The sequence below is a fragment of the Mustela nigripes genome, chromosome 16 (assembly GCF_022355385.1).
Source record: "Mustela nigripes isolate SB6536 chromosome 16, MUSNIG.SB6536, whole genome shotgun sequence".
NCBI lineage: Eukaryota > Metazoa > Chordata > Mammalia > Carnivora > Mustelidae > Mustela > Mustela nigripes.
Genome location: NC_081572.1, coordinates 23,088,056 through 23,154,670, shown reverse-complemented (window position 1 = coordinate 23,154,670; position 66,615 = coordinate 23,088,056). Strand labels below are relative to the sequence as shown.

The 66,615-nt window shown below is 54.1% G+C and overlaps 5 protein-coding genes, 1 long non-coding RNA gene and 1 pseudogene across 8 annotated transcripts; 5 read left to right on the top strand and 2 right to left on the bottom strand.

The window, feature by feature from the left end:
- Positions 1 to 3,310: 3,310 nt before the first annotated feature.
- Positions 3,311 to 9,568, top strand: SP6 (Sp6 transcription factor). Its single transcript, XM_059381038.1, has 2 exons — positions 3,311 to 3,757; positions 5,928 to 9,568. Exon 2 carries the CDS (start codon positions 5,986 to 5,988, stop codon positions 7,114 to 7,116), a length of 1,131 nt encoding a protein of 376 aa, XP_059237021.1. The 5' UTR covers positions 3,311 to 3,757; positions 5,928 to 5,985; the 3' UTR covers positions 7,117 to 9,568.
- Positions 9,569 to 13,692: 4,124 nt separating this feature from the next.
- SCRN2 (secernin 2) lies at positions 13,693 to 17,290 on the top strand. 2 transcript variants are annotated; one of them, XM_059380624.1, is made up of 8 exons: positions 13,693 to 13,776; positions 14,150 to 14,323; positions 14,552 to 14,733; positions 15,290 to 15,489; positions 15,919 to 16,134; positions 16,272 to 16,437; positions 16,549 to 16,729; positions 16,991 to 17,290. In XM_059380624.1, exons 2-8 carry the CDS (start codon positions 14,150 to 14,152, stop codon positions 17,147 to 17,149), a joined length of 1,278 nt encoding a protein of 425 aa, XP_059236607.1. In that variant the 5' UTR covers positions 13,693 to 13,776; the 3' UTR covers positions 17,150 to 17,290. The 2 variants fall into 2 exon arrangements, with proteins under 2 accessions (XP_059236607.1, XP_059236606.1); XM_059380623.1 differs by lacking the exon at positions 13,693 to 13,776 and having other exon boundaries at positions 13,857 to 14,323.
- A 516-nt stretch (positions 17,291 to 17,806) lies between these two features.
- Positions 17,807 to 22,860, bottom strand: LRRC46 (leucine rich repeat containing 46). The gene is made up of 8 exons (XM_059380625.1): positions 22,556 to 22,860; positions 22,352 to 22,457; positions 20,725 to 20,833; positions 19,690 to 19,736; positions 19,293 to 19,402; positions 19,035 to 19,104; positions 18,556 to 18,704; positions 17,807 to 18,295 (listed from the first exon to the last, which is right to left on the bottom strand). Exons 1-8 carry the CDS (start codon positions 22,566 to 22,568, stop codon positions 17,928 to 17,930), a joined length of 972 nt encoding a protein of 323 aa, XP_059236608.1. The 5' UTR covers positions 22,569 to 22,860; the 3' UTR covers positions 17,807 to 17,927.
- Positions 22,861 to 22,991: 131 nt separating this feature from the next.
- On the top strand, positions 22,992 to 29,335 carry MRPL10 (mitochondrial ribosomal protein L10). The gene is made up of 5 exons (XM_059380626.1): positions 22,992 to 23,099; positions 25,427 to 25,596; positions 26,442 to 26,606; positions 26,856 to 27,000; positions 28,385 to 29,335. Exons 1-5 carry the CDS (start codon positions 23,048 to 23,050, stop codon positions 28,639 to 28,641), a joined length of 789 nt encoding a protein of 262 aa, XP_059236609.1. The 5' UTR covers positions 22,992 to 23,047; the 3' UTR covers positions 28,642 to 29,335.
- Positions 29,336 to 31,271: 1,936 nt separating this feature from the next.
- On the top strand, positions 31,272 to 46,164 carry OSBPL7 (oxysterol binding protein like 7). Of its 2 annotated transcripts, XM_059378752.1 has the most exons (23): positions 31,272 to 31,435; positions 32,781 to 32,934; positions 33,059 to 33,184; positions 33,380 to 33,433; positions 34,038 to 34,151; positions 34,491 to 34,589; positions 34,700 to 34,817; positions 35,442 to 35,545; positions 35,868 to 35,960; positions 36,045 to 36,177; positions 36,263 to 36,357; positions 36,537 to 36,632; positions 37,299 to 37,436; positions 37,991 to 38,084; positions 38,771 to 39,018; positions 39,165 to 39,302; positions 42,640 to 42,703; positions 42,816 to 42,894; positions 44,042 to 44,186; positions 44,302 to 44,446; positions 44,539 to 44,665; positions 44,863 to 44,985; positions 45,134 to 46,164. In XM_059378752.1, the coding sequence occupies exons 2-23, from the start codon at positions 32,860 to 32,862 to the stop codon at positions 45,240 to 45,242; spliced, it is 2,517 nt and encodes an 838-aa protein (XP_059234735.1). In that variant the 5' UTR covers positions 31,272 to 31,435; positions 32,781 to 32,859; the 3' UTR covers positions 45,243 to 46,164. The 2 variants fall into 2 exon arrangements, 1 of the variants encoding a protein (XP_059234735.1); XR_009400176.1 differs by lacking the exon at positions 45,134 to 46,164 and having other exon boundaries at positions 44,583 to 44,665; positions 44,863 to 44,951.
- A 2,478-nt stretch (positions 46,165 to 48,642) lies between these two features.
- Positions 48,643 to 58,575, top strand: LOC132003978 (uncharacterized). Its single transcript, XR_009400383.1, has 4 exons — positions 48,643 to 49,166; positions 49,441 to 49,508; positions 56,275 to 56,379; positions 58,492 to 58,575. It is a non-coding gene; the product is annotated as an uncharacterized LOC132003978 (long non-coding RNA).
- LOC132004062 (small nuclear ribonucleoprotein G-like) lies at positions 53,429 to 53,637 on the bottom strand (annotated as a pseudogene).
- Positions 58,576 to 66,615: the final 8,040 nt, after the last annotated feature.

Here is a 66,615-nt window from a genome sequence, read left to right as displayed (position 1 = left end):
CTCTGCTCAGCAGGGAGCCTGCTTCCTCCCCTCTCTCTCCCTGCTTGTAATCTCTCTCTGTCAAATAAATAAATAAAATCTTTAAAAAAAAAAAAAAAGAAAAAAAAAAAAGAAGGAGTGGCAGCCAGAACTGGGCTTTGGAGCCTGACAGATCTGGACTCAGTTTCCTTCTCTGTCTCACTTAATAGCTCTGTAATCTTGGGCAGGTCATTGAATTTCTTTGATCCTTGGCAGAATTCCTCCTCTGTACAATGGGAATAATAATAACAAGTTTGCTGCATGCCCATGAGAGTTCAAGACATTTGTGGGTCTTTTTTTTTTTTTTTTAAAGATTTCATTTATCTATTTCAGACAGAGAGAGAGAGTGCACGAGCAGGGGGAGGAGCAGAGGGAAAGGGAGAAGCAGGCTCCTGGCTGAGCAGAGAGCCTGATGCAGGGCTCAATCCCAGGACCCTGGGATCATGACCTGAGCCGAACGCAGACGCTTAATGACTGAGCCACCCAGGCGCCCCTGAAGATATTTGTGTAAAGTGCCTGGAACATAGTAGATGCTCAGTAAATACATGGTGGTCATGATGACTGTGAAGACTAACCTGGTCCAGGAGCAGAATGATTGCATGGTAGAAATGAGGCATGAGAAGAGGGGTAGCAGGATTGGACACTTGTGGCAAAATCTGTCTATCTACCCCTTTGGGGAAATGAGGGAGCAAGACCAGAAATGGCCTGAGTCTTGGGCAATATCTATTTGTGTGGGAGATGTGGTGGGCTGCATTGTCTAATTTTGAGAAGACATAAATAGTACCGGGCAGTGGTGATGTTGGCAGTCAAGTAGACATGAGACCAGGGGCACTGTTTAGTAGGAAACCATCTGGCAAGGGTCTGGAGGGGACGGGAATCAGAAGAAGGCGAGTAGAGGGTGACCTGAAAGGAAGATAGTACTCTGAGTGAAAGGCAGAAAGCTAGGCAGGACAGGAAAGCAGGATGGCTGAGTTTTCTGAGATAACTGTATTAGGAGCCACAGGCAGATGGAGGGTCTTTGCTCCTGAGAACCCTAGGCGGCTGTCGGTCAGGGTAGGATGGAGTTAAAGGGGGGTCTGGGAGGAAAGTGGGGTGGGAAGTCTACCATCCAGGGGCTAGACCCATTTCCCTGTTGCTTTCCAGGGAGAGACAGAAGGAGACAGGAAGATAAAATAATCTGGTGCCTGGAAAAAAAGTGGGAGCGGGGGGCGGGGGGGGGGGGACTCTGAGCAGATCCCTGCTCAGATCCCTTAAGAGCAGTAGCTTCTGTGGGCTGCAGGGAGGAAGGAGGCAGAGAATGCCTATGGGTCAAATCAGACTTAACACAGGAGCCTGAGTCACAGGCTCTGTTCTGGATGTGGTTGTGAGCAGAGTGAACAGAGATAAAACCACGTTGATAGAGAGCTGTCGATGTGGCAGTGGCCCCAAAGATCCTGAGCAGTTCTTGAGAATCAACATCATCACTGGCGTCTGAGTGTCCAGAAGACTACTGATCAGAAAGTATAATCCCTTGCATTCCAGCAACTTCTCCAGGCTTACCAAGTGCCTGTCGTTTACCCTGCAGGGTAACTGCTCTAACTGTATTCTAACCCAGGGGAAACTGAGGCTCAGTGCAACCTAACCCACCAGATCAGCTTAACAAGTCCAGGGTGGGGCAGGATTTTAGGTCCACCAAATTCCAGTCCCAAGATCTTGCGAATATTCCTCAATCCAACAAACGTTTGCTGGGAACCCACTTATTTAATAATTATAACAACATCTTCCCTTTGCTGTGAGCTTACCAGGGGAACCAGGGGCTAAGTATTTTCCATACATCAATTCCTTTAAGCCCCAGAAGAGTCTTCCAACTTGAACTCAGGTGGCCCAGATGAGGAAATGGAATCTTAGAAAAGAGGCAGATGAACCCACGAATCAGACATTTACTCCGGATATAAGACCGTGTGTGTTTTGGGGGGACGGGGGGAATCACGCAGGCAAAGGCTGATTTTCAAGGGGCTGTGGTTTCAGTTTAGTTGTTCTGTAGTGGCACTTTGAGTATGTCCCCAACGGAAAATCGAACCGGGTCAAGCAATGGTGGTGGAACAGAGGCTGTAGAGGTGAGATTGAATCATCCTAAATTCTGGTCCTGCTGTGCCTGATAGACTGTCGAGACAAAAAACGAAATTTAAAAAGCCGATGGCAAAGCGCGTAGGGAAAACCAAACAGCGCAAAGAAAAAAAATATGGAAATCGATCAGAATTCCCCTGCAAGAAAAGAGTTGTTTCGGGAAGTCCGCGCAGCGGGTGGAGGAGGCACGGATAGAGAAGGGAACAGCGGACTACCCGGGTTCACAGGCCAGTGGGGCGAGGAGGAGGAGGAACGCCTCTAATCACCGGCGCTCGCTCCATATCTCGACGAAATGGGACCTGGAGAGAAGTTTTTCGGTGGGGGCCGTGAACGCCCTGAAATTTTTGCCAGAATGGTGCACTGTGTATGTGCATTTGTTTTCCTTAAAGGAAATCCCAGACTCTTTCCCAAACTTAGGAACCTTGGGTTTAAACATTCAGGTGAGAATCGTGGCAAGGGGTCGATCAGTTCTTTCCAGAAGTGTCCCTTCCCAGGGCCATTAGGGCGCCTCCCCAACTTTCAGAGCCGGCCGCGCAGGGGGGCAAAGGTGGAGTGAATACGGAGGCTGAGCAGCTCCGGGACTGAGGGGAGTCGCGTATTTGAGAGATGGACTTAGGACGCGCCTGCGGCTGCTGCTTAAGGGGAAATGGGGAGTGAGAGCTGAGGGGGGCCTGGGAGACGAACAGGGGCAGGCAGGGGGGAATAAGGATAAGTGGGGGAACAGGGGAATGGCAGAGGAGAGGAGACCACCCAAAAAAGGCGAGTGGCCGGAGAGGGAGAGGAAGAAAGCCGGAGCCAAAAGGCCAGGGGGTGGTGGTGGTGGAGAGAAGCGGCGGGGGTAATGAGGTGAAGGAGGGCGGCAGCCCAAAGTTCTCACGGCCTAAGCCTGGGGTGGACCGGACACATCCTTGGCGCTCAGCCCTGTTTCCTTTTTCTCTCAGTACCCCGGCCAGCGCCGCCCCGCCGGGCGAGTGGGTCGAGCGCCGAGGAAGCAAGCGGCGCCCGAGGGACGCTCCTAATCGCCCCGAGGACCCGCCCCCTTCTCCAGGCCCCCGGGGTCTGAGTCCCGCGTACCCCGCCAGACCCAGCCCGCTCCCGGGCAGTTTGGCTCCCGAGGGGCGGGTCTCGGAGCCTGGGAAACGCTCCGCCCAGGACCCCCGCCGGAGGAGCGGAGTGGCCGGGGAGGAGCCAGGGAGGGGCGGGAGGCGACCTAGTTAGCGAGCCCGCCCCCTCTCCTCCAGCCCGGCCGCGCGGGCCTCCCGTCCGGCCGAGCCCGCAAGGGTTAAAGGCGGCGGCAGGTGAGGTGGGCGGGGCCGCGGACTCGGGGAAAAAGGAGCGCGGGGCAGAGGATGAAGGCAGAGAGCGCGGGTGAGTCACGGGCGGAGCTGTGCTCGCTCGCTCGCTCGCTCGCTCCCTGGCTCCCGCCCGCCCTCCGCCCTCCCGCCGGCCCTCCGCCCCTCCTCCGCCGCCAGCTGCCGGCCTCCAGCCGCCCGCCGCCGGGTCTGGTCGCGGCCCCCGCTCGTCTTCGGCTCCTGTGCCTTGCCGTTGGAGAGCCCGCCGGCGCGCAGGGCCCATGAGCGCCCGTCCGTAGCGCGCCAGCCTGCCGTGCCCGGAGCCCGAGCGCAGCCTCGAGGTAGGAGCCAGGGTCGGGGCGGCGAGGGGTGCGCGCCCCGGGGATCATCCCAGAAAGACGCGCCTCGAACTCGCCGCAGCCTCCGGTGGCCTTGGGGGAGGTGGTCCTAAAGAATCTGAGGGGCTTAGCGTCCCCGCCGAGCGACAGCTTGGGCGGAAGGGCGAGACGAGGGACCGAGGAGACTGAAAACCGGGGAAACTGGAGCGACTGGGACAACCGGAGGACTGGAACCTTGAGGACTGGGAGTGCGGAAGTCCTGACCACCTGAGCGCCGGTGATCGGGAGAGGGAGACTGCGGAAGGGGGAAGAAGGGTGTTTCTACCCGGCTTCCTGCACTGGGGAGCGGGAAGCCGAGAGTGCGCGCTCTGCTGTCTCCCTTCCCGAAACTTTGCAGGCTGGCCATTGCATCCCAGGGCTGGACTCCCCGGCTCTGCGTCGAGAGAGGCCACTCTGGAGCCTGGGTCGTTCACCTCCCCACCCCCTCATCCCTGGGGCAGTTCCCAGACGCCGAAAGCTATTAGGGTCCCAGGCCTTCCGGCTCCTGCCCAGCCCCTTCTGGGCTGCCCCACCTGGGCCCGAGGCTCTTTTCCTGCTGCTTCACCCTGTTCCTTTCTTGTGGTAAGGCAGCTAGAGGCTGAGTAGGCGCCCCGGTTCCCCTCTCTCCCCCTCTCCCAGACTACCAGGGCTACCTCTTTGGTCACAGAGGCCACAGGTAGCAGGGTCAGCCCTGCTGTAGGAAGAAGTCCCTGACCTAAACCACTGCACCTCCTCTCCCACCATCAGAGAAGGCTGGGCGACCACACTCCACACCTGAAGGGCTCTCAGGTCTTCGGGAGAGGTGGTGGGAGGAAGAGGACCTTCGATTCACAGATGCGTGGTTAAGAACGGGGTGGATGTCTTTAGGTTGCCAACCCTTTAGGGAAAGGATAACAGGCGGGGAGTCCAGGCACCTGGTTCACAGAGGTACATACAGTGCATACAGGTTAATTGAACAAGTAAATGAAAGTCTGTTCAAGTCATTTCTCCAAATACTGCCTGGGTTTCCTCTTTTTTTTTAAATAAGAGGGTTGGTCTGAGGCAATGGTTCTCAACACTTAGCTGCATATGGGTGCCATCTGCAGAACTCCTAAAAATGACCCAGGTCTAGAATGCACCCCCCTTTATAATCTCTTGGGGTAATTCGTAATTTCTGTGATTCTGGTTTTTCTTGTTGTCCTTCGCTGTCCCCACTGTGACTCTGCATCTCTTAACGGGGTGACAGTTTTACCTCCCTGAGCTGGTTAGTCAGCTCTTCTCTCGCTGGCCCCCTTCTGGGGGAAGCTGACCCCTCCCAGCTTCACATCTGAGTCTCCCCTAGATTGGAGGAGGGCGTGGATAGCAGCAGACAACTGGCTGGAGCCTGTGTGGGTCAGCACAGGAGAGGAGGAGGCTTACCTTTCTCTGGTGGGGAGATGTCCCCTGGTAACTAGCACTGTGGCTGCCCCCCCCCGGGGGGGGGGAGGGGTAGGGACCAGGCATGGAAGTGGGTTTGGGGGGGGTGGCAACCCAGCCAGGCAGAGAGCTGAGGCGAATGGTACAGAACAGTGAAATGCTCTTCACCACTGAACATTCCTCAGGGATGGAATGAGGTCTCCCCCAGTATCTGAAAACCTGCGCTGGGCATGGAAAATCAGGTCACCTCAAGCTCTGAGTTTCAGAAACAGACCCCCATCGTCTCCTCATCTGTGTCCTGAGTTAGACTAGGGAAGTAGAGATGGGTCTAGGCCCTCCATTGGGGGTGGCGGCCGGTCTGCAGGGGGATAAATGCCACCAGCTCTCTGCGCTGGCCTGGGAACCCGGGGTCTGGATGGTCCTAGCATTTTACTGTAGGAGTTTCTGACTTACCAGCCTGGGACTAGCCCAGCTCTCGGAATGAGCTAGGTCCTGTAGGAGGGATCAGCTTCAGCGAGGAGAAGGTTGACTTACCCCCTTGGCTGAGAACCTCATACCCTCCAGCCTTCCTAGCACTAAACAATTCTGTTTACTGGTCTTTAGTCCCCTCAGAGCTGTGTCCCTCTTTTCACCTGCCAGGCAGCTACAGAGAGGAGCACTTTGCAGGGAGGGGATCTGGGTCAGGACTAAAAGTGAGTTGGTTACTTTCCTCATGCCACCTCTTCTTTGCCTCCTTTAGGTTCCACTTGAGGTGCCCCTGACTGTCCCTGCTCCCCACCCCACCCCGGATCCCGGCAATGCTAACCGCTGTCTGCGGCTCTCTGGGCAGCCAGCACACGGACGCGCCTCACGCCTCCCCGCCGCGCCTCGACCTGCAGCCTCTCCAAACATACCAGGGCCACACGAGCCCGGAGGCTGGGGACTACCCCTCCCCGCTGCAGCCTGGAGAGCTGCAGAGCCTCCCGCTGGGCCCGGAGGTGGATTTCTCACAGGGCTATGAGCTGCCGGGGGCCTCCTCTCGGGTAACCTGCGAGGACCTGGAAAGCGACAGTCCCTTGGCCCCGGGACCCTTTTCCAAGCTCCTGCAGCCGGACATGTCACACCATTATGAATCATGGTTCCGGCCGACTCACCCAGGCACGGAGGATGGCTCGTGGTGGGACCTTCATCCGGGCACCAGCTGGATGGACCTCCCCCACACTCAGGGCACGCTGACCTCGCCTGGCCACCCCGGGGCGCTTCAGGCTGGCTTGGGGGGCTACGTCGGAGACCACCAGCTTTGTGCCCCGCCGCCCCACCCACACCCGCATCACCTTCTCCCGGCCGCCGGAGGGCAGCATCTCCTGGGGCCGCCCGACGGGGCTAAGGCCTTGGAAGCGGCCGCCCCGGAGTCCCAGGGTCTGGATTCCAGTCTGGACGGAGCAGCCCGGCCCAAAGGCTCCCGGCGGTCAGTGCCCCGCAGCTCGGGCCAGACCGTATGCCGCTGCCCCAACTGCCTGGAGGCGGAGCGACTGGGGGCTCCGTGCGGGCCCGACGGGGGCAAGAAGAAGCATTTGCACAATTGCCACATCCCAGGTTGTGGGAAAGCCTACGCCAAGACGTCGCATCTGAAGGCGCACCTGCGCTGGCACAGCGGCGACCGTCCCTTCGTGTGCAACTGGCTCTTCTGCGGCAAGCGCTTCACGCGCTCTGACGAGCTGCAGCGCCACCTCCAGACCCACACGGGCACCAAGAAGTTCCCCTGTGCGGTCTGCAGCCGCGTCTTCATGCGCAGCGACCACCTGGCCAAACACATGAAAACCCACGAGGGCGCCAAAGAGGAGGCTGCCGGGGCGGCCACCGGCGAGAGCAAGGCCAGCGGAGCGGTGGAGCCCCCCGGGGGCAAAGGCAAGCGGGAGGCGGAGGGCGGCGCGGCTCCCTCCAACTGAGCTGCTCTGGTACCGCCCCCCACGCTGGTCTCTCCTGGGGGCATCAGAAGAGCTTTCGGGGCCTCCCTCCACTCCCCCCGCCCCGGCCTGATGCCCTTGGGGGTTGGGGGACTCGAGTCAGAGGATCAGGTGGTTATTTATTAAGGGGGAGGAAAAGTGGTGCGGGGTCAGGGGGACGGGACAGTAGGGGGTTTTTTAGTCTCTGGGGCTGGACCAGACGTGTTTGACTGGCTGGGCTGGGAGGGGCTGCGCATGCTGGTCTGTCCTCCCTGTCCCCACTACTTCGCTCCAGTGCCCGGGCTGGGGGGTTGGGGTGGGGTACCCCTACCGCGGCTGCAGGGCGGAGGGGACCTGCTGGAAGAGACAGCGCGTCCCCGGAGCAGAGAGGAGTGGGGCCGCCGCAGGCGCTGGGGGTAGCTGTCTGGACACGTCCTTAGTGCCTGGGAACCGGCACTTAAAAGCGCCTCCGGTCCCGCCCTGCGGCCCAGGTCCCTTTCATCCCCCATATAGTACTTCTGTTCCTATGTTTCCCGAGGGAGCGCTCACGTGGGGTAGGGGAGACAGGGGTACCCTCTAAGGAGGGGTCTCTATCTGGTTGGGAGGGTTGTTGCCCTAGAAATAACTCCTTTTATGTGCCTCCTGATTAACCCTTCCCAACCCATTCTGATGGAGCCTTGAAGGAAGAGGGGAAGAGGCCAGAATCTGGGACAGCTTCCCAGCCAGAGCAGTGGGGTGGAGGAGAGAGCTAGACCAGGGGGGGAGGGCAAAAAGTCCTCTTCTTAAAATGAGAGGAAGGAATTGGGTAGGGCAATGGAAGGAACTAACCCCTTATGCCTCTAACTCGGATTCAGTCCTTAACTCATGGTTTTCATGAAAAATAAAGTTCGGTGTAGTTCACATTCCCCATCCGTTACCTGATCTAGGTTTTCAAGGCAACCAGAAGCCCCAGCCCCCACCCTAGAATGATGTAGTGTCTCATCCTGGCTCCCTGTTCCCACCCCTCCCTCCATCATTTGCTTTCTCCTTAGGGATGGAAGGAAGAGGGTTACCTGGGTTGCCTGGGGAGTAGGTGGGGTGTCCCAGCAGAGGGACCTCCAGTGGTCTCCACTCAGGGTGGATGTCCAGCCATCTTCTACTCACTGGGAAGAGAAGGCCCACTCTTTCTTTTCTTTCCCATCCCCTTTCTCTGCTGCCTGCAAGCCTTGCCCTTCCTGTAGAGAATTAGGAGGCTCCCTTCTCCCCATCTCAATTCTGGGCAGGGAGACTTCCCTTCCATATGAAGGAGGTGTTCTCCCATTGGAAGGGGTCTGCCTTCTGAGGTGATGTCCAAGAAGCTGTCCCTGTCCCCTTCTTTAGATGCTTGAGATCCATTCTGATTGTGATCTTGGAGTGGAGCCTGGGGAGGGGGAGAGCCTGGCAGGGATGGAGCCAGGCAGAGGGAAGGAAGCTGATAGGGGGTCAGGGTCTGGAACTAGTACCCTTTCCCAAGCTAGAGGTAGAGGCCCTAAGATTCCCTCTGACCTCTCTGGACCCCTTGCCCCCTTTCTCCACCCAGAGCCCTATGCAAAGATTAGTTGTGTATTGATTTTTAAGTTATAAGGAAAAGGTATTTTATTTAATATTAGGGCATGTGTGTGTGCATGTTGTTTGTACGTGTGTGTGTATTGTGTGTGTGTTTCTCTACTGAGCCTGGGGTCTCCAGCTAGAGAGACCCCACCTTGTTCACCCTGTCCAGAGCCCTAGGTCTTAGGCTTACAGCATCTCTTCCTCCCTTGGGGATGCTGAAGTCCAGTCAGTCCCAGGACTGGGAGCTAAATGGGAAATGGGTCTGGGGTCTGGATAGGAATATGCGTTTGCATAGAAGGGAGCCCTTCTTAAAAGGGACAGGGTGACTCTCCCTGAGAGACTCATGGGCCTGGGGTAGTTTAAGAAGTAACGTTCTTTCTTTTTGCTCCCTCTTCCCCCTACCTCTTGCCACCCCAACCAGAGGTCCCTTTCCTTGCTGAGAGGGTTGGGGGTAGGAGAGAGCTCGCAGCGCCTGCAGGTTGCCTGGCCAGGCAGAGAAAGGGGGAGAGAGGGAGGGCTCTGTGGGTGTGGGATGCCTTTCTCCTCCACCCATCGAAACCAGCCACCCCCTCCCTGCGCTACCAGGACAGCCTTCCCCAGTGACCATTGTAAGGGGAACTCCCGAATGGGTGTTGGGGTGGCGGGGAAACATTGATGTTCCCCTCCGGAGGCCTTGAGTTCTAAGGGTGCTGGTGAGGGCTTCGGATGGGTTTTCTTCTGCTCCCCTCATTTATAGATCTAGGTTGCTTGGCTGTCTACCCCCTTCTAGGCAGCCCCCTAGAGGAGAAATGTAGGATTTTTTTTTTTTTTTTTTTTTTTTTTTTTTCCTTTAACTGCTGTGAACCCACTTTGGGGGGGAGAGGAGGAGGAAGAAACAGCCTGTGTTTTTTATGCCGTAATAAAGTCATCAAGCACATCATTGCTTCATTTGTCTTCCAGCTCTGGTTTTCTTTTTGACTCAGTGTCCCTCAGCAGTGAGGACCAGGCCCAGGCCGGCTGCAGGGTGGGGTGGACACTTCCTTTGATCCAGCACCCCGGCCTGCAGCCTCTCCTCCCTTTGTTTGGGGCAGAGCCCAGCTGATGGAAGGGTCAGATCCTTTCCCAGGAGGTGGCTGGTGTGGGGAATGGGGAGGAGCTCCCTCAGGGTTGATAGCTGGGCTGACTGTCCCTCCGTGGGGCTGAGAAGGTTCTAGATATTTCCTTCCTCCTCCACATGTAAGCCCCCTCTTTCTCCTCCCCTGCGAAGAACGCCAGTTCCCTGCCTTACCAGGGAGAGCCAGCCTCCCAGCCTGGTCACCCCGCCCCGTGGGGGTGTGATCAGTCCCTCTGGCTGTGAGCGAGGCGGGGGTGACTGACAGCGATTTCTTCACCCAGAATGATCCCTATCAGGGACAAGGCGATGAAAGGCAGCCAGGCTATCTGATGGGCTCCCGCCCAGCTGGAAAGTCTGAGGGAAGGATCCTACTGCAACTCCCAGCTAGAGGGCCCGCCACAGTTACACAAACACCACGCGCACCAGTGCACCCTCACCCGACCCACTGGGCGGCCTGGGATGTGCAGAAACGCCCATCTGGACACACTCTCCTGGGCTGCCCAGTGCCTGCGATGCAGCCGGTGCCCAATTCAGGTGAAATGATTAAAAAACAAAAACAAAACAAAACAAAAAACCCTTATGCGTCCAGAGGCCCAAAGCTAGGAAGGTTGACAGCTGAGAAGGTTTGGGGTCCAAAGGGGCAGGCTGGACTTTGTGTTCGTTTACCTTCCCCGCCTTCATTTTGGCCACAGTTATCTTCCCTAGTGGGATTCCTGTTTCCCACACTCCACCCCGGACCCAGTTTCCTGGAGCCAACTCTGGTCCCCACACTGGCTCATCCCATCACCTGTTTGGGAGAATCTGCAGTCACAGAGTTGAAGGTCACTTTGTGATAGGGGTTACAGAAGGAAGCAGACTGGTTTTTAGGGGAGGAACTCTTTGCTTTCTCTTGCTCCTGGATTTAGAAGTCCAGGAGGAGGAGGGGCAGGCCTATGCCCCACCCCACCCCCCTTGCCGGCCCCACTCTGTGGGCACCTCTTTTGTCTTCCTGGTTCAGTGGGAGTTAGACCCCAGGACCCGGGGGAGCCCCTTCCTCCTGCAGCCCATCGCTGCCCCCAGGGACAGGAGGGCAGCTGTGGGGCTGGCTGGGCCTGTCTGGGCAGGGCTGGGGCCACCCCTCCTCCCCTCACAGCTCCTCCTGCTGACCTGCATTCTTAGCGGGGGCCTTTGGTGGGGCTCTGATGTTTGCTCACTGGCCCGCATTGGCAGCAATGCTGCTCGGCTGGCCCGCCCCCTACCCCCCACCCCTGGAGCCCAAGGCCACCACTGACCCCTCAGGTCTGACGCCCCCAGCGGGATGATCCTGGAGGGCCAGGGAGAAAGTAGGGAAATCAGGCCACGTGGGCTCACCCTTTGGACAACCTCTCTGAGCCGCCAACCTCAGGTGGGAGTACCGGCCCTGGAGGGTTGGTGAGTGAAAACAGGAATGGGAAAGTGACGGAGGAGCCGGCAGCCTGGGAACCACAGCCTGGGGCAGCGGGTGGCCCGCAGACACTCTCTTCTCCTCCGGCCCAATCCTGCCCCACTGCGGGCGGCTGGGGAAGTGAAGGAAGGGGCCCACTGAGCCGCCCGCCACTCTGGGTGCCCGCGTCCATCGGCACACAGCCTTGACTTTTGCTTCTGGAATGACCCCTGACAGCAACCTCACGACACCTCCCCGTGGACTGCACACCCTAAGCAGCCTTCACTTTCCATTAATTCTGGTGAGCTCGACGGCTCAGCGTCCTATCAGTGTGGGTTTGAAGATTTTTTTTTTTTAATTGACAGAGAGAAATCACAAGTAGATGGAGAGGCAGGCAGAGAGAGAGAGAGAGGGAAGCAGGCTCCCTGCTGAGCAGAGAGCCCGATGCGGGACTCGATCCCAGGACCCTGAGATCATGACCCGAGCCGAAGACAGCGGCTTAACCCACTGAGCCACCCAGGCGCCCCTCAGTGTGGGTTTGAAAAGCATCTCAGGAACCCAACAGTCTGGCTGTCTCCACCCGGTACAGGGCGTATTAGAGACACCTAGGGAATTCCTGAAGCCATCCGGATTAACTCTCCAGCACTCCAAGTGATGTCCTTGGGGGTGTATTAGACCACTTTACACTGGGGATGTTGTTAACATGCAGCTTCTGATTCACTAGGTCTGAAGTGGGGCCCAAGATTCTGCATCTTTTTAAAAAAATTATTTATTTATTTGGGGAGGGGGCAGAAGGAGAGGGAGAGAAGCAGAGTTCTTGCTGAACTGGGAGCTCCATGCGGGACTCAATCTCAGGACAATGAGATCATGACCTGCACAGAAATCCAGAGTCCACTGTTTAAAAGACTGAGCCACTCAGGCGCCGCAAGATTCTGCATTGTTAACAAGCTTCCAGGTGACGCTGATGCTGGCCGTCCATGGACAGAGAATGAAAATATTCTGTTGTACAGTGGAAGTTGTGTGGTTGAAAGCAAATTGCTCCCCTCCAGTCCCCACCCATGGTGGAGAATCACAGATCTAGTTCAATGCTGTCATTTTACTACCGGGGAAACTGAGGTCCTCAAAGAAGTGACCTGCCCAAAGAGACACTCCAGGTCCACTGCAGAAGCAAGACAAGATGCCAGTGTTCTGAGTTTCAGGTGATACTCTTCCCTGCTCCCTGCTGAGCTTCTAGATAATTCTTCTCTGCAAGTGGCAGTGCACCTTCTGAAAGTGAAGCCCATCTCCTTGGGGACAGCTTCCTTTTCAGAATCAGCCTTGGATACCTATAGGCAATTAAGAACTATCTCAGATTTCAGATCCCCCAATAGCCTTATCTGGTGCACCTGCCCATAGCCTGCCTCCTGGGGAAAACTTGGTCTTCATTGCCCTCCCAGGAATGACCCCAGGCTGCCACGCTGTCGCCAAGGGCTCTGAGCAGCAGCCTTATTTGTTGGCAGGATGGATGTGGGAGAAGTAGAGAATCTGCAGTATCTCTCCTGTCCCCAATCCTGGAGGGCTCCACAGAGCAAAAAGAGTAGCATACATTTGCTTAAGTGCCGGTTACAGAGAGGGTTAATAGGGGAAAATGACCTAGAAAGCAGAACATTTGGGATCAGAGTCCACCCACACATCAATATATAACCCCTTTGGCCAAGATTTCTTTGCTGGGGGCGCCTGGGTGGCTCAGTGGATTAAGCCGCTGCCTTCGGCTCAGGTCATGGTCTCGGGGTCCTGGGATGGAGCCCCATGTCAGGCTCTCTGCTCGGCAGAGAGCCTGCTTCCCCCTCTCTCTCTGCCTGCCTCTCTGCCTACTTGTGATCTCTCTTTGTCAAATAAATAAAAAAAAATCTTAAAAAAAAATTTCTCTTAAAAAAAAAAAAAAAAGACTTCTTTGCTGTTTCAGTTTCACTCTATTTAAAGGCACCAAATCTTTGGACTAGAAATTTTCAAATATCCTTTCAAAGCTATCTTTCTAGGAGTTCAAGCACTGTGGGGCAGAATCCACCTTTTGGGGTCAGGTGGGTTTTGAGAATATGTCGTTTTAAAAAATGCATTAACTTAAGTTATCCCTATACCTTCAGCCCTGTGACAATCTGACAGATCTTGCGCCCTGGTGGGGACTGGGGTAGGTCGCACCTTTGTAATTCAAACCAGGACACAAGTAGCTGAGTTCTCTCCTCCAGATGCCCCAGCAATCGGCGCTCTCTAACAGATCTGGTTTTTCTTTCCTCTCTTTTCACGTGGGCTTCTTTCCACCCCCAGCTCCTGCTCCCCATAGGGACCCCACTGGAAGTGCCCCCGGATTCGTCTCAGCCTTTTTCCAGCCTGAGAGCGGCGCCGGCAAGGACAGGTTGCCTAACACGGTTTCCGAGGCCGCTCCGCTCCAAGAAATAGTGCTGGCGCGCGCCCTGGTGGAAGACGGTAGAACTGCAAGCGCTTGGTTCTGGCTCCGCCTCCCGGGCCAAAGCCTTCCAGGTCACCTGGGAGCCTCCGCCCAATGACCCGAACCGGAGGCGGTGGCGGTCGGGGCTAAGCTGGGAATCTTGGAGGGAGTGAGGTTAGGGGCGGACCGTATTGGGGAAGAGAGTAAATGGGGATAGAATAGGGGCGTGGAGGGAGGGGTAGGGTGGCGAGGGAGGGGATCCCGCGACTGCGCCGGAGAGCCGGGCTCCCGGTCGGGCAGGGCTCTGGGAGCGTGCGTTCTGCGCCCGCCTGCGGAGCTGCCAGCCTGGAGCCCGGGCCGAGAGCTGGTGCCTCCGCCGCGCGGTGCCTTCGCCTGTGTACGGTGCTGAGCATCGCGAACCCAACGGCAGTGACCTCCGAGTGTCTCTTGACACGTGTTGGGATAGGGGCTCCCAGGGGGCTGAGCTCTGGCCAGTATGGTGGAGAGGTCGCCCGAAGAGGACCCATTCCTCCCCACCTCTCCCCAGATGGCTTCTTGGAACCCCGACGCCCCACGTTCCTGCGATTGCTTTGTCTCGGTACCCCCGGCCTCGGCCATCCCCGCCGTGATCTTTGCCAAGAACTCTGACCGGCCCCGGGACGAAGTGCAGGAGGTGGTGTTTGTACCCGCAAGCACTCACCCTCCTGGGAGCCGGCTCCAGGTGGGTTAGGCCTTACGGAAGAGCTAGGAGCTGTGGCAGATCTGAACCTCTGCCTCAGACCTGCCTCCGCTTCTCGGGCCCCTGGAAAGCCACCACAGGTGCGGGAAAGAGCATGACCTTACGGTCTACCAGCCTGGACCTAGCCTCTGACTTAGGCTGCTCCTGGGCAAGTGGGAATACTAAAACCCTTTCTGAGTGGGCTCTCCCCTTCTCCCCTGTTACCTGCAGTGCACCTACATTGAGGTGGACCAGGTGTCAGAGACTCATGCGGTGATCCTGAGCCGACCTTCGTGGCTCTGGGGGGCAGAGATGGGCGCTAATGAACATGGTGTCTGCATTGGCAATGAGGCAGTGTGGACCAAGGAGCCAGTTGGCGAGGGGGAAGCCCTGCTGGGCATGGATCTGCTCAGGTGGGGACACTGCCCTCCCTTATCGTCTGGTGCTGGAAGTCTGAGAGCTGAGTGCCATTCCCCCTTCCCCTAAGCTCGGGTCACGGGGCCCCCATCTTTTTGTCCCCCTTGCGAGCCCAGACAGGCTGCCCCCGCTCCTCCTCTCTCCCGGCCCCATCTCCAGTCTCTTAAGGAGCTTCCAAGTATGGCCCCTTCTGTGCCTCTCCTGGCCCAGAAATAGGGCAGTGGTTTCACATTTCTTTTTTCAGTAGAAGCGCTCCCCACCGCCCCCCAATGGAGTCCCAATGTATGAAGCGAGTTAAAGCAGAGCCACTCGGGTTGAAGAGAGGCTGGGGGGCCTGGTGTGCTTCTCTCTGTGGGACCATGTTTCAGGCCTCTTCAGGGGACCCTCAGAGCCAAACTTGAAAAACCCCTGGCCTAACTGCGCTCCACACAACCACTGTGGGCAGATTGTGTAACGTGGGCCTCCCCGGGCTGCGTCTGTCCACTGGGGCTTCTGTCACCCGCCGCCAGTACCTCACTGCCCTTCTGGTCCCGGCCTGTCTCCCCATGCCAGGCTGGCGTTAGAACGGAGCCGCTCTGCCCTGGAGGCCTTGCACGTGATCACGGGCTTGCTGGAGCGCCATGGGCAAGGGGGCAGCTGCCGGGAGGACCCTGCCCCGTTCTGCTACCACAACACTTTCCTGCTGGCTGACCGGACTGAGGCGTGGGTGCTGGAGACGGCGGGGAGGCTGTGGGCCGCACAGAGGATCCGGGGTGAGGGCCTGGCACTGGGGCCTGCCTCCTGGAGGCGTCGCCTTTGGCCAGCCTTGGTAGGGGGTGGGATGAGGGCCGGGCAGGGCGGATCCAGGTGCAAACCTCAGGGTGGTCGGCGTACCTGAGGTGGTGGGAGATGAGCCCACTGAGGACCCTTTCCCCTTCGCTTGCTTAAATCCTCTTTGTGCTCTAGCCTGCCACTTCCTCTGGGGAACCTTCCTGGACTCCCTGGCGGTTAGCCCCCCTCTCCCCCATATATGCAAGCAGGTGCTTCTTCCTTGCACTTGCCACAGCCTCAAGCTCACACTTCTGTCTCCGTCTCCACGAGGGAAGGGCTGTTTTCTTCACTGCCCTGTTCTCAGCCCCTGGCACAGAGTAGGTGCTTTATGATAAAGGAGCCATTCCCTCCCCTTCCCGCCTCCTCCGCAGAGGGGGCCCGCAACATCTCCAACCAGCTGAGCATTGGCACAGACATCTCCGCCGAACACTCAGAGCTGCGGACCCATGCCCTGGCCCAGGGCTGGTGGGGTGGGCAGAGCGCTTTTGACTTCGCTCAGGTCTTCTCCCTGACTCAGCAGCCTGTGCGGATGGAGGCTGCCAAAGCCCGCTTCCAGGCCGGACGAGAGCTGCTGCAGCAGCAGCGAGGTCAGTGAGTGGATGGCAGCGGGCTGGGGGCCCGAGGGCCATGGCAGTCCCGGCCTCTCTCCTCTCCCACAGACTTGACCGCGGGCCAGAGGGTCCCCTTCTGCCCTGGGGGCCCCTCAGCCTGTCCTCCTTCACAGGGGGCATCACGGCAGAGGTGATGATGGACATTCTCAGGAACAAGGAGAGTGGTATCTGTATGGACTCGGGAGGCTTTCGCACCACGGCCAGCATGGTGTCCATCCTGCCCCAGGATCCCACACAGCCCTGTGTCCACTTCCTCACTGCCACACCAGACCCATCCAGGTGAGGGGAATGAGGGTGGGGAAGGCAGGGGAGAGCTTGCCAGGCGGGGTATGTGTGTGTGTGTCCGGGGGGATGTGATAGCCTTCACTCCTTCCATCTCTGTCCCATTAGGTCAGTGTTCAAACCTTTCATCTTTGGGGCGGGCGTGGCCCCGGCCCCCCAGGTGGTGTCCCCCACTTTTGGAGCACAGGATCCTGTTCGGACCCAGCCCCGATTCCAGACTCAGGTGGATCGCCGGCACAGCCTCTACCGTGGACACCAGGTGGCCCTGGGGCTGATGGAGAGTGGGCAGGTAAGCCCCGGGGATTAGGGGCTACTCTGGGGACATGACTCACTTCTCCCATGCCCAGTTGGGATTCTGGAAATATGAGTGGACCTGGGAGTGGAGGGGAGACTCTAGAGCTGCCAGGAGGAGTCTCTGCCTTCAAAGCCAGCTGCCCAGGAGAATGTCGGGGACCCTGCCCTTTCTCCTGCTTGTGGGAGATGGCAGGTATCTCCCCGCGATCTGGAGGGAAGCCTGTCCCTGGGACTCATCTCTGCCTTTCCTGGGCAGGATCAGGGACAGCAGCTCTGGCAGAAGCAGCGGGACCTGGAGCAGGAAGGCCTGGAGGCTGCACGGCGGCTGCTGGCCGGGGAGTGGGCCCCACCCCCACAAGAGCTGGGCGCCCTCTTCCAGGCCTTTGTGGAGAGGGAGAGCCGGGTTTATGGCTGAGCGCCACAGCTCGTCCTGGCCTGGGGTGGGCACAGGACCCCTGCGACAGCAGGATCAGCACAAGCCCTTCACTCCCCTCAGTCCTGTTCTGGGCGGCCAGCTCGGCCTTTGCCTTAATAAAGTACACTATTTCACTGTTCAGTGAACTTGATCCCGGCTCTAGTGGGGGTGGGAGAGCCAAGTGAGGGCAAAGGGCAGCCCTGGGCCTCTGGTTGTCTGCTGGGCAGCACAGTCTTCTCTTGGGGAATGGGGACTCGATGGGGGAGGCTGTGGCAGGGGTCTGTGAGGAGAGGTGGTCTCCCCAGGTGTGTGAGCGGGTATGCCCAAGAGAATGTGCCTGGCACACTATGGGGCTACTGTTTAAGGAGAATGAGGACCACGGGTTTTTGGTCCTTGGCTTGAACCTTGGAGGGCACGCCCCAAGGATGGCAGTGAGCTGTGCCCTCTGGAAAATGGCATCTTCCACACTGTGAGGCCTGCTCAGGGCCCAGGCAGCCAGGTGGGGACCTGAGGTGGGCCAGTCCTTTGGGTGGTTCCCAAATTGTCCAGAAACGTGTTCAGTAGAGTTGGGTTCTGTATTTCTGTGACTCCTTCCCACTGCCTTGACTGCTTGATGCCCCCCAATGACATAAAAGACATACTCAGGGCTGGGTGACATTTTACTGGGGGAGCCTCCTGTCACAGGTGAGGGGAATGAGGAGGAGGGGAGGCCCCACCCATGCCCTTTTCTTCCCCCTTCCCCGTTCCTGTGGAATTGCTGGTAGGGACGGGCTGCCCTTCACTTCTTGATTCTTTTGGTCACAGTTTTGGTTGTGCTGGGGGCCCTCGACACAGAGGCCTTGGGGCCTGTGGCTGCTTTGGTCCCCTTCTTTGCCTGGACAGTGCTTTGCTGGCTGGAAACCAGAGGGCAGGGTTTCTTGGTGGCAGAGGTGGCTTGTGGCAAGGAGGCAGGCTTGGGGGGTGTCTCCTTCCCTTGGCTGGGGGTGACAGAGGGACTGTTGTCCTTAGCCACGGGCCCCCCAGGCAGCAGGGGGAGGTCAGTGAGGGCAGGCTTCGTCTCCATCCTCTGAAGGTGCTCATTCAGGGCTGTCTGCTGTCTGCGCTCCTTGTGTCTGTCTATCTCCTGCTCCAGCTCCTGGAGGAAGCCTGGGAGGGACAAGACGGTAGGCGGTAGATGGAGCCCTGGGCTTGGCAGGAAGGCCTTTGGCAGGGAGGTCTCTGGCTGACCCTTGGAGCAGACTAACCTGCTGCCATCCCTACGAGGAGGGGCCCAGGGTTGGGGTGGGGAGGACACGTCACTTGCACCCCAGACTGACACCTGGCCCTGGCAGGACTTAGCTGCCCCAGTGCCCCACAGGGCAGAGGAGAGTTCTAGAGAGGGTTCAAGCCTTGGAAGGCAGGACCACCTCGCTCTGTGCAGAACGGGCTGCTCAGCTCCGGGAACTCCTCCTCCTCATCGTCTGAGGCTTTCTCCTCCTCATCTGAGGCCCAGCGCTCTAACACAGGCTGCTTGTCCAGGTCCAGGAGCAACGGCAGGGCTTCTGTGACCAGCTCCCTGTAGGGCAGAAAGAGCAGAGGATCTCCCACCCCGGGAGAGCACCCATGGGTGGGGAGCCTGGGAGGAAGTGCAGACACAAGCCGCAGCAACCACACCGGGAGGGCTGGTGTTCACAGGCGGGGAGATGGGCCTGTGGTCAGTCCCGAAAAGCTAAGGGCTGGCTCCGTGTGGACCTCGGGGTGGGAGAGAAAAAGCGTCCCACTTGAGCCGGGGTGGAGGAGAAGGCGCCATCGATAGTGACCAGTTTGCAGGCTGAGAGGGGGCCTGCGTGGAGGTAGGAGGAGCTCGGCCACCCCCCATTTCTTCCTGCCCTCATGTCTTCCTCACCTGTATCCATCCCGGTTGGTGCAGCTGTTTCCGGTCAGGTTGAGGATGAGAAGGCTCTGGGGGAACTCATCTGCATGCACCAGGGAGAAAGGAACAAGGGTGTCCTACCCTTCTCCCTGCCCAAAGCCTCTGTCTCTTTGTACAGCCTTCCCAGACCCCCAGAGGCCGTGCTGCCAACGCAAGCTTGGGGAGATGGTAGCAGAGAAGGGGGGGCCCACACAAGGCTTGTCCCATGAGCTGCGGCCAGGGCCTTCCTACCCAGCTTCAGTGTTTCTATCAGGTTCTCAGAAAGGTCCAGAAACTGGAGATGTGGGAGGTCACGGAGGTTTTCCACCTGCTTGATTTGGTTTCCTGCCAGAGACAGGAAGCTGCGGGGGGAAGGAAGGGGTGCAAAGACAGAGCTGCATCATGGAACCACAGGAGGAAGGGAGGAGGACTCCAGGCGCCCGGGGACCCTGGCTGAGCAGCCTGATGATGAGTGGGGACTCGTGGCCCCCTGGGTGGGGGAAGCAGAGCCGGGCTTGTTGGGTCCTCGGTGGGCAAGACATTAGGCTTGGAGAAGTCTGGACCAACTAGTTCTCTGGGGCATGGCTGGGTCTCCCCTTCTCCCCGCTCTCTCCCTCTCCCCCAGGCCTGAGCCCTGTACACCACGTACCGCAAGGAGGGGACGCAGGCCAGGTTCTCAATCCGCTGGATCTTATTCTGCAGAAAGCAAACGAGTTGGGGAAACTGGGTAGACCCTGTCCCCTGTTGCCGCTGGCAAACTGGCGCTCTGGGAATGACCCCCTGCCCCCTGAACTGGTTCTCGCTACCCTGGGATGATTTGCTTTCTCTGGGTGGATGGTCAAGGGGGGTCAACTTGGGGGCTAGCTATGCTTCATCAAAGTATACGCTGCTCAGCCCACAACCACAGAGGGGCCTGGAAGTCAAGAGGGAGACCAAGGGGCCACGGGGCAGTAGTGGAGGCCTGAGTGGTGGCTTAGGTACACACAGGGAGTAATGGGCACACGTGACTTTGATTCATAAAGTTCCTGTGGGGAAAGACGAAAGGAGCGGGGTACAGTCAACCTGGAGGACCCTGAAACTCAGTCAGTCAACCACCACCACCACCACCACCTCCGACAACAAAACAGCCTTCAAGGTTCTGAAGGATGCAGTAGAATCTTCTGGCTCCCTCTTCCACTTCTATAAAACAGGAAATGGGCTGGAGCTATATATATATAACATGATAAGGTAGATACCAAAAAGAACTTTGAGGCCCAGAGAAGATGTCTGACAAAAAAACCAGTGATTCAAGAGCATGCTTAGGATTTCTTCAGGGAGGATTGCTCTTCCAACTGAAGAGAATTCCTGATTCATCTGGGAACAGTTCCTTCCTTCTTTTCTTCCCCTTCCCTCTTTCCTTCCTTCCTTCCTCTTCTTCCTTCCTTCCTTTTCTTTCTTTCTTTCCTTACTTTCTTCCAAGTAATCTCTACACCTAATGTGGGACTTGAACTTACAATCCTGAGATCAAGAGTTGCATGCTCTACAGATAAGCCAATCAGGCACCCATCTAGGAACAGTTTCAATGAAGGTCTGCCTCCCTGAATGGCAGGGAATGGGCAAGGTGACCTGATTGGTTGTTTTTGGATTAAACAGACTTGGTCCACAGAGGGTGAAGGGGGAAGAAGGGCAGGAGGCAAGAAGTTACCGCTTGCAGATAAAGGCTGTGTAGGTTCTGGAGGCCCTCAAGATTCCCGATAGTGGTAATCCCCTCCCGGTCCAGGCGGACAGTCTGCAATTCAGCCAGAGTGTGAAACCTGGAAGAACAGTCAGCAGGTGTTGTAATGGAATGCCACTTCTGTGTTGTCTCAGCAGGGAAGATGGGAGGGGGAGGAAAGGGGTTTCAAGATAAGTGCCTTTGATGAGATGTCAGGAACTTATGAGGCGGTGTCCCCATCATGAAACCATGAAGCTGGAGCCCTGGATCTTGGTCAGAAGCACTGGGAAGGATCAGAGGGTGAGAGGAGTAAAAGGCCCTTGGACCAGGAAATGGGTGATAGCAGCTTATGGTTCCTGGAGAGACTCAGAGGCAAGGGAAGACTTCCTTGAACCAGTGTGGACGGTGGAAGCTGGGACCGGGGCAGAGATGAGACAACTCGGAAGGAGGATCCTTCCTTCTTTCCCTTTTGAGTGGTCCATGGGAGGACCTTTTCCCCATTCACTCATTCATTCATTCCACAATATTTACTGCATGCCCACTAGAGACAAATGAGAGTCCCTGCCCATCACTATTTGAGAAGCCGGCCAAACATCTAGGACAAGTGGATGACAGACACAAGTACAAGGGACCAAAGGAGTGCCTGAACTGTGCATGGACTCCTGAATTGGGGGACAGGGAATGCTTCCCGGAGGAGGTGATGTAGGTGGGAGTTGGCTGGGAAGGTGAGAAGGGGATGAGGAGAAGGCATGTCAAACAGAAGGAACAGTGTGTGCTAATCCAGGCTTTCTCCAACTTTTTTTTTTTTAAAGATTTTATTTATTTACTTGACAGAGAGAGATCACAAGTAGGCAGAGAGGCAGGCAGAGAGAGAGGAGGAAGCAGGCTCCCTGCTGAGCAGAGAGCCCGATGCGGGCCTCGATCCCAGGACCCTGAGATCATGACCTGAGCCGAAGGCAGCGGCTTAACCCACTGAGCCACCCAGGCGCCCCGCTTTCTCCAACTTTAATGTGCCCATGAGTCCCTTGGAATTTCTGTTCAAATGCAGTTTCTGGTTAAGTAGGTCTGGGGTGGACCTGAGAGTCATTATAACAACCTCCCAGGTGATGTTGCTCAGCTCTAATCTGAGAAGTAAGGCACTAAGGTGTGAGAATGTTGGGTCTTAGAGGAATAGTGGAGAACGGCAAGAAATAAGGCTAAAAAGGCAGCAGAGCTCAACTCATGCTAAAGCATTTGGATTTTATTCTGGAAGTACTAGAGAGCCAAGGAAAGTTCCATCAAGGCGTGTCTGATCAGATTTATCATTTAAAAGGATCACTTTGGTAACAGTATAGGGATCCAGGCCCGGGGGCAGGGGAAACTAATTAGGAGTTTGTTGAGAGGTGATGGCCTAAGAGCCTTATTTAAGGCAGTTCAGTAGGCATGGTTTGAAAAGAAAAGAAAAAAGAAAAGGAATAGAATAATGTTTAAGGAGGCAAAATCAATTGGACCACTGACTGAATGCATGGAGTAAGTAAAAAGAGGGATAAAGATGAGTTGACAAACCAGTCCAGCTCAGGGGACTGGTCATTCTGTGTGTTTCAATCGTCCACCACCTCCTTCTCCCCCTGGCACTCACATCTTCTCTGACAGATCCTCATCTTCAGGGAACGTCAAGTTCCGCTTGGTGATAAGGGCTTCAGTAATGCAGACGCCCCCTTCCTCTGGACTCTGGGCAAGATTAGCTGTGAAAAGATGAGTCCAATTGTTACGTTTCTTATTCTTGGAAGCCCGACCGTACCGTTATCCGAATCTTCTACTCACCACCCCATCCCCTGCTCACCTCCGGGCATCATTTAAAGGCTATTATTGGCCTAGCATGGGCTCAGGACGAAGGGAAGCCGACTAACTTGGATAGCCCCGGGGGTGGCGGAACCCAGGATGGTGTGAGGAGGGAGAACCTCGGAGACTCGAGGGATAAGGGAAAGGGGTTGATTCAGAACATTATAATGCATGAGGTGCGGTAGAAGACAAAAGTAAATCTAGGCGGGGGCTCAGGAGTTTGACGAGTGAAACGGGGCTAGTAAAACTGGGGGACTGTGGGTAAAGAGTGGCGGGTGCGGATGGAAAGAAAAGAGCTGTGCCCCAGAGTCTAAGCGTCGTTGCTAGGAGACTGGACGCCCGGTTGGGCGTCAGTGGGGCGGGCTCGCAGCGGCTCAGCGCATGCGGATTGGTGCTCCAGCCGGCGGATTCGCAGGCTGTTTCCGGTCCCAGGACTTCCCACAATCCTTAGCTCTTCTGTCCCTCCCGGCTCCCGTCTGTGCTTCCGGTGGCGATGGCTGCGGCCGTGTCTGGGATGCTGCGAGGGGGTCTCCTGCCCCGGGCGGGTAAGGAGCGGCCCAGGTCCTCATGGCGCGTTCCGGACGGCGCTCTCTAGTTCTGTCTCCCCTCCTCCACTACTGACCCTCTCCCGCAATCTCTTACTCCAGACAGCTCCTGATGACCCCTGAACTCAGCTAGATCGCTGGTCTCCTTCCTCCGTCTAATTCCCTGTGGCTGCAGACATTAGAAGTAACAGCAGCGCAGCAACAATGACAGCGACAACCACAGTGTTTCTTCCCTCCGCCCGAGGCCCCCTTCCTTCTCTGGGTTTCTGTAATCCACCACCCAGCTCCTGCTCGCCTCCACTTTCCTTTGCTTGTACCACTGCCCGCCCGGACCTTGGCGCTGTGCCACCTTTTCACGGTCTCGGCCTAAATGTCACCTGCTCAGGCCTGCCCTGGTCACCTTCTGCAAAGCAGGTTTCTATTGTTAAAATGTGTATTTTGCAGCCTCTTTATGGACCCCTTTCACCCCTCAGTCTGTAATTTTGCATTTTTTTATGTGTTGTTTCCTGTTTTAGACTTCACACTCGGTAAAGGCAGAACCCTTATATTCATTCGGCATAGCCGGCAGGTGGCGTGGTGCCTGGCATTAAGCATGCAATAGACATTTGTTTAATGAATGATTTCACTCACATAATATAGGCCAGGCACAGTGGTAAATAAATGATTTACATGTATTATCTCATTTAAATCTTAAAGCATGTCACGGAGAAGTAAGTCATGATCATCTCCTCTTTACAGGTGAAGAATTTCAGGTTTAGAGCAGTTGAGTGACTGGTCAAGGTCACAGCTAGTAAGTGGCAGAAGAGATTAAAATCTTATTCCATCTAGGGGGGGCACCTGGGGGGCTCAGAAGATTTAAGGATCCAACTCTTGGTTTTAGCTTGGATCCTGATCTCAGGGTGGTCAGATTGAGCCCATTTCAGGCTCGGTGCTGCTGAGCTTGGAGCCTGCTTGGCATACTTGCTTTCCCTCTGAGCACCCCCCTACCTCTGTCTCTTAAAAAAAAAAAAAAAAAATCTGGTTCATCTGATCCAAAACCTGTGTTCTTAACTTAGGTTTTGTGGCTGCTGGCAATAAAACCTCTCACCCCAGGAAACCTCCATGCTCTCTATTAGAGCCACCTTCTAGCTGACCTTTTCCCTGAGACCCCATCCCAGTCTTGGGTAGGGCTGAAGCTCTAGCCTGGGTCCTTTCATTGAAGATGAAAGGGTCAGTTAGGCTTACAGCTTTCAAGTGGCTCCCTTATCTTCTGAGGCGTGCTCTCCAGCGATGCCTGTAAACAAGAACAAGGGAAGGGGAGGCTTGTTTGGGGGAGCTGTGAGGGCCGTGTAACTTCTTTTCCCTCTTGCTTCAATTCATGGGTGAAGGCTTCAGAGCAGTTCTAGAGCAGTGGTTTTGGACTTCAGCATGCATCTGTAACACTTGAAGGCTTATTAGAGACCACTGTTTGCTGGGCTCCCCTCCAGTGTTTCTGATTCAGGAGGACCAGGACAGGCCGTGAGAACTTAGGTTTCTAACCAGTTACCAGGAGATGCTGATGTTGCTGGCTGAGTAAAGGGAGCACACCTTGAGAACGGTTGGCTTAAACCAGGGGTTGCCATATTGCGGCAGGACTGGTCACCATATTTTATAAATAAAGTTTTATTAGAATACAGCCACTTCTGTTTGTTTCATATTGTCTAGGGTTGTTTTCATGATACGATGGCACAGTTGAGTAGTAGTTTCAGACTGTATGGTTCTTTAACTTTAAAGATTTACTATTTGGCTATTTAAGAAAAATTTGCAGGAGGCCTGGGTGGCTCAGTGGGTTAAGCACATGCCTTCAGCTCAGGTCATAATCCCGGGGTCTTGGGATCGAGCCATGTGTCAGGCTGCCTGCTCAGCGGGGAGTCTGCTTCTCCTTCGCCCTCTGCCTCTCCACCCCTGCTCTGTGTTCTCCATCACATTCTCTCAAAGAAAGAAATAAAATCTTAAAAAAAAAAATAGGAAAAAAATTTGCTCAATCCTCTCCCCCCTTTTTTAATGTGTTCAAATATACTTTCTCCCTTGTTCTTATCTCCCCCTCCAACCCATCTCTGTATATAGAGAAGAGCTGGAGAAGTGGGAGCCTCAAAGGATCAAACATTTGACCTCAGGTCACTCATTAAAGAGAAGGGAAGTTTGGGGGATTTAGAATTCCTAGCAGACAATTCCTTGTCCCTCTCTTGTGTTGGGTCTAGCTCTGTGAGCCATGGTTGTCTTTCTCAAGGGTGGGCTTTTTCTCCATCTGAGACTGACTAAGGACTCCCAGAAGCTGCACGTCCCAGTGTTGCCCTTTCCCCTCCTAGGTCGGCTGCCCACCCTCCAGACCATCCGCTGTGGCTCTAAGGCTGTTACCCGCCATCGTCGTGTGATGCATTTCCAGCGGCAGAAGCTGATGGCTGTGACTGAGTATATCCCCCCAAAACCCGCTATCAACCCAAGATGCCTACCAAGTCCTCCCAGTCCCCCACCCGAGGTAAGGAGGACACTGCCCGTCCTTGGTGCTGGGATGGTGGATTCATGTGACCTTGTCTCTGACGCCATAATGAAGTAGCTCTCCAGGACCTACCCCTCCACATCATTACTTCCCCCCTTTGACCCCGTGGGCCAGATGTTTTAAAATGAAATGTGCGCTTGAATCTGCTTGGCATTTTGGGCACTATGGATTGGATGGGCCTCCTGGATTTCCTTCATTCTTTACTGGTCTCCCCCAAATCGTGTGAAAGTTATGCAAGCAGGTGGAGATAGGGGAGAGTATCTCTGTTGTCTTGAAAGGACTTGAAGCTTCTATGTTTTCCTAGAGGAATGGGAGGAACTTTTTTGTCCTTAAAAAGAGCAGAAAGACCAGGGGAATTTGTACCTTTATGCTTATTGTCAGGCCCACATGCTGTCAATTTTGAGAAATACTGTCTTCAGAAAATGAAGTCTTCTCCTCGGTTCTGAATTAACACTGCAAAAGAATTATCTTATGTTTATAATTGGTGAATTGATTCAACATGAATGCAGCATCAGAGAAAGAAAGTAATTTTGACCACATTATTGTCAAATGTTGACTGGGTCAGACCAGTGACCAGGTCATGGGGACGAGCTTTGTCAGGTGTGACAACGCTGCTCTAAAGATCGTGGTTATCCGACAAAAACGAAGGGCAGAATGGGAGGGGGAGCATGTCCTAAGAGGCAGGGCCCCAACCCTCCTCCTGAACACCCATATTTCCCCCGTTTGGGCATCCCTGCGGGTCCCAGCACCCGTTCCCCTGGGGAGAAAGGGGGACAAGGAGAAGGGCAGCTGATGTGCCCTGGGTCATCTCTTCCTGACTACAGGAAACAGGCCTGATCCGCCTCCTCCGTCGGGAGATAGACACGGTTTTCCGAGAGAACCGAATGATAGCTGTCTGCCAGAATGTGGCTCTGAGTGCAGAGGACAAGCTGCTTATACGGCACCGGCTTCGGAAGCACAAGATCCTGTTGAAGGTCTTCCCCAACCAGGTAGGGAGCAGCCCTCTGGTGCGGGCACCCTGCTCCCCTGCCTCTGCCAACGCGGACTGCAGGGCCCCTTCCCAGATCAGGTTGTTCAACCCCCCCCACCCCAGGCAACCCTCCAGTCTGGTGCCTGCACTGTGGCTGGGGGCCGAGGAGACTGTCAGCTTGCACCCACAGCCTGACTTGGCCTGTGACTGGGGTGGGCAGCCTTTCCTCCCACTTGTCCCCAGGAAGCCGTTTATCCTGCTGTTCCAGGTTCTAAAGCCCTTCCTGGAGGATTCCAAGTACCAGAACCTGCTGCCCCTCTTTGTGGGGCACAACTTCCTGCTGGTCAGTGAGGAGCCCAAGGTCAAGGAGATGGTACGAATCTTGAAGAGTGTGCCCTTCCTGCCACTGCTAGGTGAGCAAGCACCCTTGTGGGTTGAGGATGGGGATTAAGGGGAGTGGGTGCTACCGCGGCCTGATGCCATCTGCTAAGTACACGTGAGTAGAACTGTGGCCATCCTTGTGGGGGGCGATCACTCACAGATGGGGCCTGAGTCAGTAGCACCATTTGTTGAGGGCTACCTGTGTCCTTCCGGAACCTATGTTGGCTCACTACTCTGCGTCTGCCCATCCTTCCTTCTCCCTCCCTCCCTCCATCTCCCTCTCCCTTCTTTTTCTCTTTTTAATATTTATTTATTTTAGGGAGCGGGGGCGGGTGAAGGGCAGGGGCAGAGGGAGGTGGGGAGGGAGAGAAGCAGACTCCATGCTGAGCAGGGAGTCCCATGCAGGGCTGGATTCACAAGCCTGAGAGCATAACCTGAGGCAAAACCAAGATTCGGATCTTAACATCCGGAGCCATCCAGGCGCCCCCAGTCCGGCATCAGTTCTGCCCTGGGGAGAAGAGGAGGGAAAGCAGAGAGGCCTCTGCAGGGAGAGGAAGTTCAGACACCTTGAGTCTAGCAGTGGGGTACAGAAAGCCACACAGACGGTGATACTTTTTTTTTTTTTTTAAGATTTTATTTATTTATTTGACAGAGAGAGAGAGCGATCACAAGTAGGCAGAGAGAGGGGGAAGCAGGCTCACTGCTGAGCAGAGAGCCAGATGTGGGGCTTGATCCCAGGACCCTGAGATCATGACCTGAGCCGAAGGCAGAGGCTTAACCCACTGAGCCACCCAGGCACCCCACAGACGGTGATACTTAAAACAAACCCCCCCAGATAAGGGACACCAAAGGGCAGGGAGCAATGTTTCCCAGACTCCTCTGATGCTGGGGATGCCCAGAGATGGTTCTTTTATAGAGAAGACTGGTTTTATAGGTCTCTGTGGACCACCCCCTACCCCACTAATACACACCCTGTGGTTCTTTTATTTTTCTCAAGATTTTATTTATTTATTTGACAGAGATCACAAGTAGGCTGAGAGAGAGGGGAAGCAGGCTCCCCGCGGAGCAGAGAGCCCAATGCGGGGCTTGATCCCAGGACCCTGAGACCATGGCCTGAGCTGAAGGCAGAGGCTTAACCCACTGAGCCACCCAGGCACCCCGAGCCCTGTGGTTCTTTAAGAAAGTTTAGGAAACCATGACTTAGTGGCAGTTGGGCCAGGTGGATGTCCTATGTCAGGGTTTTCTAGGGAAGAGTTTGGAAGGAAGGGAGGCGAATAGTCCCCGACTGAGGGGGGCACCAGATTCAGGGAGGGCTGGGAGGTGGAGAAGGGCAACAGAGCATGCGTTGGGACCTCAATCGTTGTTTTCAGAGGAGAGAGGCGTTCGTGGTGCCCAGCTGACCCTGTGTTCTTCCAGGTGGCTGCGTTGATGACGCCATCCTCAGCAGACAAGGCTTCATCAACTACTCCCAGCTTCCCAGCCTGGCCCTGGTGCAGGGCGAGCTGGTAGGAGGGCTCACCTTCCGCGTGGCCCAGACCCACCTCTTGCTTCAGCACCAGTCCTTCCAGCTGACGGCCCTGCTGGACCAGTACATCAGACAGCAACAGGCGGGGGACTCTGTTGTGCCGGCCGGCGGGCAGCCCACTTCTCCTGACCCTATTCCGAACTCCTAGTCAGCCTGTTGTACCCGGCCCGCCCATAAACACACTCTGCCCCTGTGGGCCGCACCCTCATCCATCAGAGATGTGGAAGCACTTGGGGTGGGGAGTGGCATTTGTGACCTGACTTTGCTGAGCCTGACTTCCCAGACACAGGGCCACACGGGGATGCAGAGATACCCCATTTCCGAATAGAGGCTCTGAGTCACACTGTCTTTGTCTCCAGTATTCCCTCCCTGGGACCTAACAGGAACAGGCTTTCGGCTCTCCGGGCCCTGGGCAGAGAAGCTGAACAGATGAAGTTGCACTCTGCCTCCATGTCATTGTCCCTTGCTGCACATGTCTCCTGGCCTGTCCCCTCGACGGTGCGCTGTGCTGGATTGGTTCCCCCTCGGTGCTTGTGCTGAGAGCCAGGCTCTGCTCACCACTTGACATCCCTCAGTTCTCACTATGTCTCCATATCACACCCATTTCACAGAGTTCAGTAGTCTGCCCAAGGTCATGCAGCTAATAAGAGGCCAAACAGGGACTTGAACTAGGCTCTCTCTCTGCTCAGAAGACTGTTCCCTGGATTTCTGCCCTCGAGCTTCCTCATTAGGGTCCGGGGTGTGCCTGAGTATTAATTCTCCACCCTCGGGGTGTGTCACATTATGGAAAGGTTGGGAGCACTGGTTGATGATAAAATGAAATGCATTTTACTTCCTCTTGTTTTGCTGTGTGTGAGCTGGTATATCCTCTGTGTAGTCTTATTCTCACGGCCACCTCTGATTCTCACTTCCCCTCCTACAATGTCCTTTCTCTTTCCATGTCCAGGTCCCCTGCCTCCCTGGACCAATCCCACATGGCATCTCTTACTTGTTTGTCCTTTTGAAGGCGGCTGCCAGCTCTGCCCATTAGCCAGCATGATCCACGTGATTCTGAACAACAGCTGGGCCAAACGAGAATTCTGTATTAATGAGGGGGTCTGGGGGCTCTTGATGGAAGGCCTCATCCCAATTTTGGAGAACCAAAAGTTCCTAATGAATTAGAATGTTTAACTAGAAGCCTGCCCTTGTCCTTGATTGGAGTAGGGAAGGTGGCTGTCGTGCTTTCCTCCCAGATCTGAGGCCGTGCCACAGCCGCTCTGGCTGTGTTCTGTTCTGTGTCCTGGTCTGGGTCCGATTTCCCACGGTTCCCAGCTCGGTGTTATATGCCCCAGGGATGCTTGATCAATCTAAAGTGAGTTAAAAGGCTCCGGAGGCTCGTGGATGTCAGAGCTGTTCTGGCCAATGCTGCCCAATGCCCTCCCTGACTCCCAGACACCTGCTGGATGCCAGCAACGCCCTCCTGGGTCAGCAGGAGCTGTGCTGAGGCTATGAATGGCTGAGAAAACAGGCATCTCCCAAGAAATGTGTTGGATCCTGTAGGGTAAACCGAGGCCTGGGGGGGAGGAGGTTGCCCATATTCCTTCTGGACCAAAGAACCCGCACTGCATCCTTCACCTGCTGCTGATGCCTGAGGCCCTGCCATTAAAAACTCACTTCCCAGAAAGCAGCCTCACTGCTTAAAGCTGTGAGTCCATTTTGCATTCATTTTAACCAGGGTTAGACCTTTTTTACAAAGACTTTATTAAGAATGCGTGTATGAGAGTGGGGGGAAGGAACAGAGGGGCAGAGAGAACCTCAAGCAGATTCTGCGCTGAGCCAGAGCCCTCCACGGGGCTTGATTTCCAGACCCCGAGGGGAAGAGAGTCAGAGGACGCTTAACTGACTAGGTCATCCAGGTGTCCCAGGTTTCTTAAGAGTTTATTTTTTTTTTAATGATTTTATTTATTTATTTGACAGATCAAAAGTAGGCAGAGAGGCAGGCAGAGAGAGAGGGGGAAGCAGGCTCCCTGCTGAGCAGGGAGCCCGACATGGGGCTCCATCCCAGGACCCTGAGATCGTGACCTGAGCCAAAGATAGAGGTTTAACCCACTGAGCCACCCAGGCGCCCCAAGAGTTGATTTTTAGTTAGAATCCAGTACTGAGCTCGACACAGTACTGCAGCAGAACAGAGGTGCTCAGAGAGGGAGGCCGGGGGTCCCTGAGCTGGCTCCAGTCAGCCCTTCCTAACTGCCACCTGGTCACTGCTGCAGGCCTGCTCCCCGTCCAAAGACTGCAAGTTGGGGATTTTGTGTTACGTGCATAGGTGCCTCCAGCCACAGTGGGTCCCGCCCCCCCACCCCGGTGGCGGCCGCTGCCTGGCCCTCTGAGCTGTGGCTGCGTGGCTGACTGTGCTGTTGGCACTGTCTACTGTGGTCCCCCAGGGGCATCCATCCCTTCCCGTCAAACCTGATACCTTTGCTGCCTCCAAATTTTGCAGTCTATTTTCAGATGTAAAAGGAGAGGGGGGTGGTTAATAAGGAAATGGCCTTGGGTACTAACTGGGGTCAAGGCCATCCTAGTCCGAGTAAACCCTTTACCAACGCTGGCCCGAGGCCAGCAGCTCCCTAGTCCTCCGTGATCTGTCTGGAACGGCGCCCAGTGGGGACTCTGCCCCCACTCCCAAGCTACCTTGGTGCTGGGGAGTCCGTTCAGCCCTGAGTCCTCCCGGGAGCAGGGGGGCAGAGCTGAGCGGCCGCCTGGAGCTTGGCGGAGGAGGGGCCGGGGAGGGGGAGGTGGGGAGATCCGGCTGGAGGGGAGGCTCCGACGTCTCCTTCCTTCCTGGTTCCTGCAGCAGCTGCTGCCACTGCTCAGCTCCGTGAGGAGGGAGCGGGCCACTCGGAGACGGTGACTCAGAGGCAGAGCGGTGTGCGGGCCAAGGAGCACTGGCGTCCATGGACCCTGGGGTAAGGGGGCCGCGCTGGCATCCGCTGACATCCCCTGGGCAGGCTTCCTCCCCCCTGAAGCTGGTGGGTCTGCCCCTCCGGAGACAGGGGTGGGAATGGGAGTAGAAATGGGGCACTGACCTGGCTCACCTCGATCCCGCACCCTCTCGGGGCAGAGCCTCCGCCTCCACCCGCCTGCAGTGAGGGTCCGGGATCCTCCACGGCCAGGAAAAGGGCACAGAGGTACCCAAACACTGGAAGAGTTTGGGAACTTTCAATGGCCAGAAGCAGGAGTTTTGCCCCCCAACCCCCCGGGTCAGCGTCTTGCACTCTGGACCCCTCCGTCCCGGCCTCCCGGCCACCACAACCCCACCGCGTCCCTGCCCCTTCCTGGTCTCAGCTCCTCAGGTGCTTGCTGGCTCCATTGGAAGATCTGAGCTGTTTGCCCAGCCTCGGGCCAGCCTCGCCCCTCCAGTCCCCTCCCTGTCTCACACACACGGAGCCTCATGCATTATTGATCTCCCCGTGGAGCCAGGACGGCCAGGGCTGGTGCCAAGGGCGCCTGTGGGCACTGCTGCGGGACCTGTGTGGACCTTGGCATATTCTCAGTCACCTCTTCTCCTGCACACGGTGCCTCCATGGGCCCAGTCCCCTGCTCTCTCCGGGTGGGTGGTACTTCTCAGGAGCCCCAAGGACTGGGAGGATAAAGGGAGGCTTTGTGGGGGGGGTACTGAGGGTCTCAGGCAGGCATCCCAGGGTGAAGGCACAGGGAACGATGGGGATGGGGGGGTGCGGTCTTAGGCCTCAGTTTCCCCATGCAGAAGATAGAGGACCTGGAGACTGATTGGTAGGGAGTTGGGATGAAGGGGTTACGAGCGTTCTGCAGGGTGATCACGGCAGAGTAGTCTCCAACTGACGGCGGCGGCAGCGGGGTGGAGCGATGTCCAGGGGTCCTGCAGGAAGTCCAGTCTCTGAGTTCCTCTGTCCTTTTTTAGAGCCTCTTTTTTCACTCCCATGCCCCATCTCTGATCACCCCCAGGGAATCCTCTAGAGAAAGCACTGAGTGTTTCCTAGAGCCAGAGAGTGTGGGCCCAAGGTGGGGCTGGGCGGACTCTTGTGGTTTTCTCTTGGCACTGGCCTGCGGGCTGCATGCTAGTTCAGCCCTTTCACCTCTCTGAGCAGTGGCCGCAGCCATGGGGTATGGGCAGGGAAATCGGCCCAGGGTGGGGAAGGGACAGACTCGGAGAGGCCTGGCCAGTGAGCAGAGACATCTGTGAGCTCTTATCTCAGACATTGCGGGATGGGGTGGAGGCGGAGAAGGTGATAGCAGGGCCTGTGCTCACGGGGGTCTCTCTCTCGCTTCAAGGGTCCGCTCAGGACAAGGTGACATCCTTCTGCTTCCACCTGCTCCACCTTCTCGGCAGGGAGCAGCCGCTCCCTTCTCCATGGACTTCCAAGAGAGGGTCCCTAACTCGTTGGCCGAGAGCATTCAGTCTACAAAGCTGAGCAGTGCCCAGCAGGTCTGCGGGTGGGGAAGCAGGCAGTGGCGGTTGTGGGGGGTGCAGATAGAGCTTGGCCCAAAAGTGGGGGGCAGATTTGGTCACCTTTCCAGCCACTGTCCTTCCTCTCTGTCCTGGACTGCAGGCCTCCGAGCTGTGGGAGGTGGTCGAGGAGCCTCGGAGCAGGCTGGGAGCAGAGGGTGTCATGCCAGAGAGGAAGGAAGGCCACCTGCTCAAGAAAAGGAAGTGGCCTCTGAAGGGCTGGCACAAGGTGGGGTGGGCAGGGTGAAGGGAGGGGCCAGATGCAGGGGCAGGGAGGGGGGGCGGGGAGGCGGGGAGGGGGGGGGAGGTTGTGTGTGTGTGTGCGCGCGCGCAGAGAAGAAAAGTCCACGTGTGTGGTTGCTCTCTCCCCAAACCGTTTTCTCTCGGCCTCCTGGATTCTCGTTCCTTCTGGGCCGCATCACAGAGATACTTTGTGCTCGAGGATGGGATCCTTCATTATGCAACCACGCGGCAAGACGTGAGTCAGGGCCTCTGCCGGGGGTCAGGGGATAAGTGTGGCCCCAGAATGCTCCGAATAGGCAGGGGACTTCTGGAATCCACCAGAGCAGGGTCTGATCCCAGTTACACCATTTCTGGGTGTGGGGTCCTGGGCAAGTTCCTTCCCTGGGCCCCAACTCCCTCATCTCTAAGATGGAGAGAGTATGACCCCCTGTTTGTTGGGCTGTCCTCTTGGCAAAGGCCCTCGAAACACTGCCTGGCACAAAAATTAGCGTCCAGGAAGCAGGAGCTTTCTAATCTGTGCCCTCATCCCCTTCCTGTGCTGGAGACAGGAACCGAAGACCCGCGTGCTCAGGTTCTCCCTCCGAGAGGGTGTTTGCCTTCTCGGCCTTGCAGATTTCTGAGAGCAGTTTTCCTTGCTCCCTTACTCCCTGAAGTTCAGAATGGGACTTGACATAGTGGGGTGTTATGTGCACGGGAGGATGACTGACAAGTCCCTGACGATGCTTGGGGACGAGGGTGAACCCACTGCCTGGCCCTTGAGCCTCAGGAAGATGGTGGCTCTGTGGTCCCCAGGGGCCTAAAAACAGTCCCATTTCCCCCCTGCCAATCCTCCACTCCAGATCACCAAGGGGAAGCTTCATGGCTCCATTGACGTCAGACTGTCTGTCATGTCCATCAACAAAAAGGCCCAGCGCATTGACCTTGACACTGAAGACAACATCTACCACCTCAAGGTGACATTCCTGGGAGCCAAGTAGTGGCTTGGGCCTCAGCCTAGCAGAGACACAAGGGTACTACTGGAAAGAGGAGTGGGGGCGGGGGGGTCTGTCCCTGAGGTTGACAGCAAGGGAGTAACCGTCTATGCAATGGCCAATGGCAAACCACCTTCCTTCTTGGTTGTTGGGTAAACAACCAAGGGGGAAGCTGTGCCCTGCCTCCCTGCAGGAAGCCTTTGCCCAAGCTGGGGACCACAGGGGGAGACTGCTTGCCTGGGGATCAGAGCCCTCACTTCCTGCCCCAGTGGAGCAGTCCTTCCTTTCATGTTTCTGTCCCCATCTCCACCCCCTCTGCAGATCAAATCCCAGGACCTGTTCCAGAGCTGGGTGGCGCAGCTTCGTGCCCACCGCCTGACCATGCCCCGAGGTTCACTGCCCGGCACCACTCACCGGAAGGTAAGAAGGGCCCTGTGCAGGGGCAGGTGACAGAGGGATGGTGGCTTCAGGGAACCATGAGACCAAGGGAGGCGGGAACTGTCCCGCCTCACCCTTGACTCACCCCACAGGTTCCTGGTGCCCAGCTTCCAGCAGCTGGCAGCGCTTCGACTCTACCTGGGGTTGGACCTCGGGAGAAGGTGTCTTCCTGGCTGAGGGACAGTGATGGGCTAGACCGCTGCTCTCATGGTGAGGGGCCCACGGCACTGTGCCTCTGTGGGCAGGGCCCGTGCTATTGGGTCTAGATGGCATCAGCAGTCACAAGAAGCAAGACTGTCCCCTGCCTCCGGGAACCTGGGCTGCTGGAGGAGACAGCCTTGGCCTCCAACTGACCAGGTCTACTTGGGCCTGCCCTGGGGAGCACCAGTCCTAGAGAAGAGGACAGGACTGGTGCCCCGGACACACCGATAGGACTCAGAGCCCAGACTCCGCAACAAGAAGATACAGCATGCCAGTCCAGGGAGGGATGGGGCGGGCCCTAGAGCTGGGTTCCTGGAGGGGCGCCTGTGATGCTGTCCCGGGAGAGGGAAGGGCCAGCGAGTGGGGACAGAAAGGGTCAGTCTGTGCAGAAGCAGCAGAGTTAAGGTATGTCATGGAGGCTGTGGGGGGTTGGGGTGCCAGCCCTTTCAGGAATCCAACGTGAGGCCTGGCCCCAGGGTGAGATGTGGCAGCTGCCCTGGGCTCCTGAGCTGAGGGTCCGGGGTCTATGGCTGCTGGCTGAAGTGTTTGGAGGAGGACGGGAAGCGGAGGGACAGACTTTGGGGTACCTGGTCAGTGTTGGGAGAGGGACTTCCTCATTCCTTCTTCCCACAGAGCTCTCAGAGTGTCAGGGGAAGCTCCAGGAACTACACAGACTCCTCCAGAGCCTGGAGTCCCTGCACCGGATCCCCTCAGCCCCTGTTATCCCCACGCACCAGGTGAGGCCAGCGGGGAGAAGCCCAGGGGACTCCCACCGCTTCCTTGGGACAGAGCCCCAGGTCCCCTTACACGCTACACTTCCCTGGAGACCCATGCGTGTGCCTGGCTGGCTCCCCTTCCATATCCAGGCTGTCTCCGGGTCTCTCTCTGCCCCTTGGGGCTGAACCTTTCCTGCTGTACCAGTGCATCTTCTAACTCTGAAATGTTTCTGGGCCCCCCCTCTGGGCCCATCTGCCTCTTTCCTTGGCTTTTGTGGTTGCTGCCCTTCTCCCCACCTCGAGTGACACCCCCCCAACCTCCCCACCGTCTTCCATGTGCCAGGCCTCAGGGACGACCGAGAGACCCAGGAAGGGGAAGCGGACCAGCCGCATGTGGTGTACACAGAGCTTTGCCAAGGATGACACGATCGGGCGGGTGAGGCAACGCGTGGACCCCAAGCTGCCCGGTGGGAGGCCCCAAAAGAGGCTGTCACCTTTGATCCCTGCCCTTCACCTACAGGTTGGTCATCTCCATGGCTCTGTTCCCAACCTGTCTCGCTATCTGGAGTCCCGGGATCCCTCAGGCCCCCGCGGGCTGCCGCCTCCCGACTATGCCCACCTGCAGCGGACTTTCTGGGCACTGGCCCAGAAGGGTGAGTGCGTGGGGGCGGGGCAGCAGGGACCAGGCAGGTGGAGGGAGAGGAAGAGGAATCTGACGACTGCCCCCTGTCCCCACAGTGCACAACTCCCTCAGCAGTGTCCTGGCCGCCCTCACTGCCGAGTGGGACCACCTGAGGGACCTGCACCAGGGTTCAGAGCTGTCACGGACAGGGGTGAGGCTCGGGGACCAGGGAGTCATGGGAGGAGAGGGCTGGAGGCCGAGGCCCGCAGGCCTGGGGCGAGAGCCGAGCTGGGTCTGGGGCGAGAGCGGTGGACAGAGGCAGAGATCAGCGTGGTGGGCGGGGGAGGGCTCTGTCCTCCTGGCCCCTCGCCCCTCACCCTCTCCCTGCAGGTCTCTGAGGCCTCCGCTGGCCCGAGGCGCCTCCATTCGCTCTCCGTCTCCTCGGACACCACCGCAGACTCCTTCAGCTCCCTCAACCCCGAGGAGGTAGGAGCCAGGCTGAGCTGTGGGGACCCTTTCTCCTGCACCTTCGTCCTCGGCAGAAGTGAAGGCACCCTTGGTCTTCAGACCCAAAACAGGGCCCAGGAGTCCTAACTCCAGCCCTTTCTTGTAACATTGGCAACAGCCTCATCGTAGTCATTCCTGCCCAGCCAGTGTGTGCAGAGTGATTTTACCATTAATTCGGAGTCCTGTGAGGCCATGGTCCTTACCCTCAAGTTCATGGTGGAGGAAACGGAGACTCAAAGAATCTGACCGATGGGGGCCCAGGCTCCCACAATTGCGGCTTGAGGGGTGGCTGAGCTGGGACTTAGGCATTCTGAGCACAGACTCTGGGGCCAGGCTCCATGGTTTCCATCTGGCTCCATTGCACGCCTCCTTTGTGACCCTGAGCCTCAGTGTCCTGACCTGTAAAGTGGGGGGGGGGGGGGAGGTTGTCCTAATTGTACCTGCTGCATAAGGGGAGTGTCGGGATGGCTTGTGTTAATACTCACGGAAACCCTGGAGCCGGGCTCAGAGTCGGCGCCCAGGCAGGGTGAGTGGCTGCAGGGAACCTGTGTCTCCTTGCTCCCAGTTCCTTCCATCACGCCTTCCTGTTCCACCATGTTCTCTCCCTCCCCGGGGAGCCCAGCCTGACATCTGTCCTTCCCACAGCAAGAAGCTCTGTACATGAAGGGGCGGGAGCTGACCCCCCAGCTGTCCCAGAGCAGCATCCTGTCCCTCGCCGATTCCCACACAGAGTTCTTTGATGCCTGTGAGGTTCTCCTCTCTGCCAGCTCTTCTGAGAATGAGGTAAGGTTGGCGGCGGGGGGGACCCTGGGGAAATTGGGATGGGGTCCGGAGAGACTAGAATTTGTAGATTCCCAGCCTCGACTGCTGTCTCTGGCAACACGTCCAGACCTGCTGGGTTTGTGTCCCTGCTCAGAAGTCTCTGCTGGGAACTGTTCCTCCAGTTTAATGTGCTTTACCCCTCTCGGTTCTCCAGCAAGATGGCTGCCTCAGCCTCACCCCGCCATCTTCCTTCAAGCCCCTCAGCCCCAGCACTCCCCTGACCCCTGACCTCTGCCCCCGAGCCTGGATCTCAGCAATGCCATGCTGCCCTGTCCCTGTGTGCCACTAAGTCCTTGAGCAGTGAGAGGGCCAGGCATCCCCCTCCCAAAGTGGCAGGGCACACTCTGTGAGGCCGGGCTTCGGGCTCAGACCGCCATGCCCCCCTGCCCCGCCCAAATACACGTCTTCCCCTTCCCATCAACAGATGAGCTGGGCAGAGTCTTGCCAGGCCCTGGGTACTGCCCAGCTGCCCAGGGAGGCCCAGTCTGCCCAGCCTCTCATCTGTCCTATCCCAGGGTTCAGAGGAGGAGGAGTCGTGCACCAGTGAAATCACCACCAGCCTGTCCGAGGAGGTGTTGGACCTCAGGGGAGCTGAGCGCCATCAGAAAGGTGCCCACTGGGTGTGTGGCCATGGAGGGGCTGGGGGAGGGGTAGAAATGGTGTTTGTCCACAGCCCATGCCCCTGGGAGGCAGTCTCACAGGGTGGCTGGTGGACTGACAGCTTGGGATGCTGACTGCAGAAGTGGCCCCAGGAGATGAGGAAGGCTAAGCTGTGAGCTACAGAGTGTTCCCAGGGTGGCTCCGGGCGTGGGCCAGGCTCAGGCCTAGGGGCTAGCGTCCGGTGCAGGCTTCTGAGAAGGTTCGCATAGGGCCCGATACAGAGGTGGAAGCTGCCACCTTGCCACTCTTTAGCAGTGTGGCTTTGGACATGACATTTTACTTCTTGGAGTCTTGTTTCCTCATCTGTAAAATGGGTTGAATATAACCTGAAATCGGTTTCTCTGTTTATGGAGGGGAACTGAAAATAAGGGTGGGGGCTTCTGGGGTGCAGGGTTTCCCGCGGTGGGGACCGCCCCCTCGGAGTGATTCTCACCCCACTGTCCCCCTAATCGCCCAGAAGCGTGTTTGCAATTGGCTCCCTACCTCCGCTGCCCTGAGTCCAGAGAGGGGCTTGGGAGTGAGTCTATCTGGGAACCCCTCTGTGGTGGGGGGGCGCCACCTCAGGCCAGCCTGTGCACCAGTTGGGTCTGGATGCCGTGCCCAGAGGGGGATTGACGTGGCCGGGTGGGCCCCAGGGGCGTCTGTTCCAGGGAGAGCTGCAGGGCCCCCGCGTCGCCGCTGTCTGCCGGCAGCCAGCGGGCCAGGAACTGATGTGAGCCTGTGGAACATACTACGGAACAACATCGGCAAGGACCTGTCCAAGGTGTCCATGCCCGTGCAGCTCAACGAGCCGCTCAACACCCTGCAGCGGCTGTGCGAGGAGCTCGAGTACAGCAGCCTCCTGGACCGGGCCAGCCGCACGGCCGACCCCTGCGAGCGCATGGTACCCCAACATTTCCCGGCCCGGCTACTCCTCGCTGCCGCCCTTCCACCTCAGCCCCGGGTCCTCGCCTGCAGTGGGGTGGCACCCTCTACTCCCTGATCCCCCACCCCCGACCCAGCCAGCTCTCTCTGCCCTCCCCCCTGCAGGTGTACATCGCGGCCTTTGCCGTGTCTGCCTACTCGTCCACGTACCACCGAGCAGGCTGTAAGCCCTTCAACCCCGTCCTGGGGGAGACCTATGAGTGCGAGCGGCCCGACCGGGGCTTCCGCTTCATCAGTGAGCAGGTGTGAGCCTCGTGGGCTTTTAGGGCCGGGACCTGGGGGAGAGCATGGGGGCAGCCGGCCTTCTCCAGGGAGCCCCCTGCTGAGTGCCGGGGACCTACTGGAAACGAGGAGTGGCTGTGCCAGGTTCCAGAGCTGGGACCCCGGAAGCTCACCGGCCACTAGTCAGTTCCACCTGGGAAGGCAGGCTCTGGGGGCTGATGTCGGGCTAAGCCTTGAGGGAGGAACTGACAGGCACCAGGAGTATGGCGTGGGCGGGGCGTGGAGAACGGGATGCTCCAGACTGCACAAAGGGACAGCGGGAGCTGGTTAGGATGAGCAAGAGACGCAGCTGGAAGCCAGCCAGGGCCAAACCCTGAGCAGCCTGTAGGTGAAGTGGTTGTTTCCATATCCTGAAGGCGAAGATGATGGGGGGGTTTAGGCAGTGGAGTGACAGGCTCAGAATTGCACTCTGTAAAGAACATTGGTGTGAGGCCCGGTGAGAGAAGGCTGTTAGAAGGCCATTGCGGTCAGCCCTGGGAGAGCTGCTGAGGACCTGTCCTTGGCCACCGGATCGCGTGGACGTTAGACTCGGCAGCTGTGTGTGTGTGTGTGTTGCTCCTCATAGGCCTCGGTGGTCAACAGAATGTTGTTGTGCCTAAGGGATAGGGGAGGTGGTCGACGGTCGGGAGAAGTTGGGGTGGCCTGGAATTTCTGGTTTGGGGGATTCGGCAGGTGTGTGGCCGTGCCAGTGAGCAGGATGGAAAGGGTGAGAGGAAGGTAACTGAATTAGGGAGACTCCTTGTCCACGTGGGCTTGACTTCCAGGGGGAGATGTCCCGGAGGCCCTGAGCCATGTAGGCCCGGAGCTCCTCAAGCACAGGATGGGGCCGACAGACCCAGGCATCGCCCGCTTAGAGGACGGGTGACGTCACGGGCTGCTCCAGGGGAGGGTCTGGAGAGGAGGGTGGGCAGGGGAGGCAGAGGAGCTCTGAGGGGAAGGGGTGGGCAGATGGTCCACAGGACTTCCAGAAAGTGTCGTTGGTTTAACCAAGTGAGGGAGGTTTCAGAAGAAGGCTGAGGGCCAAGCCGGGATTACAGTGGGTGTGTAGTAAAAAGAAGTAAAACAGAGAAAAATGTTACTTAAAATAGAATTAAATGGGTCATCTGGCTGGCTCAGTCAGTAAAGCATGTGACTCTTGATCTCAGGGTTGTGAGTTCAAGTCCCATGTTGGGAGTAGAGCTTACTTTAAAAAATAAAATTAGGGGCACTTGGGTGGCTCAGTCAGTTAAGTGACTGACTCTTGATTTCAGCTCAGGTCGTGACCTCAGGGTCATGAGATCGAGCCCTGTGTGGGGCTCTGTGCTAGGCAGGGAGACTGCTTGGGATTCTGTCCTCCCTCTGCCCCACCCCACTTGTGTGTGAGTTTAATCTCTCTCTCTCTCTCTTAAAATAAATTAAATTTAGATTAAATTAAAATAGAGAAAAATGCAGATTGTTTCAAAAAAATTTTTACCTGGAAGGAAAGAAGAGGGAGAGGCAGGTTTCAGCCAGAGGTAGGGGTGAAGTGGAAGCAGTTTTTGTTTGTTTGTTTGTTTTGTTTGTTTTAACTGTTTTTTTTTTTTAAGATTTTATTTATTTATCTGACAGACACAAGTAGGCAGAGAGGCAGGCAGAGAGAGGGGAGGAAGCAGGCTCCCCGCTGAGCAGAGAGCCCGATGTGGGGCTTGATCCTAGGACCCTGGGATCATGACCTGAGCCGAAGGCAGAGGCTTTAACCCACTGAGCCACTCAGGTGCCCCTGTTTTTGTTTTGTGTTTTAAATGAATTTATTTATTTATTTGAGACAGAGAAAGAGAGAGAGAGAGGACTAGCAGGGGGAAGAGCAGAGGGAGGGAGAAGCAGGCTCCCCACTGAGCAGGAAGCCCAACTTGGGGCTCCATCCCAGGACCTCAAGATCATGACCTGAGCTGATGGCAAACGCTTAACCGACTGAGCCACGCAGGCACCTTTAAGTGTTTTTGAAAACAAAGTGAAAAGTTCACACAGTCCTAAAGTACGGTAGAAAATGATCCCTGGCTCACCCTTGTGAGGGAACCAGTGCTCCTAGTGTTGGTTTTGTGCATGTTTGGGCAAAGGTGTGTGTGTCCAGAAAAGAAAGATTTACTCCTTATTTTTTTTTAACTCTTTTTTTTTTTTTTTTAAGATTTTATTTATGTATTTTAAAGACAGAGAGAGTAAAGGGCAGGGGGGGAGGAGCAGAGGAACAAGCAGAGTGCGCAAGAGTGCAGAGCTGGCAGCGGGGCTCTATCTCAGAACCCTGAGATCATGACCTGTGCCGAAACTAAGAGTGGGATGCTCTTAGTCGGCTGAGCCACCCAGGTGCTCCAAGGTGGAAGAAAAGGAAGATATTTCTGCTCAGAGAGGAAGAGAAATGGAGAGGGAGGGCTGCAGGGCAGGGGGGATGGGGAGGGAGGAGCCTGCAGGAAGCGGTAGGAGGGGCTGGGCCTGCCAGTGGGTTTCAGGGGAGTGGCATCAGGGTGGGAGATTAAGTTGGTGGGAGGAGTTGCCCTCTCTGCTCTCCCTGATTGTGGGGGTTCGTGTGGTATGAAAGAGATGGTTTGGGGGTCGGTATTCAAGTTCCCAGTGTGTTGTTCCCAGTGCTGTGTGCCCTGCGGCCCAGTGGCCATGTCTGAAGCCAGGCTGAGCAAGGAGGAGGCTGACTGATGCTAGGTGTTGCGATGGGTGGTGGTGGCGGGTTGTCCAGGGTGCTGGATGACAGGGTGCAGGTGACGGAGCGAGCTCAGCCAGGGGGGGAGGAGGTGAAGCCAGGGCTGACGGGCCACTACGAACCAGAGCAGCCGGGCATTTTGGCAGGGGCCATGGGGCACAGGGAATGGGAAGAGAGACCAGGCTGTGGGCTGTGGGATACCCGAGTTCAAGTTCCAGATATGGAGCTGTTCCAAGGAGATCAAGGCCAGGTTTTTCCAGAGCTGTGGTGTGGAGGCTGAGGGAGAAGACAGTGTGGGGAGAGAGGGTCCTCGGGAGGGCTGGCTTCCAGGCAGGGCACCGGAGGAGGCCCCAGCGTCACTGCTAAAGGACGTTGTCAGCTGGAACAGGGCTTCTGGGGCTCTCGGGGGAGTGAATGAGAAGGGGGAACGTGAAGCCCCATGGGAGAAGAGAGGACGACAGAATTTGGATGGTGGCCGAAGACGACAGAGACAAGAGGCCTGGAACTAACTGGTCTTCTGGGTTGAAGGGGAACTGGGAATGGGGGTCAGGGAGTTCAGGAAGCCGCGGGGTCACCAGTGGACCCCACGGTCCTCTGGGTCAGTGTCAAAGAACTACTTTGCCCCCCAAGGTCTCCCACCACCCCCCCATCTCGGCATGCCATGCAGAGTCTGAGAACTTTGTCTTCTGGCAAGGTAAGGAGTGGGGGGCTTGGTGGGGTGGATGTGGGGGTGAAGGGCACGTGGTGGGAGGGGGGTGCTGGAACTCTCTGGTCTCATTTCTCCCTCTCTCCCAACCCACCTCTAGACATGAAGTGGAAGAACAAGTTCTGGGGCAAATCCTTGGAGATTGTGCCTGTGGGGACAGTCAACGTCAGCCTGCCCAGGTGGGTGTTCATAAGTGCTCAGCAGCCCAGGCCCAGTCCACAGGCATCCTCTGGGCTGGCGTGGCAAGGTGGTAGCGACAGGATAGAAAGGTCTGGCCTGAAGCTGCTTGAGATGGGGCAGAATCTACATTTTACACCTGCATTTACAGCGCTGTGCATGCAGAAAGGTGAAAAATCTTAGAATAGTAGAGCTGGAAGGGCTCATCAGGGTTATCTGATGCAGCGGCTTTCACACTTTTTTGACCATGACTCACAGTAAGAAATGTATTGGAGACTTCAAGCCAATGCACGGACACACCCAGACACCCCCACCCCCGAAATCTAAACTGACCTCAACACCAATCACAAACCACATTTGAAACACCCTCATTAGCTTGTTTTATTTTATTTATTTTTTAAAAGGTTTTATTTATCAGACACACACACACACACACACACACACACAAAGTACAAGCAGGGGGAGCAGCAGAGGGAGAGAGAAAAGCAGGCTCCCCACTGAGCAGGGAGATCAATGTGGGGCTCGATCCCAGAACCCTTGGGATCGTGACCTGAGCTGAAGGCAGACGCTCAACCGGCTGAGCCACCCAGGCGTCCCTCATGCCATTTTAGAAGTGGGGGCCACAGCCAGAGAAGAAGGGGGCTTAGCCTGTGTGGCCCAGGTGTTAGCTAGAGGCCAGTGCACAGGCGGGAAGCCCCTGACCTTCAGAATCCAAAGTCCTGTCTGGGAGTCTTGGTTCTGCCACTTAATAATTAAAACAAGCAGCGAAGAGACTTGCCCCAGAGCCTCAAGTCTGCTCTTCTATAATGTAAGGGTAGTGAGCAGTACCCAGTGGCCGTGGGGAGTGGCCCCGGGGATTATATGTGAGCATCGCTACCCGGGTCCCTGGCTCCCAAGGGCAGGGACCCCCTCTATGTATTTATTCCTGTGACTTCAGCCCTCAGGTACTTTATCAAATGAGCTGGAGACATATTGGCTCAAAATTTTCTGCGGAGGCTGCTCTGCTTGATAAATCCGTCAATCCCTCACAGCGGAAGCCGAACCAGCACCCCACACTCTCTCCACAGACCTCCTGTGCCCGGCTCCCTGGCTCAGGGGGGCACTTGCACTGGGCCGGTCAGCTGCCCTCCCCCTCTCTGTCTCTCTCAGGTTCGGGGACCACTTCGAGTGGAACAAGGTGACATCCTGCATTCACAACATCCTGAGTGGCCAGCGCTGGATCGAGCACTATGGAGAGGTGCTCATCAGGAACACACAGGACAGCTCCTGTCACTGCAAGCTCACCTTCTGCAAGGTGGGCACGCCACCCCAGCCCTGCCTGCCTGCCTGCCTGCAATGGCTCTGCTCCCCCAACCAAGGGAAGGGTCACGCCCCTGAGTGCCGGTCCCCACCCCCACCCCCCATCCCAGGCCAAGTACTGGAGCTCCAACGTCCATGAGGTGCAGGGTGCCGTGTTCAGCCGGAGCGGCCGTGTCCTCCACCGACTCTCCGGGAAGTGGCATGAGGGCCTCTACCGGGGGACCCTGCCCGGCGGTCAGTGCATCTGGAAACCCAGTAAGTGGGAAGGTCAGGGAGGGTTGGGTGGGGGTGAGGGCAGCTCTGGCACCCTCCACCAGCCCCAGCCCCTTGCATTCCCCCCACCCCAGACTCGATGCCCCCAGACCATGAGCGAAACTTCGGCTTCACTCAGTTTGCCTTGGAGCTGAATGAGCTGACGGCAGAGCTGAAGCGGTCACTGCCTTCCACCGACACGCGGCTCCGGCCAGACCAGAGGTCAGTGTCTGCCCGGCCCCGCCCTAGAACCGCTGGGCTCCTCACTGCCCAATGTGGGTTTCCACCAGAGTGGGCCTGCCCTCCCTTCTTGGAGTTGCCTCAAGGAGATGGGTTCCTTGTGGGGGCAGAGCTGGGCGCGGCATAAAGGGCTTGGGTCTGAAGGGGGCAGCTCCACTGACTGCCGTCTGGAAGCTCAGGTACCTGGAGGAGGGGAACATACAGGCCGCTGAGGCCCAGAAGAGAAGGATCGAGCAGCTTCAGCGGGACAGGCGCAGAGTGATGGAGGAGAACAACATCGTCCACCAGGCTCGCTTCTTCAGGTAGCTCTGCCCTCTCTCAGGGTCTCTGCCCTCCAGGCCCCCCTCCACCTCCCCTAGCGCCTTCTTGCTCTGAGCGGGGGCTGGCTGTGGGAGGCAGCATCCGGGAACCCCGGCCTTGATTCTGGCTGTTCCGCCCTCCTTCCCGCAGGCGGCAAATGGACAGCAGTGGGAAGGAGTGGTGGGTGACTAACAACACATACTGGAGGCTTCGGGCCGAGCCAGGCTACGGGAACCTGGACGGGGCTGTGCTCTGGTAGCCCCGGCCCTTGGGGGCAGGAGGCTTGGATTCCTCCCTCCTGCCTCTGCCCCCCATGGACACACGGGGCAGGCCAGCTTCCCCCGCTCACAGCCCCGGAGACCAAAGGGGCAGCTCCGGCTCTGGCTCCGTCCCTTCTGCCGGTCAGAGGGGCTGCATCTCAGCCCATTGCCCACCCTGTTTGGGCTGGGAAGCAGGATCTGTGCTTCCCCAGTCTCGTTGCCCTGGACAACCAGCATGTAAACCCCTTCTTGCTCCATCATTTCCCCTTCTGTCCCCCTTGGGGTCCTTGGGGGAGACTCCAGGCTCTCCAGGATCTGTTCCCCGTTTAGTGCCTTCCTAGGACACAGGGGACCCCTTGACGCTCCCCAGGCTTCCTATGCCCAGGGTTCTGGCCCCAGCTGTGCGGTTGGACTGAGTGAAGGAGAAGAGACGGTGTTTTCTTCCTCCCCCATCCCCCCCATGCTGCTCTCCAGCATCTTCTGCCCCATGCCCTGGCCCGGTGGGGCTCCCTTTGCTTGGCCCTTGACAATCTCTCCTATCCTCCTGGATCCCCCTTCCCCCAAATTGCTAAATGCCTGTGGCTTCTAGCTCCTTCGGCCTTGTCTTCAAGCGGTTTCCTTCCGTCACAGCTCAGCAGGTCCCTCCCAGAAGTGAGGAGGCCTGTCCCAGAGGCAGGGAGCCCACGGAGCAGGCAGGGCGCCTGGCCTCAGAACCCCCGAGAGAGTGTGAGTTTGTGTGGGAGTGTGTGCATGTGTGCGTGTGTCCGCGTACTGCTTGCAGGCGAGCAGGGTCCCCCAAGCAGCCTGGATAGCCCATGCCGGGCGTCCACCCCTCCTGCTGCTCATTTCCACACGGGCTGCTTCTGAGAAAGGTGAATCACAGTGACATTCCAGCTCCAATAAAGACTGTCCCAAAGTTTGGCCTGAGACCATTCATTTGAAAACGCATAACCTCGGGGTACCTGGGCGGCTCAGTGGATTGAGTGACTGACTCGATTTTGGCTCAGGCCATGATCTCCAGATCATGAGTTCCAGCCCCACGTCGATCTCCACGCTGGGCATGGTGCCTATCTGAGATTCTCTCTCCCTCTTCCCCTGCCTCTGCTCCTCTCCTACCCACTAAATACATACATACATAATACATATATACATACACATATGCTCGAGCTCCGTGAAGGCCCACAGCTACCCACTTGCCTGGAATAAACGTCGCATGTCCTCTCTTGCATAGTCCTCACATCCTGTCCATTCTGTCTCAGATTTCTCAACTCTGGCTCCTTCTCTGGATTGCCCCTGATTTAGGCTGGGCCTTTAGCAACGCTTGCCTGGATTATCGCCTTGAGGCCCCTGGGGCACTTCTGATGCTGACTTTTGGGGTGATCTGTTAAAAGAGGGGGGAGGCTGTTTCAAATAACGCCCATTGCTTCCGAGTACCTAAAGGAAAACCTACACTCTTCAACCAGGCTGAAAACTGCGCAGACCCTGTCCCCCTCTGGCGTAGAGGGCTGATCCCCACGCCTGGCATCTGTGGTCAGGTCTCCTCCAACCCCAGACTGATGAGTGTCCAAGGAGAGGCGGGAGTGGGGCACAGGGTTAGAAAGGACCAGAGAACAAGTTCTCCCCACCCCACCCCCCCAAACCAAAGCTGAGTCCAAATCCCAGCTGTTGCCACAGCCGTGTGTGGTCTCAGTCACGTGCTTTCCCTTCAGTTCATTTGGCTTCTCTTAGGTCAGAGGAGCATGTATGGGAAGTGGCCCAAGCTCCCGATATCATCAGCTGTCCCTTAGCCCCTCACCCTGTCCCGTTAAAACGACAGGCCCCCAGGCCCTGCTCTGGTTTGACGGATGTGCCCAGAGCACGTCACACTTTCTCTGGGTGGGGGTGTGTGGCAGAAACAGGGGGACCCCTGAACTATGGCAGCCCTTCCAACCCTACTCCTTTTCTCCCCTCCCCCCCATTTCCAGTTTATTTCGGGAGGGTGTGAAAGTTAAAACAAATACACTCATCCTGACACCACATACCAGAGAGAACCTCAACCCGTTCCCCCAAAAAAGCCAACGCAGGCACACATTGAGGTTTCTTAAATACATGGTCCGCTGCCCTCCTCCCCACCCTTTCCACTCTGGGCAACACAGCACCTGACCGGCCAGCGCATGTTCCACTTGCACGTATTTTAAGAACTAGAGTGTCCAACAGACCAAATTCCAGAGTTGTTTTTCAACTTCTTTGCCCGCAGAAATCGGGCCCTCTGTGGCCTGACCAGCATCCTCCCCTATCCCCGGGTGCCAACTCACTGGCGGGAAGATGGTCAGATTGGTTTTGCTCCTGGGAGGGCCTTCCCTGCTGAGGACTGTCGTCTCCTTAGAAACCCCCTCCTCCTGGCCCAGGTTTGGTAGGTCCCCACTGACAGGGCGCTCAGGCCAGACTGAGGGGAGTCTGAAGCTCGGTCCCTCGGCTGTGCTCCGTGGACAGTCTGTGCGGGGCCCACAGCAGCTGTGGGTACAGAGGACAGTGGCCACCTTTCAGCCTCTGGGAAGACAGGTGTGGGGGTGTCCGGTCTGGTCTGAGGAGGGAATGGTGGACCCCATTCTCAAGAGTATCTCAATCTTGTCTGGTGACACATGGGAGCACGGCTTACCACTGGGCTTGGGGCAGCCCCCCACAGACCTGGACCCTCAGCCTTGGTTGGAGGATATGGTGGTCCTTAGGCAAAGGGGAGGAGATGGTGCCACATCTCGGCTTGTGAAAGGTGAGAGGCAGAATGTACCTGGTCTGTAAAGCCAGGGACCTACCTCCCTGGGGGAGTAAGGGTCAGAGCTTGAGAAGCAGGGAAACACTGGGGCCCAGCAAGGCGGCAGAGGGAGAGGGAGGCGGACAGGAGGCGTCAGTCTTCACCTCACCCATTTTGGGTCCTCTGACCCCAACCTCTCCATCCAGAGAGAGGTAAAAATGGTCTTTTTAAATTTAGCTATTGAGGAGCTAATGGCGACACCTGGATGGCCAGGGGCAAATTTCCCGGATCTTCTGAATAAAGGGTGGTTTGGGGGTGTGGGCATATGTGTTTATAATAAACCAGAGAAGCGGAAGACTGCTGAGCCAGCCAGGGAGCTAGGTGTCAAAGATAAGCACATTAAAGGGGTGAAAACAGATTTTATTCCGTAACCACTGACAGTGGGGGGAAGAGCTGAGCTTCTTTCGACCTGCGCAGAGGTGACTGGGTTTTTCGAGGGAGGAGGGAAGGGCGAGTGGTGGGGTGGCTGGGGCGGGGTGGTGTCCAGTGGTCAGAGAAGTGCAAAATGAAAGGATTGGCCAGGGTAAATGCAATTAGGCCAGGGTTGCCTGCTAGCTGGCGATGATCAAAGTCCAGATTATATCCTCCCACAGAGACTGGGAGCCAGGCCCTGTCCTTCCCTACGATCACATTTCAAAGGAATGGCTTTCAGATCCTTGAGAAAGACACTCCTGCATTGCAGGAGATACAGATATACCTCAAGGGGATAGAGGAAGGAGCCATAATTGTAAGCCCTTTTAGGGAAATGCTCTAAGAAAGGCAAATGGAGGCCTATCAGCAGGTGTTTGCCAGAGCAAACACTGGATTCTTCGACAGGCACTTTAAAGAGGGGCTGGGGTCATCCTAGGGACTTTGAGGGATCCAGCCCTATGCTTCTAGAAGCTGTGCTAGAATTCGGTGCACGGGGCTCAATACATTTATTAGATGCTGGGTTCTGCTGTTCTTATGAGCACCTCACATCCCCTCCTTGAGATCAGGGTGAGGGCCTGGTCCCTCTGAAGCTGGAGCGGGTGTTCACGGAGGCGGAAGGAAGCCAACACGTCAGCACTCACCTCCCTGCTTTGCCTGACGACATGTGTCTAAGACGGATGGCCTGGCGTCTCCCTCCCCCACACTCTGCAGCAGAAGAAAGGTAAGCCATGGGAGCAGTGGTGGCCACCCACAGCTCCTGACCAATGCCATGGTACAAAATCCTCAGTGTTGGGGCATCTGGGTGGCTCAGTTGTTAAGCGTCTGCCTTCAGCTCAGGTCATGATCCCAGGATCCTGGGATCGAGCCCCACATCAGGCTCCCTGCTCAGCGGGAAGCCTGCTTCTCCCTCTCCCACTCCCCTTGCCTGTGCTCCCTCTCTCACTGTGTCTCTCTCTGTCGAAAAAATAAATAAAATCTTTTTTTAAAATCCTCAGTGTACAGTGTACAGAAAGGACTCCCTCCTTACACAGTAGGGAGCTGGAAGCATCTTCAGCAACCGCAGGTAAGTCCCAACCATTGTCACTTTGCCCCATGATACCAGGACCCTGAGTATGCTGGGTCCTCCTGGTTCCCAATAGGAGGGGGCCTCTCAAAATGCTGGGTGGGTCGAGTCATGGGAAAGGTGTAGGTGGAAGAGGAAATCGGAAGATCAGGCAGGAGCAGGAAAGGGAGGGAATGGGACTGAGAGTTGACTTCTGTTAGCCCAGGACCAAGATGGTGAAATTCTTCAAGCATCCTCAAGAGGGCGCCTGGGTCTCTTGAAAGGACCAATTCAGGCACAACCTGAGCTCACCCCGCAGAAGGCTGTACCCACTGTCCGCTCAGAGCATAGCCCACCCCCCCCCCCAAGAATCTGGCAGTGGCCAGCGGCTCGGGTCAGCAGTGATAAATGACTCACCAGTGTAGAAAGAACGCACTCTTGGCTAATGGCTGATCCCCACAACTGTCATGCATTAGAATGGGGTAAACGCAGTTGATGAAGTTCTAGAACCTAGGTGAGGTTTGGTGGGCTGAGGTCCGGAGCCGATGACCAAGAAAGAATTCTTGAGACATCTTTGGTGCAAAATGGTGGTTTATTAAAGCACGGGGACAGGGCCCGTGGGCAGGCAGAGATGCGGCCGCGCCGGGTTGTGAGGGGTGGTTGGTTATATACGCAGGAGTTGGGTAGGTGAGGACAAAGGGGTATTCAGAAGGGCTATTGGGGCAAAGAATACTATCAGGATATTGAAGGCTTAGTTACTATCAAGTAAAGACAATTGAGAGTCTCCTGGTGGAATGTTACATTCCTGCCATCAAGCATCCTTGTTAATGAGATTTAGGTTTAGAAGAAATTTAACTTTATTTACTTTTCCTTCTACCTCCACCTCCTTCGGTTTTTATGGAGGGGAGGGTGACATTAGGCTTGAGAAACTGAGTTCTGTGTCTTTGGAATTTGGGCTATTGATAAGGTAACTTCTTTGTTTGTAAATCTCAAGGACATTTGCAAACCAAGGGAGACTCCTGTCTTGTAGGATTGTGATCTTAGCAAGTTAACTATTTATCATTTTATGGCAGTCAGGGGTGCCTGAGGAATGCTACACCTATGGAGGGGAGCGGATGGAAGGGGGGGGTGCAAGGCGCCAGCTCTTGCTTTGTCCTCAGCCAGCCTCCTGCTCCCTCATCACAGTGGTAAACACAGTGTAGAGCCGTCCTGCCCACATTCCCGCAGACTGCCGGTGCACTCGATCTCTGGCCTCCTAGGCTTTTCGGAAAACACAGAGTCAGGAAACCCCTTCTTTAGGAGACCCAGGTGTCGCCAACCACTCCTAGCCACTGCCCAGGTGGGCTGGGGGGAGCGGTCAGGCCCCCTTTGTTTCCTCCCTGCCAGGTAACTGCCGGCGGAGGACAGCTGGTGCAGGACCCCCTTTCCCCTCCCCATAGCCATGAGAAGGGAACTTTCCCCTGGGTCTCCACTAACACCCGTCCTGCTTCTGCAGCCCCCAGAACTATCACACACCGGAGCGGGAACCATGACTGTACTTCACGGGACTAGGATCCGAGGGGCTGAGGGAATGAGCTATGGACTTCTCACAGATAACATTCTGGGTACCTGGGACCCTGGAATTCCTAATCAGCTTCTAGATCTTTCCCAGGTACACCCTGTCAAGGATGGACTGTGCCCACCACTGCATTTACCCCATTCTAGTGCATGACAGATGTGGGGATCAGCCATTAGCCAAGAGCCCGTTCTTTCTACACTGGCGAGGAGCTCAAGGGAGTGTGAGAATCCTAAATTCCAACTAGCCTTTTCCGGTCATAATGAAGTTATATTCTGTGAAGGCTGGAAGACAGACCATATTTTAAGCTGTTAGGTCTGCTTGTCATCGTATTTAGTATACGATTTATGGGCCCATGTTCTACTCCCGTCCTGGGCCATCCAAATGTTAAGGACAGGCCTGTGTAGTGCTCCTGAAGGGTATGGCAGGGAGAGTCCTCTTGTGGCCTCCTGGGAGGGATGAGATTTGGGATGAGATTGGGGACAAGAAGGAAGCTGGGCCAGGGCCAGCTTGTCTGGTGTGGGAAGGCGACTCACCAAGGACCCCTGGGGAGAGCTAGCGAAGGCAGGAGGTGGGGAAGACAAGTATCATTGGTCCTGTCTCCCTTCTCTGTCCTTCAGCACGGCATTCAGGCACAGGGTAGGCTCTCTCCTCCTAGCTGGGCCACCAGAGGCCACCACACTTCCCTTCTGCCACCTGCCAGGCAGGGTGGGCAGGGAAGAGCACTGGACTAAGAGCCAGGAGACCTGAGATCAGGGCCTGGCTCTGCAGTTTCTTCCCTTCCCATTTCCCCTTTGCAGAGTGAGCATCATAACAACAGCCCAGCTCCTTCTTGGGTTTTTCTCTCCTTTGTCAAAGGAGACCGTGGGACTCAGCATTGTCCCAGCAGTGGAGCACCAGGCAACTGTGGCTTGTGTCACCAGTGGCTCTGGGGCCCCCACTCCCAGAGCCCAACCCCCACCCCCTTGCAACGGCAGATGCTCCCTGAGAGAAGGGAGCAGAGTTGAGTGGGGGTGCACGGACTCCAGTTGCTGCACTAAGTTTCCCAATACTTTTGCCAAGAAAAGATGCAAAGCATCTCTCCAAATAGTGAGGGGGTTCACACATTGGTCAAGGGAGGGGGGCAAACCCCCAACTCTGTGGTGCCCTCACTGTCAGCCTCTAAGACAGAACGCAGCATCCTTTTGTCCTCGAGCTGATGGATCCCCTCCCCAGTTAGGGAGCCCCCCGGGGCCGTGGGAACTGCTGTCCCCCCAACTCACACGACCCGGGAAACCTGCCCAAACCGGCCAGACAGTCCTCAAGGCCGGGAAGCCAGGGCGGACAAAGGGGAAGGTCGAGGGGGCAGAAATGGACAGGTGCTCCCGGGCATCCTATTGAGCGCGTGCGCTGGCACGGACACCGGGTGGCCGCGGCCGGCGGGTGGCCGGGGCGCGTGCTGGCCTCCGGCGTCGCGGGAGCCCTTGGGAACTAGAGCCGTGCCGCCCAGCCCGGCGATCGGCTGCAGCCCGCACGGTGGCCGCGGGGCGGAGCCCGAGGACCGGAGACGCCCGAGCACCTGGCCTCCGCCGCGGGGAAGGAGCGGGCGCACCGCGTCCTGGGTCGCCCCTGGCCGCAGCGCCGCAGGGGTCCCGGTTGCCCCAGAGCGGGGCTGCGGGGCTGCGGGGCTGCGGGGCTGCGGCGCTCGGGACCCGCGGGGTGGCGGGGAGGCCGTCCTCGGACCCTGTGGCCCGCGGCGGGGAAGCCTGTCTGGGACGCGGGACGGAGGGCGCGGGGAGCCCCGACTCCCGGGCAGGACCGAGGAGGGCGGAGGCGCCGCGCACACTAAAGCGGGTCCCCTCCCCGACACGGGCACACGGGGACCGCGTCCCCCAGACGACACGCCGGGCAGAGAGAGCTCGCACTGCAATCCTGGACGGCCTCCCGGGGCACAACACCCTCTACTCCTCGCCCCCTCCTCCATCTCAGTGGGTTTGGGGTGTGTCAGGGGGTGACTTCTCTGAAGAAGAGTGTCAGGACTCTGGGGAGGATGGAAAAGGGAGGAACGAAGGGCCGAGGAGGTACAAGGGGTGAGAACAAGAGGCGTGGAGGCGGGATGTCTGAGGCAGATTAATTTAAGGCCCCGTGTCTGGAAAGGAGATGGTGACCAAGTTCTTTTTCTAGGTTGCCGGTTTCACTTTGTAGTTCTTTTCTCTTATTTTCTTTTTTCTTTTCTTTCTCTTCTCTTTTTTCTTTTATTTTTCTTTTGACTATTACAAAAGTTTATTTAAACTAAAACTTTGGGTAGAAAATGCACATGACCTGATTTTTATGTTGTGGTGGAACAGGTGTTATGGAGCGGGGACATGTGGAAGGAGTTGGTTTTTCTGCTGAATACACTCATGGTTTATGTTCCGTTCAAGGCTTCTAACGTGATAAGACTATTTCTTCGTATTCCCACCATTCCAATATTATTCTGCTGCTCACTAGCTCCCATCTCCCCACACTCATCTGGCACAGGATTCATAAAGGTATCAAACCCCCGACACCATTCAATGTTCATGATAATTTCTTGTCCATATATGTTTTCAACTCGGGAAGGGGAGCTTGGTTCATGGTGTTTATTTGGGAGCCCAAAGATGTCGCCAAAAGGAATTCATGGCGTCTGTCATGGTCTCCTTGTATTTCTTAAAAGGACTGCATAGGGGTTCCTGGGTGGTGCCCAGTGGGTTAAGTATCTGACTCTTGATTTCCGTGGAGGTCATGATCTCAGGGAGCTGGGGCTGGTTTCGGAGGGAGGCTTCACCCTGAGCGGGGAATCTGCTTGAGATTCTCTCTCTCCCTCTGCCCCTCCCCCTACCCCCCCATGTTATATATAGATAGGTAGATAAATAAATAAATAAAATCTTCTAAAAAAACACAAAACTCGGGACGCCTGGGTGGCTCAGTTGGTTGGACGACTGCCTTCGGCTCAGGTCATGATCCCGGAGTTCTGGGATCGAGTCCCGCATCGGGCTCCCAGCTCCATGGGGAGTCTGCTTCTCCCTCTGATTTCTCCTCGCTCATCTCTCTCTCACTACCTCTCAATAAATAAATAAAAATCTTTAAATAAAAAAAAAATAAATAAATAAATAAAAAACACAAAACTCTGACAACATAGCACAAGTTTTTTTGTTTTACCATTTCTCACCCTTGTTAAAAGTAATGCATGTTCATTGTCAGACCATTAGAAAATAATGAAAAAGAGAAAAGCAAAAATACAAATAGTTCACCATCTCATATCCCAGGGACTATCTTTCTTTCTTTCTCTCTCTTTTTTTAAAAGATTTTATTTATTTATTTGACAGAGAGAGAGAGCGAGCACGCACAGCACAACCAGGGGGGAGGAGCAGAGGGAGAAAGAGAAGCAGACTCTCCACTGAGCGGAAGCCCACTGTGTTGGCCCCATCCCATGACCCCAGGATCATGATCCTAGCCAAATGCAGACCCTTAACCTACTGAACCACGTAAGCACCCTATCTGTTTCCTTTTTAAAGGTTTTAACATTTTTTATTATTTATTTATTTATTTTTTTAAAGATTTGTTTTTTAAGTACTCTCTATACCCAATGGGAGCTTGAACCCACAACCCCGATATCAAGAGTCGCGGACTTCACCAGCCAGCCAGGAGCCCCCAGGGACTTTGAATCGTTCACATTTTCTGCTATAAATATTACACGATCACACCATACATGGTTTTCCATCCTAGTCTTCAAAACATGATTTTTAAAGTATGTGGAGTATTCCATTGGAGAACAAGAGGCTTGGGTTTATATCCTTTAAAATATATCATAATAATATGGTAATCAAAGTCCTTGAATCTTTGTCCTCGTCTGACTTTTTAGGCTAAGTTACTAAAAATGGAATTATTAGATCTAATTCAGTGGTTTCAAGCTTGGCTGCACATTCCATTGCTCTGGGGAGTTTTACAGAAGGCCATGGGTGGGGTCTAGGCCTTGTGTGGGGTTTTGTGTTGTTTCATTTATTTTAAATTTTTTTGAGTAAGGAAGCTCACCACCGGGAGATCAAGAGTCACATGCTCTCCTGACAGCCACCCAGGTGCTCCTGGGTCTTACTATTTTGAAAATGTTCCTTCTCCAGGAGATTCCTGTGTGCAGTCCCAGTTTGCAGAGTAGGGATTTACGGGTAGAAACATTTATCTTAGTTTACTTTTATCCTGAAAGAAATATGTACTTCTAGAAAGATATTCAAACAGAAAGGAAGGAATAAAAGGCCTCAGACATAATACCTCAGACAAGATAACCAACCCAACCCACTTTCTCTCCTACTCCTAGGGGATCCCCGTTAGTTGTTTTGGGCTGGTGGCCCTGCCTTTTCGTGTGCATGTATATGTGTATAAATATACGTATATGTTTGAAAACAAATATGTATGTGATGGGTACACGGCAGATCAGGCAAATAACAGCACCCCCTTTAAACAAATAAATAAAATAATATCTACTCATTATTAAAAACAAGTCAAACAATATAGTAGTATAATATAATAGTGTACTCCAAAAAAAAAATAGTTTCAGACAGCTGGCAATCTGAGTCCAGTACCACTGAAACTAAACCACAGTTCCCACCATTATCAGCATTGCATTTCGAACACTGGGTTTTGTGAAAAGATGGAATGAAGGGGACCCACAAATGTTTTGGGGAGAGTGGCAAAGAGCAAACTGTTCTGCTTCCTGCATAAGCTAGCACTCACTTAGCTAGTGCTATAAACCGAATGTTTGGGGCGCCTGGGTGGCTCAGTGGGTTAAAGCCTCTGCCTTCAGCTCGGGTCCTGATCCCAAGGTCCTGGGATTGGGTCCCACATCGGGCTCTCTGCTTAGCGGGGAGCCTGCTTCCCCCCTCTCTCTCTGCCTGCCTCTCTGCCTACTTGTGATCTCTCTCTCTCTCTGTTAAATAAAATCTTTTTATAAAATAAAATAAACTGAATGTTTGTGCCCCTTTCACCAAAATTCATATGTTGAAACCCAAGCCCCAGTGAGATGGGATTAGGAAGTGGGGGGATGCCAGGCTGGTTCAGTTGGTGGAGAATGCAACTCTTGAGTTCAAGCCCCACATTGGGTTTAGAGATTACTTTAAAAAAAAAAAAAAGCAAGTGTGGCCTTTGAGAGGTAATTAGGTCATGAGGGTAGAGTCCTCATAAATGGGATTAGTGCCCTTATAAAAGAAACCCCAAAGAGTTGGCTTCCCCATCCCCCAGTGAGAGCTCCCGGCAAGATGGCGGTCTGTGAACCAGGAAGTGGGCTCTCACCAGACACCAAGTCTGCTGCTGCCTTGATCCTGGACTTCGGAGCATCCAGAACGGGTGAGAATTAAACTTCTGTGGTTGAGGGGCGCCTGGGTGGCTCAGTGGGTTAAAGCCTCTACCTTCGGCTCAGGTCATGATCCCAGGGTCCTGGGATCGAGCCCTGCGTTGGGCTCTCTGCTCAGCAGGGAACCTGCTTCCCTTCCTCTCTCTCTGCCTGCCTCTCTGCCTACTTGTGATTTCTGTCTGTCAAATAAATAAATAAAATCTTAAAAAAAAAACAAAAAACAAAAAACTTCTGTGGTTAATAATACACCCAGTCTATGGTACTCTGTTATGGCACCTGAAGGACTGAGTGGAGGTGGTGGCACTGTCAGCCTTATTCACCAAGCCCATACACACCTGGTTCCCTCTCAGTTCCTAGACTCCACATTCACTGATCCGTCCAAGCCTCCCTCTAAACCCCTCTGCTTGCTAGTCCCTCTCTTTCCTGCTGCCCTCCAACCTTGGATCTTCCCATAGTCTGCTCCTGCATGTGGAGCATGAGTATATGATAATTATATTTCAACTAATATTGTTGAAATAAATTCATTTGACAAAGAAAAAGTCTGGGTATCTATTCCATCTGCAGTCATTATCTGAAAACCACTCCATACACATTTTAAAAATAACTTTATAATTTCTTTATTTTTCTTCCTTTTTTTTTTTTTTAAGATCTTATTTATTTATTTGACACAGAGAGAGAGAGAGTACAAGCAGCGGGAGAGGCAGAGGGAGAGGGAGAAGCAGGCTCCCTGTAGAGCAGGGGAAACCTGGTGCGGGGCTCGATCCCAGGACTCCAGGATCATGACCGGAGCCGAAGGCAGTGGCTCAACCAACTGAGTCACCCAGGTGCCCCAAAATAACTTTATAATTTCTATTGTTATTTATTTTTTCATTTGTTCTGTGGTTGGACACTAAGTTGTTGCTATTAAAACCAATACTGCAGGGATACCTAGATGCTCAGTGGTTTAAAGCCTCGGTCTTCAGCTCAGGTCATGATCCCAGGGTCCTGGGATCGAGCCCCGAATGGTCTCTCTGCTCAGCAGGAAGCCTGCTTCCCCCTCTGTCTCTCTGCCTGCCTCTCTGCCTACTTGTGATATCTGTCTGTCAAATAAACAAATAAGATCTTAAAAAAAAAAAAAAAAACCAATACCGCAATAAATATTCCTTGTTTGTGTTGTTGTTGTTTTTAAGATTTTATTTATTTATTTGACAGGAGAGAGAGCTCAAGTAGGCAGAGCAGCCATCAGAGGGAGAGAGAGAAGCAGGATTTCCACTGAGCTGGAGCCTGATGCAGGACTCGATCCCAGGACCCTGGGATCATGATTCAAGCCAAAAGTGGCTGCTTAACCGACTGAGCCACCCAAGTGCCCTGGTTTGTGCTTTTATATGGGATGGTTTCAAGATCCAGGTGTCAGGGTCAAAGAGCACTTCTCTCCATGAGTGAGTGAGTCCAGGGGGTGAAGCTCTAAAGCCTGAGGGCCCGGGCAGGAGTGAGCGCTGCTCAAGACCACAGCAAAACTCTCCATTGTCACCCCTCAGCCCACACCCCCCCAACCCACAGCCTTGTAGAAATCAAGATGCTTCCCTATTGCCTGCCAGCCTTACCCTACTCAGGCTCAGACGCTTTAACAACGCTGACAATTAGTACACCACAGCAATTAAAGTAACATTCACAAAGCTTTAGTAATGCCTGAAACTTCCTGTGGAATATAAAATTTTACATCAGTATGACCACAGCAAGGAAAAGGGAATGCACTAAATAGAAAGAAATTATCTTAGAAGGCAGGATTTGTCATGGTTTTCAGTGGCGGAAACATGAAGGATTATTTTCTCCTCCTTGCATTTCCACATTTTTCTGTGCATGAAGAGGACCAGGTTATTTTTAAATGGTATGGTATAAATGAAAAGTTGGTGGGCGTCTTTTATAACGGAGGCTTCAGGCGATTACCAACCAGAGCCACAGATCAGTATTGGCATCACTAAGAATGGAACAACCTGACGGTATGTGACTTCCAAGGACATGAGATGTGAAGTACTTAGCACCGCCACTAAGCACCCCTGAAAGGTTCAATAGGAAACTTAAACCTGAATCTAATCAAGACTTTAGACCTAACTTTGTGTTCACAGGAAATACTGAGGATAAAGGAACAAGTTCAGTGCCATCGCAAAGGCACAAGACAGACAAATCCGGAATAGAGGACGTTGTACAGGATAACTGGGCTGTTTTCTTCAAAAAGGTAATAGTATGAAGAAGGGTGAGAGCAAGGAATGCTCTAGATTAAGAGAGCGTGGACTTGGGGTGCCTGGCTGACTCACCAAAGGAAAACGAGACGCTTGATCTCAGGGTTGTGAGTTTGAGCCCCATGCTGGGTGTAGAGATTACTTAAACAAGTAAACAAATACATAAAGAAATAAACTTTTAAAAAAGAATATCCAGGGGTGCCTGGGTGGCTCAGTCGTTAAGTGCCTGTCTTCGGTTCAGGTCATGATCCCAGGGTCCTGGGATTGAGCCCTGAGTGGGGCTCCCTGCTCAGCGGGGTGTCTGCTTTGCCCTCTCCCTCTGCCCCTCTTGGTCCCCCCACCCCCACCCCATGCTCTCTCTCGTTTACTCTCTTTCAAAAAAAAAAAAAGTGTGTGGACTTAACCAGATCCAGATTCAAATGAGGCAACTGTATAAAAAGACATTCTTGGAACACTTGGAAAATCTGGAAAGCAATGGACTAGATGTCAGACAACACCAAAGAATATTATTATTATTATTATTTTAGGCATCATAACGGCAGTGTGGTTTTGAATAAAAAATCCATATGTTAGAAATGTAGAGTTGAAGAGATGTGAATTCTGGAGTTTCAAACACTTAATAACAAAAAAGAATAGATTAGGCAAGTGTGCCAAAAGCTTGATAATTGCTAATTTTGAGGGACGGGAATATGGAGTTTCCTTGTATTTCCTCTCTACATTGTCCGTTTTATATTTTCATAGAAAAATTAATAATTTACATAGCAGGTGAAGGTCACAAATAGCTGGTGGGCTTCTGGGAGTGACATTTCCAGGGGGAGCATCTTGCATGATGCAAACAAATGGCTTGTTTTCAAGTAGCTCTGATGAAAGTCCTCAACGGTCCCAGCAGTAAAAACAAGAATAATGATACCAAAGGAGCAATTTGGATCAAATAGTTTCATAAAATGAGAGAGCGACAAAGCAGTATTTCTAAATTCTATGATTCATCGTATTATTCCATATAATGCCTTTTAATAGAAAAGTGTAGTAAAACTAACTAGAGGTTATGAAAGAACTTTCAAAATTGCATAACAAGAGGCGCCTGGGTGGTTCAGTTGTTAAGCGCCTTGCCTTCAGCTCAGGTCATGATCCCAGGGTCCTCTCCCACTGCCCCCCTGCTTTTGTGTTCCCTCTCTCGCGCCGAGTCTCTGTCAAATAAATAAATAAAATCTTTAAAAAAAAAATAAAAATAAATAAATAAAATGCATATGGAATGTTTTCAGGTAGACTACCGAATGAGCTCGGGTACATACTTTTTCTCCCTGCCAAAGCACCAGTAAATAAAATGAAATACATTTGGTCAAAGTATAATTATCATGCAATAAAGTTTATCCTTTATGGAATGCAGTTCTTTTACTTTTTTTTTTTAACAAATTTTAAGATTTTATTTATTTATTTGACAGAGAGAAATCACAAGTAGACGGAGAGGCAGGCAGAGAGAGAGGAAGGGAAGCAGGCTCCCTGCTGAGCAGAAAGCCCCATGCGGGACTTGATCCCAGGACCCTGAGATCATGACCCGAGCCAAAGGCAGCGGCTTAACCCACCGAGCCACCCAGGCGCCCCAGTTCTATAACTTTTGACAAATACATACAACGGGGAGACCACCACCACAATCACCTCCCAGAATTTGCTTTGTGTTGCCAACTCCTGCCCCTACCCCCAGCCCCCCACAATCATGGATAGGTTTGCCTAGTCCCCTAGTCCTGAATGGCCTATACGTGGGATGATATAATACTTAGCTTTTCAGTCTGGCTTCTTTCGCTTAACCATAATGCATTTGAGATTCTCGCGATTGTACATATCCACAGTTCACTTCCTTGTGTCACTGGGGAGTTTCCCCTTGTAAGGATGTACCGTAATTTATCTGTTCACCAGCTGAAGGACATTTGGCTTATTTCCAGTTCTTGGCAATTATGAATGAAGCTACAACAGACATCCTTGTACAGATTTTTGTTTGAACTTGAGTTTCCTCTTCGCTTGGATAAATACCGAAGAGTGGAGGGGCGCCTGGGTGCTCTGTTGGTGGAAGCATCTGACCCTTGATTTCATCTTGGAGTCATGAGATAGAGCCCTGCGTTGGCTCTGCCCTGAGCACGGAGCCTGCTTGAGACCATCTCTTTCCCTCTCCCTCTGCCGCTCCCCACATCTCTCTCTTAAGAAATCAATTAAAGGGGCGCCTGGGTGGTCCTGGGATCGAGCCCCACACCAGGCTCTCTGCTCAGCGGGGAGCCTGCTTCCTCATCTCTCTGCCTACTTGTGATCTCTGTCTGTCAAATAAATAAATAAGTAAATCTTTAAATAAACAAATAAATAAATGTATGTATACATGTGTTTGTGTGTATATATCTTCATATATATATATTGAGGAGTGAAATTGCTGAACCTCATGCTAGGAGTACGCTTAACTTTACGAAAAAACTGTTAAGTGTATGTTTAACTTTATTAGAGACTGCCAAACTGGGACGCCTGGGTGGCTCAGTTGGTTTGACGACTGCCTTCGGCTCAGGTCATGATCCCCGAGTCCTGGAATCGAGTCCCGCATCAGGCTCCCAGCTCCACGGGGAGTCTGCTTCTCCCTCTGACCTTCTCCTCGCTCATGCTCTCTCTCACTGCCTCTCTCTCAAATAAATAAATAAAAATCTTTAAAAAATTAAAAAAAGAAAAGAAAAGAAAAGAAACTGCCAAACCGTTTCCCGGAGTGGCTACCCAATCTCTCATGGTGAGATCTGTAACTGCTCCACATCCTCGTCCACCGTGGTCATAGTCGAGAATTTGGTTTTTATGTTTTTAGCTTTTTTTTTTTTTTTTTTTTTGAGATTTTTATTTATTTGTCAGAGAGAGAAAAAGCTTGAGAGGGGGTTGGGGGGAAGGGCAGAGGGAGATGCAGGCTGGGCTTTTGGCAATCCTTGCCTGGATTATCGCTTTAAAGTTCCCGTTAAAGCACTTCCGTTCTAATGCTGACTTTTAGGGCGATATTTTGTTTTATTTTTTCAAAGATTTCATTTATTTATTCGACAGAGAAAGCAGGAGCAAGCGGGAAGGAGGGGCAAAGGGAGAGGAAGAAGCAGGCGTCCTATTTTTAGCTATTTTAATAGACCTTGTGGCTTTAATTTGCATTTCACTAAAGAGCAATATCTTAGGATTTTTTCATGTGCTTGTTTACCATGAATAAATCTCCTTTGGGGAAGAAGCTATTGGAGTCTTTTGCCCATTTATTATTGTTTTTTTTTTTTCTTATTACTGAGTTTTAAGACTTCTTCATATATTCTAGGTCCAAATCCTTTATTGGATACATGTTTTGCAAATATTGTCTCCCAAACTATGGCTTGTCCTTTTCTTCTCTTGAGAATGTTATCTGAACAGTGTAAGTTTTTTGTTTTTTAAGATTTTATTTATTCATTTCAAAGAGAGAGAGAGAGCACAAGCACGGGGAGCCGTACAGGGCGAGGGAGAAGCTGGACCCCACTGAGCAGGGAGCCCGATGTGGGGCTTGATCCCAGGACCTGAGGATGGTGATCTGAGCAGAAGGCAGATGCTTAGCCGAGTCACCCAGGCACCCCCAGTGTAAGTTTTTAAGTTTGATGGAATCCAGTTTTTTTTCTCTGAGGGATCATGATTTTGGTGTGGTGTTTAATAGATTTCTGCCTAACCTAAAGTCAAAAATATTGTCTCCTGTATTTTCTTCTAGACATTTTTATAGTTTAACGCTTAGGTCTGTGATCCATTTTGGACTAATCTTTATAGTAAATGTTATTTAGAAGGATTAAAAATAAGGAAAAATGAATCTTACTGTCATTTGAATTTTTATGATTTCCACCACTTCATTTTTTTTAGGCGGAGCCAAATTTCTGTCTGTTTTTGACATCCACAGCATTGTTTTTAAAAGACATTTACAGGGGCGCCTGGGTGGCTCAGAGGGTTAAGCCTCTGCCTTCGGCCCAGGTCTTGATCTCAGGGTCTTGGGATCAAGCCCCACATTGGGCTCTCTGCTCAGCAGGGAGCCTGCTTCCTCCTCTCTCTCTGCCTGCCTCTCTGCCTATTTGTGATCTCTCTCTGTCAAATAAATAAATAAAATCTTTAAAAAAAAAAAGAAAGACATTACCAACATTAAAGACGAGCATAGTGGGGCGCCTGGGTGGCTCAGTGGGTTAAAGCCTCTGCCTTTGGCTCAGGTCATGATCTCAGGGTCCTGGGATCGAGCCCCGCATCGGGCTCTCTGCTTGGCAGGGAGTCTACTTCTCTCTCTCTCTCTCTCTCTGCCTGCCTCTCTGCTTGCTTGTGATCTCTCTCTCTGTGTCAAATAAATAAAATCTTTAAAAAAAAAAAAATAAATAAATAAAGACGAGCATAGTGATTGAGATGGGAGACAGGATCCATGACATTTTGGAAGCTGAAAACCAACAGTTAGTGATAGCCAACCCAAGAAAGCTGCCTGTGGACCTGGCAGGGGGAAAAGCCTGGGGTGACCCTGATTTTTACATGGTTCCCAAAGGCTCTGGCATGGAAGGTGCCAGGTACTTCTAGAAATGGGGTGAAAGAGAAGATTGGAAAAAATGGGGAGGGAGGATTATTTAAGAGAATATTTAAGAAACAGTTATATCCTCTGGGCACCTGCGGGGCAGTTAAGCGTCTGACTTCAGCTCAGGTCATAGTTCTAGGGTCCTGGGATGGAGCCCAGCATCAGGCTCCCCACTCAGCAGGGAGTCTGATTCTCCCTCTGCCCCTTCTCTACTGCTTGTGTGCTTGCTCTCTCTCTCTAGCAAAGATAAATGAAGTCATGGTTTTTTAAGATTTTATTTATTTATTTGACAGAGATCACAAGTAGAGGGGGTGGAAGCAGGCTCACTGCCGAGCAAAGAGCCCGATGCAGGGCTCAACCCCAGGACCCCAAGACCACAACCTGAGCCAAAGTCAGAGACTCAACCCACTGAGCCACCCAGGGATCCCTAAATAAAATGTTTAAAAAAAAATAAAAAAGAAACAGCTATATCCTCAGATTCTCTTCATACTCAACACGGCTTAACAACCTTCCCTTCCAATTCCCCAAAGAAAACTGGGAGCTTACTGTGTGGAGAGATTAGAATAAATGGTCTCTGAGCCGGCTGCTAGAGGCCAGATGTAGCAGAGGGCAGGACCTCCCTTCAAGAACCAGAAAGATAATCAGGACGCCTGGGTGGCTCAGTTGGTTGAGCGGCTGCCTCGACTCGGGTCATGATTCCAGCATCCTGGGATTGAGTCCCGCATCCGGCTCTTTGCTCAGTGGGAAACCTGCTTCTCCCTCTGCCTCTGCCTGCCACTCTGTCTGCCTGTGCTCACTCTCTCCAACAAATAAAAAAATTAAAAAAAAAAAAAAAAAAGAACCAGAAGGATAAGTGATGTTTACATGTTAGATGTTGAGACCTTCTTCTCAAACCTCTTCTTTCATTTAGTGCCCAGGGTCTGGCCATGAGGCTTCAGCCTCATGGGCGAGGGGTCAAAGGGTCCTTTTTAGAGACTCTGACTAGCTCATGAGGATAGACCCAAAAGGGTTCCCCACAAAAGATCCAGCCTGACCTCTACACAAGTCCGCTGTGGATAAACCCACTCATGAACTCAGCTCTTCCAATATGTGTTTAGTGCCCCATTCTCAAACAGAAGCAGACAAAAGAGTCACTCAGTCTGCAAACCTGGTGGCAAGACTTTTCCAAGCGTTAGCCCATCCCCAAATGTGGATTTTTGACCCTCATATGTTGGAGCTAGCGGAAAGCTTTCAGAAGAGATTTCTTCAGCGAAGATAAAATAGATTCATATCAAAGCACATCATCACAAAACACACAGGCTAGTGATCTGGAGAAGAACCTACAAGCTTCCTGGGAGAGAGCAAAAAAGAGTTCACAGGTGAAAGATCAAAAATCAGAGAGGCTTTGGACCCCTCAAGAGTAACACTGGATGTTAGAAGGCAATGAACCATAACGTCTCTGAGGGAAAATTATTTCTTTGAATTTTGTACCCAGAAAAACTCGTAATTTCGTGTGAACTGAATGAAAAACTTTTGGGATGTGCAAATTCCGAAAATACTTACCTGTCACATAGGCCTTCTCAGGAAGCTGCTGGGGCATATACTCTACCAAAATGAGGGCAAAAACCAAGAAAGAAAAGACACGGGACAGAGGAATCAGGACTCCAGCTCAAGAGAAAAGCAACAGGACTCGCTAGGGTGATGATGGGTGGCAGTGTGGACAGGAATCAGCCCAGATCAGAGCAAGAGGGAAGATTTAGTTCAGGAAAGATACTTCCATCAGACGAAATGGATGAAAATTCTCGATGTCTCCAAGAGTATTGAGAAGAGATTTAGATAATTGGCAAAGTGTTTGGGATTGGAGTAGTGATATATTCATAGAACAGGAAAACAAAAGCAATTACTAACTTCAAAGGAAAAAAAGAAAAGCTGTTTCAGGGCACCTGGCTGGCTCAGTTGGTGGAGCTTGTGACTATTGATCTCCGGGTTGGGAGTTTGATCTTCACATTGGGCACAGAGATTACTTGTAAAAATTTGTTCAGGAAAGTAATTCTATGAGTTTCAGTTATGAACAGGGTATTACATGGTCCCAATAATGTAAATATGGAATATTGATCTAGTGTATCACATTTCCAGCCATGTTTAGGATATAATTATATTGAGATTGTGTGGGGAAGCGAGCATATTCATGAGATAAGGATTGGAGATGAGGACAGTAAATCCTTATCTTCCATACTGGGAAGTAAATAGATCCTGTCTCCAGGCAACTGAGTGGCTCAGCTGGTTAAGCATCTGCCTTCTGTTCAGGTCATGATCTTGGAGTCCTGGGATAGTGTCCTACATCTGGCTACCTGCTCAACAGGGAGACGGCTTCCCTCTTTCCCTCTGCCCCTCCCCACTGTCATTCTTTCTCTCTCTTTCAAATGAGTAAATAAAAACTTTAAAAAATAAATAGATACTGTCTCCAATGTTCATACTTATGTGAATAAGTAGCTATATAAACATGTTATTTTGAGCTAAAGGAATTTCAAGGGAGGTTGCCTCGAGAACAACAGAGCTTTTCACAAGCCTTCCAGAATAACTGAGCTCTTTAAACTACCGTATGATGAGAGTTAGAAAGAAAAAATAAATTTTAAAAATTAAATGATGAAGAAGATTTATATTTATTGACCAGGAAGGAAGCATTTTTATGATTGACTCTTGAACAAGAAAAGCAAATTTCATAGTAATGTCAACCATATGATCCCATATTCATTATTTTAAAGTGAAAAGAAAAAAATCATGATCCCATGTATATTTTTCCATGTTTCTAGAAGCAAAAAGAATGGTCTGTAAGGATAACACTAAACTCTATAAACAGTGGTTGTCAGGGGGATGGAATAGAGTGGGAAGCGAGAGAAATTACTATAATCATCTTTATGCCTTTTGCATTATTTGGCTTGTTATTACAAATATATACATATATTACTTCTGTAACAAAAAAGTTTAATGGCATGCTCTTTACAACTTGACAATGTGATTCTAAATGTTACTGGTAGTCTAGAAGAATAAACACAGGAGACCACTTAAGAAAAAAAATTGAGGGCACCTGGGTGGCTCAATGGGTTAAGCCGCTGCCTTCAGCTCAGGTCACGATCTCAGGATCCTGGGATCAAGTCCCACATCGGGCTCTCTGCTCAGCAGGGAGCCTGCTAGCCTGCTTCCCTTCCTCTCTTTCTGCCTGCCTCTCTGCCTACTTGTGATCTCTCTCTGTCAAATAAATAAATAAAAATCTTTAAAAAAATTTAAAAAAATTGAAACACAGTCCCCCCGCCCAACAATCAAATGTTTAATTTTCAGGACTTGTGCATGTGTGTGTGATGTTATCTTGCATTCTGTTTCAGTTATTTCCTGCTGTTTAACCAACTGCCCCAAACTATGGCTTCAAACAACTATTTGCTCGTGGTTCTGTACCCTTGGCAGGCTCGGTGGGA

Excerpts from the sequence above, each read along its gene's own strand:
- OSBPL7 (XM_059378752.1), top strand. The coding sequence starts at position 32,860 with ATGGACTTCCAAGAGAGGGTCCCTAACTCGTTGGCCGAGAGCATTCAG. Across the intron at positions 35,961-36,044 it reads AGGATGACACGATCGGGCGG|GTTGGTCATCTCCATGGCTC; the intron begins GTGAGGCAACGC and ends CTTCACCTACAG. Across the intron at positions 44,666-44,862 it reads CGGCTCCGGCCAGACCAGAG|GTACCTGGAGGAGGGGAACA; the intron begins GTCAGTGTCTGC and ends CTGGAAGCTCAG.
- SP6 (XM_059381038.1), top strand. The coding sequence starts at position 5,986 with ATGCTAACCGCTGTCTGCGGCTCTCTGGGCAGCCAGCACACGGACGCG.
- SCRN2 (XM_059380623.1), top strand. The coding sequence starts at position 14,099 with ATGGTGGAGAGGTCGCCCGAAGAGGACCCATTCCTCCCCACCTCTCCC. Across the intron at positions 16,438-16,548 it reads GCCACACCAGACCCATCCAG|GTCAGTGTTCAAACCTTTCA; the intron begins GTGAGGGGAATG and ends CTGTCCCATTAG. Across the intron at positions 16,730-16,990 it reads GGCTGATGGAGAGTGGGCAG|GATCAGGGACAGCAGCTCTG; the intron begins GTAAGCCCCGGG and ends TTTCCTGGGCAG.
- LRRC46 (XM_059380625.1), bottom strand. Across the intron at positions 19,737-20,724 it reads ACAGCCTTTATCTGCAAGCG|AATAAGATCCAGCGGATTGA; the intron begins GTAACTTCTTGC and ends TGCTTTCTGCAG. Across the intron at positions 18,705-19,034 it reads ACCAACCGGGATGGATACAG|GGAGCTGGTCACAGAAGCCC; the intron begins GTGAGGAAGACA and ends TCTGCCCTACAG.
- MRPL10 (XM_059380626.1), top strand. The coding sequence starts at position 23,048 with ATGGCTGCGGCCGTGTCTGGGATGCTGCGAGGGGGTCTCCTGCCCCGG. Across the intron at positions 23,100-25,426 it reads GGGTCTCCTGCCCCGGGCGG|GTCGGCTGCCCACCCTCCAG; the intron begins GTAAGGAGCGGC and ends TTCCCCTCCTAG. Across the intron at positions 25,597-26,441 it reads CTCCCAGTCCCCCACCCGAG|GAAACAGGCCTGATCCGCCT; the intron begins GTAAGGAGGACA and ends TCCTGACTACAG.